The sequence below is a fragment of the Anomaloglossus baeobatrachus genome, chromosome 4 (genome assembly GCF_048569485.1).
Source record: "Anomaloglossus baeobatrachus isolate aAnoBae1 chromosome 4, aAnoBae1.hap1, whole genome shotgun sequence".
NCBI lineage: Eukaryota > Metazoa > Chordata > Amphibia > Anura > Aromobatidae > Anomaloglossus > Anomaloglossus baeobatrachus.
In genome coordinates, this window is record NC_134356.1 from 686,823,816 (window position 1) to 686,895,904 (window position 72,089).

The following is a 72,089-nucleotide window of genomic DNA, read 5'->3' on the forward strand; positions in this document are numbered from 1 at the left end:
TGTATCATCTGCAAATACTGATATTTTACTCTGTAAGCCATCCACCAGATCATTAATAAATATGTTACATAGTAGAGGGCCCAATACAGACCCCTGTGGCACCCCACTAGTAACCCTGGCCCAATCTGAGTATGCACCATTAATAACCTGTTACGGGGGGCTGTCTGATAATAACTTAAAGGATTATCAGACAGTCAGGGTCCACCGTGCAAAGACTCTGCTGCAGACTATGGCAGAGTGCAATACCTCTGTTAACTCACAGAAGGATATAATAAGTAAGTAAAGCAATTCCTCCCTTACTTGGAGGGTGTGTGGAATGATCTCTGTTAATAAGTTAATAATCACAGAGACAGAGGCAATGTGTGCGAAATGGCACCTACCTAGGTCCGCTCTTCTAGTGGTGCAAAAGAGACGAACAGCAGCGTACGCCGCACAAAGCTCCTACCTGCATTCGCTCCACTAGTGTGCGAGGACACGAACCACTAGATATGGCACCTGCCTAGGTCCGCTCTTCTAGTGGTGCAAAAGAGACGAACAGCAGCGTAAGCCGCACAAAGCTCCTACCTCTGTTCGCTCCCCTAGTGTGCGAGGATACGAACAACTGCCAGACGCAGTATAAGGAACGTTACCCTAGCGGCAACGTCCACCTACGAGTCGAACCACAAGGCCCAGCCAGACCATGTGCCTCAGGCACCTGCCTATGTCCGCTTCCCTAAGAGGTAAGGATACGGACAGCAGCCGAAGCTGTAAGGTATAAGAACGCTACCCTGCCGGTAGCGGTCACCTAGCATAGACAGAGGAATGCCTAGAGGAACGCGCACAGAGCGTCTACTCTTATGCATGAACCAAGAGGACTGAGTGCCATGCGGCGTGTGTCAGGGTCTTATATAGACTCTGTGCCTCATCCAAGATGGAGGACACCAGAGCCAATCCGCTGCCAGAACGACAGGAGTGACGTCATGCTGGCCTATCACCGAGCAAGGCATCTCAAGCACATGACCAGCGACCAATCGGCATAGAAGGTGTCAGAGACATGTGACCTCGTGTCAGCGATGATGTCACCCGCACATGTGCAATGGCTCCAAGATAGGACTTAGTCTCCGGCGCTCGCACATGTGCAGTAGCAAGAAATCTGGACTTAGTCTCCAGCGCTCGCACATGTGCAGTAGCAAGAAATCTGGACTTAGTCTCCAGCGCTCACACATGTGCAGTAGCAAGAAATCTGGACTTAGTCTCCAGCACTCGCACATGTGCAGTAGCAAGAAATCTGGACATAGTCTCCAGTGCTCGCAGCAACCGTAACATAACCACTCTTTGTTTTCTATCACTAAGCAGCTACCAACCCATCTACACACATTTTCCCCGAGCCTTAGCTTTCTCATTTTACTTATCAATCTTTTATGTGGGACAGTGTCAAATGCTTTACTGAAGTCAAGATAAATGACATCTAATGATTCTCCTCGGTCCATGTGAGAGCTGACATCCTCATAGAAGCTGATCAAGTTAGTGTGACAGGAGTGATCCTTCAGAAATCCATGCTGATATGGAGTTAAACATTTAGATATCCCATAATAGTATCTCTTAAAAACCCTTCAAACATTTTACCCAAAACGGATGTTACGCTTACCGGCCTATAGTTTCCAGGTTCCCTTTTACACCCCTTTTTGAATATTGGTACCACATTTGCTAGCCGCCAATCCAGTGGAACAGACCCGGTTTCTATAGAGTCTTTAAATATAAGGAATAGAGGCCTGTCTATCATATTACTTAACTCCCTTAATACCCGAGGGTGAATGCCATCAGGGCATTGTGATTTGTCAATTTTAATGTTACTAAGTCGGTTCTGCACTTCTTCCTGGGTTAGGCAGGTCATACTTAATGGGGCGTTTACATGATCACTCTGTATTTCCCCTGGATCATCCTTTTCCTGTGTGAACACATTTGAGAAAAAAGTATTTAAAGCATTTGCTTTTCCCACATCGCTCTCTATGATTTTACCCTCATTGTTCTTTAAAAGGCCAACACCATCAATTTTAATAATTTTACTGTTTGTAAAAGTAAGTAATAGTTTGGGATTTGTTTTGCTTTCTTTAGCAATGAGTCTCTCAGTTTCTACTTTTGCTAAATGTATTTCTTTTTTACACATTTTATTTTTTTCTATCTTTTTAATGCTTCTTCGCTGCCTTCTTGTTTTAGCTTCTTAAATGCCTTGTTATTATTTATTGCCGCTTTTACATCCTTATTTAGCCACATTGGTTTTCTCCTATTCCTAGCCCTTTTATTCCCGTATGGTATGGCTCGCTCGCAGTGGGTGTTTAATACCGATTTAAAAATTTCCCATTTATTTTTTGTGCTCCTATTTTTGAGGACATTGTCCCAATCAATTCGGTGAAGGTCCTCTAAGCTAATCAAACTTTGCTTTCCTCAAATTCAGCATTTTTGTAACCCCCCTCCAAGGCACCTTACTGAAGGACAAGTAGAATTGTATTATATTGTGGTCACTGTTCCTGAGGTTCTTGTCCACTCGTACGTCTGTTATTCTATCTGGCCTGTTGGTTAAAATTAAGTCCAGAAGGGCTGTCCCTCTAGTTGGGCCCTGCACAAGTTGTGACAGATAATTGACAGATAATTAACCTTGGTTTCCTTTCTGAGATCCGCAGGTTTCAGTTTCCCAGTCTATATCGGGGTAGTTGAAGTCCCCCATAATAATCACCTCATTGTGATTTGCTGCTTTGTCTAGTTGTTTCAATAATACATTTCAGTGGTTTCTGTTATATTTGGTGGCTTATAACAAACCCCTATGAGGATTTTATTATTAGTTTTCCCTCCTTGTATCTCCACCCATAGAGACTCCACTTCTTCAGTTCCCTCTTATGTTATGATCCGGAACCATAGAAGATCACAATGTATCATTGGCAAAAAGGTGAAAAGAGCATTGGCAACTCATCTGGCCACCATCCCCTTTCTAACCACCAACACAAGAAGTAGTTGAGGAGTGAACTAACATCCTATCCACCGCGAACCCAGCCGGAGAACTAGCTATCCTAAAGGAAGGAAGGATGAATTAGTCTCTGCCTCAGAGTAGACCCCCAAAGGTATAGCAAGCCCCCCACATGCAAAGACTACGGTGATATAGGAAAATACACTACACAAATGGAGGATAGGATTAGCAAAAGGTGAGGCCCCATTAACTAAATAGAAAAGGATAGGAAAGGGGCTGATGGTAGCCAGAGAAAAACCCTACAAAAACCCAAATACCTAATAGTACAAAAAGGTCCTCAGATCGAACGATCTGCACTCTGTCCTATATCAGGGCGCTCTTTTCAAACCAATGAACAGAAAAACAGGAACAATTACAAATTCAAGAAGCAACGAACACATGGACTTACGGGAGCAAAACTCCAAACATAGCTGCAGGGAGCTTCCCAGCAAAGCAACAGAGAGGGAAGATTCCTGCAAGCAAATAAGCTGACAATAACCACAATAAATGACAAACTCGAATAAGAACAATAAAAACAAAACAACTATGAAAAAACCAAGCACTTATCTGGGGTAGATGTAGTGAGAAGCAAGATGAAAAGGCAGATGAGCCACAGGACATTAATAACTGGCTCAGACAGCCAAGAGGCCAAGGCTTAAATAGGCAAAGAGTTAGCAATGGAAACGCCCATTGCTCAAGAACACCTGGTCCCTGTCAAAACTATTCCTGGCCACAATAGGGAGCCTCACAGCAGAAACAGCATAACTGGCATTCACAACACTTTTGTATATCTTCTCTTAGTGTGGGCATTAAACTGAACTTCATGTATAGACAGACTCCACCCCTTGAACTTTATATATATAGACAGACTCCACCCCCTCTCCTTTTTTTACGATCCCTCCTAAACATATCATATCCTTACCGGTTAGCTGCCCAGTCATAGCGGTCATCTAACCATGTCTCAGTTATTCATACTATGTGGTATTTTTCCTCTTATATTACCAGCTCCAGTTCTTCAATCTAATTGGTCAGGGTTTTTGCATTAGTCAGCATGCAGGAAAGAAGTTTTGCTCTCCTTTTCTTAGCTTCCTTCTTCTTAGTATCCTGTCTTGGGTCCTCTTTACAGAATCTAATATCCTTGATTAGTTTGTCCTTTTGCTGCATGTTCTTGTCTGCTGTTTTTCCTCCCATCCTCTCTTCTTCTTCTTCTAAGAGGTTGGACATCGATTTTAACCAAATACAACATATGTTTGTGTATGTGCAATGCTTGGTAATTTATATATAAGTACTTGCAATATATAAACTTGTATATCTATATGGTGGTTTAGAGATTAGTTGATACCATTGCTGGACGTATGTTATGGAAATGTTAAATTAATTGGCCTAATCAGTTATATCAAGCATTATATACATACTGATGTTATTATACTGTTACTGCCTAGTTTTTCTACCTCTATCTTTCTCCATCTTTCCTTTTCTCTTTTTTCATGTCTAAGCCATACTTACACTGGCCTAAAAATAGCATCTGTGTTTTTGATTAGACTGCTTTGGTGTGGTACTTGGTGAGGCAGTGGGGGTGTGCTCGTATTTCTGTGGAGCTGAATTGCCTCTTTAGCATTCCATCTCTTAGGCGATGTACTCACTGTTGAGGTTGTGGATCACATGATTGATCACGCAATCTCTCACTGGGTCTGTGCAACATGCGGCCAATCGCACAGATGCACTGGATCGGCGGTTCTATTGAGAGTGATTGGCTCTATAAAAAGCCACCAATGTCCAGTATTGCTTTACTTTCTGATGAAGCTGCATGGGCAGTGAAACGCGCGTCGAGGCAGGAGTTCAATAGGAAGCATGCTTTAAAATCATTACAATGGCTACTGGTAAACTGTGGATTTCATCTATTCACATTTAATAAATTAATTTTTAGTGCTATATGGATACTCATTGTGTTTGAGCTATTTTAACTTGCAGGCTGGAAGCATTTATCCACATGAACTATGATCATGCATACAGTTCAGCTTGTTTTGATACTTTATGGCTACAGGCTATTTAAGCTGGATATCTGTACGTATGTATCTACATGCATCATGAGAATGTATGTAGGTATTTTCTACTTATGTCAAACATTGTGAGTGTGTGCTGCCTATCACTCTCAACCATTTGTTCCATTGTCTTTTTCCCTCTGCCTCTGTTGGGGCTTGTCCTCTGTGCGATATTTATGTGATTGAATACTAATTGTTTCATATAATCAGAATTAATAAAATTTACATTTTAGACAATTTTCTGGACCCTTATTCTTTTGTAGGTTCAATTGCATTTTCTATAGGGATGTATCTATGTAGGTTTTTGCAGTTATATACTTGAAAAAAGTGAGGCTTGTTCACCAACATACATGTGCATAAATGTTTATACACAAATCATGGTGTTAAAAGGTTAGAGTAGACAAATCAAGCTTTCCTCTCAAGGAAAAATATTAAAAATATGTCTCCACCTTGTTTTCTGTACAGCTTTCTTAATATCTTTATTTCTCAGGCTGTATATAATGGGGTTGATAAAAGGAGTAAGCACAGTATATAGCAGGGATAGGACTTTACCGGTGGTCGATGATTTTTCTTTTGTTGGGAAAACGTAAACAATCAAAAGAGTCCAGTAGAATATGTTGACCACGGTGAGGTGGGAGCTGCAGGTGGAGAAGGCTTTCTGTCTACCGGTGCTGGAGGGAATTTTTAAAATGGTGGAAACAATTTTTACATAAGATGTAATTATTATTGTGCTTGGAATGATGGCTACAGGAAAAGTTAGAATATAGATCTCTAGTTGAACAATAAATGTATCTGAGCAAGAAATTGCCATTAAAGGAATAAGATCACAGAACAAATGATTAATGACATTTGACCCACAGAAGTTCAGCATTGATATTAATATGGTATGAGACAATATAATCGTAAATCCAACCAACCAACACATGCCGGCCAACTTCACACAATGAGCTGATGTCATAATGGATGCATAGCGGAGAGGATTACAGATGGCCACATATCGGTCATATGACATCACAGCGAGGAGAAGACATTCAAATGTTATAGATACAAGGAAAAAATAGACCTGAATGATACAACTAAAAAACCTAATTGTCCCTCCATTATTCAGTAGGATGTGGAGCATATTGGGGACAATATCTATGGTCAACAAGATGTCACTGATGGACAGTTGTGAGATGAAGAAGTACATCGGAGTGTGGAGGTTCTTGCTGGTGGACACCAGGGTGATGATCAGAAGGTTTCCACATAATGTCCCACAGTAAACCACCGTGAAAAGAAAAAACAGGAACACTCGTAAATCTTGACTTCCTTCAAATCCTATGAGGAAAAATTCAGTGACTACAGTCAGATTGCTCTCCTGTTTTTAGAACACGAAATGGTAAAAAAAAATAAAAAAAGTCACAAAACAAAGTGTTTGTCATAAAACACATAACATAAACAGTGAGAAGGACAATGACATATGACATGGTTGCACTGTTCATGGAGGTCTTGCAGCTGGTATTAAATATTAAATTTAGCTCTAATAGCACCACAACTTCATTCACCAATGTTATGCAGCATATCTTTGTATAAGAAGTTAATTATTTGCTTGAATTTCACATTCTTTCTGTGGGCGACAAAACTTTTTTCTTGTTAAAATCTGCCCTTTCTGTGTTCATTAAATGATCAATATTTTAACTTTGAAGCAACTTTATTTTCATAACCTAAACCAAATTTGAGAGGGTTTCAGCTTTCAAAAGAGTAATTTATAAAACCAATGGATGAATTTAAAGTCTGGTTATAAGCTTTTATTTACATAACATGGAGAAGCGTCAGAACTTCTGTCAGGAACTCTATATTAAGAAAAAATGTAGGGCCTCACCTGTGTGACTTCCCACATATGTAATACTTATATTATCAATTATTGTGCGATCTTCTTGCTGCATGCACAGGTCATATTGTACTAAAAAATGGAGACTTCTTTGAAAAGGACTCTTGGCTGAACCTCATAGATCCTGCTAAGGCTTTTATAAATCTAAAATTAATCTTAAAACCCAGATCAACCTGATTATCTCCCTGTTTCCTTTTTGGTCAATTTAGAATATGTGTGTTTCATATATTGCTACATAATTTCTATAATTTCTTTACTCTCCAAAAAAGAACTAGAGTAGAAAACTTGTAATCTTAACTATTAAACAGATTTATAAACTATTTAGCAAAGTATAATGAAATTGAGTTAAACAAATACCAAAACATGCTTTAAATGTCCCATTCTTTTAAATAGAAGGTGAAGGAATCTATGTGTAAGAATCCCCCCTGAGGGCATGTGCACACGACGTCTATTTCAGGCTGATTCCGTCTGGGAAAGTTTTGCTAAATCACCACAAAAAGGGAACATAATGAAGAGAAATGTAAAAATTACTGCGCGCATTTTCTGTCTTTCGTTACTTCAAGGTTTAGAAAACATAAAGCAGTTAATGGACGCAGCATGTTCTTTCCTTGGGCAGCTTACATTTGGAAGACACTCGGGAGATATACTTTACATTATTGAAAAAAGCAGAGCCGCCTCAAGGGCAAAGGTAAAAAACCCAACAAAGTCGCTTCAGGTAAAAGGGACTTCTGTGATCTCAATAATGTCGTGTGCATATTCCCTGTCTCATTTTTTGGGAAATACATTCTAAACATTTTCTAGTCTCCATTCTTTGTCATTATAGTGTTAAGTGTTATCTACCATGACTTCTGCAGGTGACGTCTCCTGTATGATGCGTTTTCACCTTGTAAGTATAAATTAGCTTTTTCTGCCTTTTTCTTGGAGAAATATTATCTCTGTGCATAAAGTCAATACGGGCAAAATATCGTATTGTGAAAAATGATAATAACAGAAACTCCCTGTATTTATTCACATCCTGACCTCAAATTGCCTGTAAAATTAATCTACAGAGACTTATATTTCAAGTTCTCCTGAGAATTAATAAACCGAAAGTCTTTGATGTGTTTCTTCAGGAATAAATAAAGCATTGGACGATAGATATTGGTAAATAATTTCTTATTATAGGTAGATTTTATCAATTGAAAGAATGTGTTATAAAGTATAAGATTCTACAACTTTACACCATAGAATGAGACTCATTGGTTGCTAGTAATAATGGAAGAGTAGTACAATTCTTGGTGCTTGGTACTTGTAATGGTGAGTGGACACTACGATGCTCGAGTGCTCGTTACTTTATTTGACTTGGCCAGATGATTGGACAAGTACAATGACTATAACGGAAGTCAATCATTGGGCAGTGCGGCTCTCTGCCCACATATCGCCAGCCATTAACAGAGCATTTTTCTGGGAAGTGAGGACACACTTCATACATCTGAAAATGTTGTTTTTACCCCTAGTGGGACTCATTAGGAGGCTCATTTTGAAGTTAAACCGATGTGCAGCTGCCAAAGAAATCTGGTGGAGTAGGCCGTCCAGTAATGGAAGGTGTTCTCATTTCTCTTGGGATAGGATGAGCCGGTGTTTGCTCTCTAGAACTTTGACTAACATTAGAATATCTCCCACGTGCACTTCGAACACCCCACCTATTCACCTTGCCACAACAACCCCGTTGGAATTTACCACTCATGGTTGACGCACACTTCCCCTTTGAAATAGATGTTTTGAAACCCTACACCTACACCTATCAGACACTTGACTCAAAAGATAAATTCTTTATTTCTTGCCTGAGATGGAAATATTGGGAAGGCACTAAAAAGTACCAATAACGTGAACTTTGGTGTGCAGTGTAATTTGCAACAGGCACTGAAATGTGCTAAGACTTATTTAGCTAGTTCACTCATAAATTTATAGCAGGCACTTCTAAGTACCAATACCTAAAAATGTAGTTCCCTGGACAATTTGGAGGATGCAGTAATAAAAAGCAATACCTATTTAGATCATTCACGGGCAACTCTTTAGCAGGCATTCACAAGTAGAGTTGAGTGCGGTTTGCGGTTCGTGGTTCTCCAGTTCGCGGCTCGAGTGATTTTGGGGGCTGTTCTAGATTGAACTAGAACTCGAGCTTTTTGCTAAAGCTCGATAGTTCTAGATACGTTCGAGAACGGTTCTAGCAGCAAAAGCCAAGCTAATTACTACCTGGCTTTCCGCTGTAATAGTGTGAGTCACTCTGTGACTCACACTATTATGAAATTTCAGCGTATAGTATGCGGGAACAGCGCATTCAGATCACTGCTGTTTGGATAATGGCGATCGCCATTTTTTTTTTTTTTTTCCTTGTCTTCCTTCCCTAAGCGCGCGCGTGTAGTGGGGCGGGCCAGCATGTCAGCCAATCCCAGACACACACACAGCTAAGTGGACTTTTAGCCAGAGAAGCAACGGCATGTGTGATAGGATGTCCATGTCACATGTCCCTGCGTTATAAAAACAAACATTTTCCTCCAACACGCCGTTATCTGCCTTCTACGTCTGGGTGTCAGTCACCGCTGGCGTAGCTCCTGTCTCCGATACTGCTGTGTACGCTCTATACACAGCGCTATACTGAATAGGGATAGAAGTTTCTATTAGTCCTTGTAAGGGCTAATACCAGCAGGGTCAGAGCCATAGGTGACAGTCAGGTCAGTGAAAACAGATTTTAACAACTACACAAGATGACAGCATCTGTGTAGCTAAGGTCAGGGATTTCCTTGCTGCATTTCCCCATTAGGAGGGATAGAAAGGGAGGCTTCCTTTCCTCTACCCAGACCCACAACCCTGCCATTGTACCCTCCTACCCATTGTGCCTGCATTGCACACTCAAACTCATTGTTACTAAGCCATTATACTGGCAAACACTGAGGAAACTTAGTGGCATCCTAAAAGTGGCTGTTGGACTTCATTATTGTCCCACTAGTGCAAAGATATTTGCAGCACCTCTGCATTGCACACTCAAACTCATTGTTACTAAGCTATTGTACTAGCAAACACTGAGTAAACTTAGTGGCATCCTAAAAGTGGCTGTTGGACTTCCATTAGTGTCCCACTAGTGCAAATCTATGTGCAGCACCACTGCATTGCACACTCAAACTCATTGTTACTAAACCATTATACTAGCAAACACTGAGGAAACTTAGTGGCATCCTAAAAGTGGCTGTTGGACTTCCATTAGTGTCCAACTGGTGCAAATCTATGTGCAGCACCTCTGCATTGCACACTCAAACTCATTGTTACTAAGCTATTGTACTAGCAAACACTGAGAAAACTTAGTGGCATCCTAAAAGTGGCTGTTGGACTTCCATTAGTGTCCCACTGGTGCAAAGCTATTTGCAGCACCTCTGCATTGCACACTCAAACTCATTGTTACTAAGCCATTATACTAGCAAACTATGCTGCCAGTTTAAGGGCCGTAGTTGCATTGTCAGGTATAGTTATTGTTGTTTATTCTGCTGTTAATAAAGCTAGACCACCGCTGCAATCTACACCACCTCTCAAATTTTACTACCACATTTTAAGTGCACAATCTTGTCGCAATCAAAATGAGTAGCAAAATGACAGATGCTGGTGGAAAGGGGAAGAGGCGTGTTGGAAAAGGAAAAAAAGGGTTTGTCCGTGGAGAAGGTGGCAAAGCTCCATTAACATCTGCTGAAGATAGACAATCTTCCAGCAAAAGTAAGATGTCTACTACTTACCGTGGACAATCCGATGTGCTCCCTTTTTTACGGACACGAACAACTGGAACAAAGGTAGATGATGGCCAAAAAAGGAAAATGCTTGAATGGATCTCAAGTGGTCCAACAAGTGCCCTCTCCGCCACCTCAACTACCACATCCAAAAAACACCAGTCCTCTGAGTTGTCAGCCCAATCACACTTGCTTTCTCCCATCTCTGAAGATTCCATCCGCCCTGCACAGTATGGTGGAACTGAGATGGCTGAGTCTGCAGAGCTGTTCAGTCACACTATAGCCTGGGAATCAGAGGTCTGCTCCCAAGCTACAGTGAGTACAGACCAGGAAATGGTCTGCAGTGATGCCCAGAACCTTTGTGACTCTGATTCAGGCCATGAGGACCAGGTTTCTGAGCATAATGTTGACCCTTTTTCACAAACTGTAACACCTGTTGTTATAGACAATGAGGAACATACTGATGACGATGAAACACAGATACCAGATTGGGATGACAACTTAAATATTCAGTCAGGGCAAGAAGAGGCTCGGTCTGAGGGGGAGGGGAGTGCAAACACAACAATTGATGATGAAGTTCTAGATCCCACCTACTGTCAACCCACAGTCAGGCACTCGAGGAGGTCAACAGAGGCGGTGGAGGAGGATGCAACCGACGACGAAGTTACCTTGCTCCTTCCTGGACAGAGTCGGAGCACTGGTAGCACGTCTACAACTGCATCCTCAGCCACCACTCTGCCTCAGAGCACTAGTCGGGGTGGATCAGCAGGTCGCATGCCCTCTAAGTCTTTCCTAGCCTGGTCCTTTTTTGACATAGCAAAAGATCGCCCAAATTATGTGATCTGTAAAATTTGTCGTGATTCTGTTAGTAGAGGGCGAAACCTCAGCAGTTTGACGACTTCTTCAATGAATCGTCACATGAATTAATATCGTATGTCCCAGTGGGAAGCTCACCGTGCTGCAATGCGGACTAGCGGAGAGAACGCCTGCCCCTTCCAGTGCATCCATGCGCTCTTCATCTTCTAGGACTGTGGGGACAGCTGTCACACCTGTTTTTCCACGCACAACTTGCACTACTGTAACCGCAACAGGCAGTTTGCTTGGTAGGTCGTCAGTTGGTTTGGAAGGGGAAACAAGTAAGTGTGTACAGCTCTCTGAGACATCGATAGCACCAACGTTGGATGAAGGCAACATCATGTCTATGCCTGCACTTTCCTCACAAACCTGCATTTTTCCAGGGACACCACACTCAACACCGTCTACACACAGCAGCCAGATCCCTGTCCCTCAGATGTGGACGAATAAAAGGCCATTTCCTGCGACCCATGACAAAGCTAAGAGGTTGACTTTATCCCTCTGTAAGCTCTTGGCTACCGAAATGCTGCCTTTTTACCTAGTGGACACACAGGATTTTAGAGACCTTATGTCTGTTGCTGTGCCCCAGTACCATATGCCCAGTCGCCACTACTTCTCTAAGAAAGGTGTGCCCGCGCTACACCAGCATGTCGCACACAACATCACCACTTCCTTGAGAAACTCTGTGTGCAAATGGGTGCATTTCACCACCGATACTTGGACCAGTAAGCATGGACAGGGACGTTACATATCGCTGACTGGGCACTGGGTAACTATGGTGATAGATGGTGAAGGGTCTGCTGCACAAGTCTTGCCGTCCCAACGACTTGTTTGTCAATCCTCTGTCTGTCCAAGTTCTGCCACTGCTTCTGCCTCCTCCACCTCATCTGGGTCCTCCACCTCCACCCTAAGCCTGCCTGGTCAGGCCACCAGCGTTCTCACTACGCAGAAGGAATCACGCACCCCTCATTACTATGCTGGCAGCAGAGCGCAACGGCATCAGGCGGTCTTTAGCTTGAAATGTCTTGGAAATAAGACTCACACAGCGGCTGAGTTGTGGGCAGCTTTGGAGACTGATTTTAATAAATGGTTGTCTCCACTTAACCTGCAGCCTGGTAAGGCCGTGTGCGACAATGCTGCAAACCTGGGTGCGGCCCGTCGCCTGGGCAAGGTGAGACACGTGCCTTGTATGTCTTACGTGTTGAACCTTGTTGTCCAGCAATTTTTAACACACTATCCCCGCCTAGATGGCCTTCTGAACAGGGCACGAAAACTGTATGCTCACTTACGCCGTTCAACCACCGCTGCTGAGCGACTTGCATCGCTCCAGAAGTCTTTCGGCCTGCCGGTTCATCGCCTCAAATGCGATGTGGCGACACGCTGGAATTTGACTCTCCACATGTTACAGCGACTGTGGCAGCACCGCCGAGCCCTGGTGCAATACGTCATGACGTATAGCCTGGGCCCACGAGATGCAGAGGTGGGGCAGATCACCCTGATGGAGTGGTCTCAGATCAAGGACCTATGCACCCTTCTGCACAGTTTCGACATGGTGACGAATATGTTTAGCGCTGACAATGTCATTATCAGCATGACAATTCCAGTCATTTACATGCTGGAGCACACGCTAAACATTATTCGGAGTCACGGGGTTGGACAACAGGAAGGGGAGGAACTACAGGAGGATTCATATGCGCAAGACACAACAACATCACCAAGGTCCAGACGTTCATCATCACCAACGCGGCAGGCATGGGACCATGGGGGACAGGGATGAACAAGGGCGCATGGTAGCAGGCGAAATGTTGAGGAAGGTGCAGGAGAACATGAAGAAATGGAGGACGAACTGTCCATGGACATGGAAGACTCAGCGGATGAGGGAGACCTTAGTCAAATTTCAGTTGAAAGAGGTTGGGGGGAGATGTCAGAGGAAGAAAGAACGGTTAGCACCTCTATGCCACAAACACAGCGTGGACTTGGTCCACATGGCTGCGCAAGACACATGAGTGCCTTCTTGTTGCACTACCTCCAACATGACCCTCGTATTGTCAAAATTGAAGTGATGATGACTACTGGCTTGCCACACTATTAGATCCCCGGTACAAGTCCAAATTTTGTGACATAATTCGTTCCATAGACAGGGACGCACGTATGCAGGCGTATCAGCAGAAGCTGTTACTCGAGCTTTGCTCGGCTTCTTCACCAAACAACCGTGCAGGTGCAGGGAGTGAATCTCCCAGTTGTAACTTGACAAAAATGGGACGGTTTCGTCATCTTCAGCAGTCTACCCGTTCCAGTAGGACTGTATCTGGTGCTGGTAACAGCAATTTTATGGAATCTTTTCATAATTTTTTTAGACCCTTCTTTGCAAGGCCACCAGAGACAACAAGTCTGACACATAATCAACGGCTGGAGAGGATGATACAGGAGTATCTCCAAATGAACATTGATGCCATGACTTTGCAAATGGAGCCTTGCTCATTTTGGGCTTCAAGTCTTGAAAAATGGCCAGAGCTCTCCAGTTACGCCTTGGAGATTTTGTCGTGTCCAGCTGCCAGCGTTGTCTCTGAACGTGTCTTCAGTGCTGCTGGGTGTGTGCTGACAGATAAGCGCACGCGTCTGTCCAGTGACAATGTGGACAGACTAACGTGCATCAAAATGAACAAGTCATGGATCCAGAAGGAATTTACTACCCCTGTGTCATCCTGGGGAGAGTAAATGCTTGTGGATTTGGAATGTGCTTGATGCAAATCAAAACATCCTGTTTGCAACTTGGGCACAACTGCTGCCACTGAAGGGGTGTCTGTGTGGCCCAATTTTTTGAAAAAAAGGGAGACTCCGCTTGGAGTAACCCTTGCTTGCTGTGTTTTTTAAAAGGACCAAGATGAACAGAGCTGGGATCAGGAAATACTTAGCTACCTACCCCGGTGTCATCCTGGGGACGTTTAAGTATGGCGTATTTTTGAATGTGCTAGATGCAAATCTACATGTGAAGTGTACAACTGGGGCACAAGTGCTGCCACTGAAGGGGTGTCTGTGTGGCCCACGTTTTTGAAAAAAAGGGAGACTCCGCTTGGAGTAACCCTTGCTTGCTGTGTTTTTTAAAAGGAGCCAAGATGAACAAGTCATGGTTCAGCAACGACTTTTCTACCTACCCTGGTGTCATCCTGGGGACGGATAAGAATGGCGTATTTTTGAATGTGCTTGATGCAAATCTAGCTGTGAAGTGTACAACTAGGGCACAAGTGCTGCCACTGAATGGGTGGGTGTGTGTGGGGCCCAATTTTTGGAAAAAAGGGAGACTCCGCTTGGAGTAACCCTTGCTTACATTGTTTTTAAAAGAAGCCAAGATGAACAGAGCTGGGATCAGGAAAGACTTTGCTACCTACCCCGGTGTCATCCTGGGGACGGATAAGAATGGCGTATTTTTGAATGTGCTTGATGCAAATCTAGCTGTGAAGTGTACAACTGGGGCACAAGTGCTGCCACTGAAGGGGTGTGTGTGTGGCCCAATATTTGGAAAAAAGGGAGACTCTGCTTGGAGTCACCTTGCAGTGTTTTACATGATTTTAGAAGGGCATGCCATGCCTATATCTGTGTCTCCTCCTCTTTTTCCTTGTCCAGCTGTTTTGTTTTCGCATGAGTATATGTCCTTATCACTTTCCCATGTGTCGAACGTTCGCCGAACCGAACTCGAACGAGACCTCCGTTCGACGAACTGAACTCGAGCCGAACCACGGCCGGCTCGCTCATCTCTACTCACAAGTAGCAATCCCTATTTATAGCATTAAATGCCAATTTGTGGCACACAACTTTCCCTTCACTGCATATTCCTATTCTACACTATTGCTCTCCTATGTTTCTCAACTACCTATCATTAAACTCTTAGCTAAGCTAACTGTCTATCAACAGCGGCAGCACCACCGGTGGCAGTACCTCACTAATCTTTAGCATTCACAAAATTGTTCCAATGTAGCGCCCTGAAGACATCAGGGAGCTACAAGGTACTGCATCCCCACCAGAATACAGGGCCAACCCCCAGGGACCCAGAAGACCAATGCTGGTAACAACAAAAACATTCTAGATAATCCCTGTTTTATCCTTAAATTCCCCCATAGACTGTTTCCAGACTAGGGTTGGACCTAATAGATGGCCACTTAGAGGTGGAGCCGATCCAGTCCACTAGACGACCAGGTGGGAGGGGCAGACAGTGGACAGTGAGACAAGACAGTGGAGTCCAGTGGAGAGAATCGTCGGTGACGGATGCACGGAGAGAGCAAGTACACGCTCAGGGAACGTACAGTTAGGTCCAGAAATATTTGGACAGTGACACAATTTTCGCGAGTTCGGCTCTGCATGCCACCACATTGGATTTGAAATGAAACCTCTAAAACAGAATTCAAGTGCAGATTGTAACGTTTAATTTGAAGGTTTGAACAAAAATATCTGATAGAAATTGTAGGAATTGTACACATTTCTTTACAAACACTCCACATTTTAGGAGGTCAAAAGTAATTGGACAAATAAACCAAACCCAAACAAAATATTTTTATTTTCAATATTTTGTTGCGAATCCTTTGGAGGCATTCACTGCCTTAAGTCTGGAACCCATGGACATCACCAAACGCTGGGTTTCCTCCTTCTTAATGCTTTGCCAGGCCTTTACAGCCGCAGCCTTCAGGTCTTGCTTGTTTGTGGGTCTTTCCGTCTTAAGTCTGGATTTGAGCAAGTGAAATGCATGCTCAATTGGGTTAAGATCTGGTGATTTACTTGGCCATTGCAGAATGTTCCACTTTTTAGCACTCATGAACTCTTGGGTAGCTTTGGCTGTATGCTTGGGGTCATTGTCCATCTGTACTATGAAGCGCCGTCCGATCAACTTTGCGGCATTTGGCTGAATCTGGGCTAAAAGTATATCCCGGTACACTTCAGAATTCATCCGGCTACTCTTGTCTGCTGTTATGCCATCAATAAACACAAGTGACTCAGTGCCATTGAAAGCCATGCATGCCCATGCCATCACGTTGCCTCCACCATGTTTTACAGAGGATGTGGTGTGCCTTGGATCATGTGCCGTTCCCTTTCTTCTCCAAACTTTTTTCTTCCCATCATTCTGGTACAGGTTGATCTTTGTCTCATCTGTCCATAGAATACTTTTCCAGAACTGAGCTGGCTTCATGAGGTGTTTTTCAGCAAATTTAACTCTGGCCTGTCTATTTTTGGAATTGATGAATGGTTTGCATCTAGATGTGAACCCTTTGTATTTACTTTCATGGAGTCTTCTCTTTACTGTTGACTTAGAGACAGATACACCTACTTCACTGAGAGTGTTCTGGACTTCAGTTGATGTTGTGAACGGGTTCTTCTTCACCAAAAAAAGTATGCGGAGATCATCCACCACTGTTGTCATCCGTGGACGCCCAGGCCTTTTTGAGTTCCCAAGCTCACCAGTCAATTCCTTTTTTCTCAGAATGTACCCGACTGTTGATTTTGCTACTCCAAGCATGTCTGCTATCTCTCTGATGGAGTTTTTTTTTTTTTTCAGCCTCAGGATGTTCTGCTTCACCTTAATTGAGAGTTCCTTAGACCGCATGTTGTCTGGTCACAGCAACAGCTTCCAAATGCAAAACCACACACCTGTAATCAACCCCAGACCTTTTAACTACTTCATTGATTACAGGTTAACGAGGGAAACGCCTTCAGAGTTAATTGCAGCCCTTAGAGTCACTTGTCCAATTACTTTTGGTCCCTTGAAAAAGAGGAGGCTATGCATTACAGAGCTATGATTCCTAAACCCTTTCTCCGATTTGGATGTGAAAACTCTCATATTGCAGCTGGGAGTGTGCACTTTCAGCCCATATTATATATATAATTGTATTTCTGAACATGTTTTTGTAAACAGCTAAAATAACAAAACTTGTGTCACTGTCCAAATATTTCTGGCCCTGACTGTATCCCCCATTTACTGAAAATGAGTGAAGTGTATGGGCAGTGACCTGAGAATACTGCAGCCAATCTCCCCAGGTCCACAGCACAGCAGTGTGAGCCGCAGTGGGCTTAATATCACTGGGCACAGGGAGCTGGCTGACAGGCAGCACTCTGCGCATGCGGCCGACATTTCTTCTGAAGACAAGGGGAAGGAGGGGGTCGCAGAGGACCCACACTGCAGCAGGTACCAAGGGGACCGGGGATCACCGGGGGTGACCTGGCCGGACCCGGAGAGGATTTTTCTGCCGTATCTGACATGTCATTAATGTGAGGACAAGAGTTTTTAGAGTGCACCAAAATACAAATTTTATTAAACACACCATACAAAAGTGAACATCCAGATGTCATAAAAGACATGTTAAAAATAGAGATGGCAGACAGACCCCCAAACGAGCAATAATAGCTAGTGCTGGAACATATTGGCTGATATGAAGGGTTTACATTGCATATTGCCAGATACAGAAACGCATACAACAACTGATCGCTGGATTATATTGCCTCTCAAATAATATTAAGTTCCATGTGGAAGGTAGCACAGTTATCTGCAATACCAGGCATGCATGTATTAAGCTGCAGTCCCAAAGGGATCCATATATACAAACCTGTGGCAGTGATGAAAAGCCCAATGTAAACAACCAGCACATAGAATCAATATAATGGAGGGGGGCTCCATCTGAGGGAGGCCTCAGAAGAGCCTACGTACGTTTCAATTAAAAAATCTTGATCAGGGAAGAGGCAACTGTGCTACCTTCCATATGGAACGGTTCGATCACCAAAAAGCCTAGCTAGTTACTAGCTGGCTTTTCACTGTAATAGTGTGAGTCACTGTGAATCACGCTATTAACAAAATTCAGCCTATAGTGTGCGGGGGGGACGGGGTTTAGATCTGTGGTGCTGCTGAGTCCTGAGACATTGCCGATCGCCATTTTTTTTTTCCCCCTAACCACGCATACAGTGGGGCGGGCCAGGCTGTCAGCCAATCACAGACACACACACAGCTAAGTGGATTTTTGCCAGACAAGCAAGGGCATGTGTCATAGGCTGTGCATGTCACATGTCCTTGCCTTATAAGATACGGCCATTTTCCCCTTCGCCGCCATTATCTGTCTTCTGCGTGTGGGTGACAGTCACCGCTCACGCTGCTGCTGCCGCCGCTCCTGCTGTGTGCGCTATAGACATAGTGCAAGCTACACAGCGCTGTAGGGATTAAGGACTGCTGGTTATTTCAGCCCTTTTCAGGGCTGATTTACAAGCGTTCATACCCATACCTGCTAGGTCCGTGCAAACGCTGTGCACAGCTTTAGATAACAGCGTCTGTGTACCTCAGCTCAGGGAATTCCTTGCTGCATTTCATCATTAGGAGGGATAGAAAGTGAGGCTTCCTTTCCTGTCCTGCTACACACAGCACCCGGGCACTGTACCCACCTGCCCAGTTTTGCCATGATATTTTATTTGCCCAAAGAGCTGACACTTTTTGTGCCATCCTAAAAGTGTCTGGAATACTAACTTAGTTTTCCTTTCCTGTCCTGGTACCCACAGCACCCGGGCACTCTACCCACCTTCCCATTTTTGCCACGCTGTTTTATTTTCCCAAAGAGATGACACTTTTTGTGCCAACCTAAAAGTGTCTGGAATACTATCTTAGTGTCCCTGTGCTGCCAATCAAGGTACACCACATGTGCCTTCTACACTCCTCTCCATTACTGCTACGCAATTATTAACTGCAGGTAGTCCATCCAATATGTGATGAAGATGCAGGCGTGGATATCAATTTGCCTTCATCCAAAGGTGGTTCTCTCGATGTCTGTCAGAGCTCAACACGATCAGTTGTTTCCACTTCTAAAACAAGTGACGACCTGCTAATTACACTCCCTGTTGCGGATAAAGGGTTGGAAGGTCAGCGTGAAAAACCATGTGAGACTGCTGTCCCCACAGTCACAGAGGATGAAGAGCACGCAGATACACTTGATGGGGCAGGCGGTGGTTGCACAGGCACGCTAGGCCGCATTGTAGCACAGTGAAATTCACATTGCGACTTATGCTTCATTTAAACTCGTTTACAGGGTGGGCTCCCCAGTATGCAGCCAAACCAGGCAACAGGAAAAGAACTCTGGGCAGTTGAGTTGATAAATAATTGTTTAACTTTCCCAAAACAAACAAATTGTTTAAAAGAACAGAGAGTCCTCAGTGGTTGATACCTTTTAATGGCTAACTGAAAAGATGGTAATAATTGCAAGCTTTCGAGACTACTCAGGTCTCTTCATCAGGCATGGTATAACACAAAATCTGAAGAGTCACGTATTTATACACAACAGGACTTAGAATAGTGCAGTAAAAAAAAAAAAAAAAAAAAAACAAAAAAAAAAAAAAAAAAAAAAAAACAATAAGACGCATGCCTAAAACTGAAAGAATAGAACAATCTATTCACAATTCCAAAAGCCTTCACCCCTATGCTGCAACACTCGTAATGACGATTTATACACCCTACTCACCAAATTTGGACTAACCAAGGGACTGTGTAAACAGCTGCCTACTACCTGGTAATCCTTCTGCATTGCAGGACTAATTGTGTGTGTGTGTGTGTGTGTGTGTGTGTGGGCGAACACGACTTCCCAGTGGTGCATCACAAGAGCTTACAACTTATCTACCTAAACATAGACAAAACCCATTACCCCCTGAATACCCTTGTTAGCGGAAGCCTCACAGATAAGGCAGATGATAACAGTGTGAATGCAAACTACACAGCTCAGCAACACACTCCTGGAAATATTGTAAAGCAACAGTCAATGCAAACATGTGTCGCTGTCCCTCTATGATTTTAACTGTAATTGACAATTTGACAATGCAGAGGCAGCAAGTCTTATTGTCTATATAGTCGGCCTAACCAGATCAGATATGTGTTTTGCTAATTTAAACAAAGTGTTGGGTGCACGCATTACTGTCTGGGCCCAGCCTACCGTACCCGGGTACTGTGGTGTCCAGTTGCCATAAATACAGACTTAACGCTCCTCTCACGGTAAACAGTATAGACAGCACCGGAAGAATAGTGGTCTCTGGCCCAGGATGCTGCTCACAAGCGTTATGGTCCTCCTCACCCAACTCCAACACGACTCCACTCACAATTGACCAAAGTGTTTCCGCGGGCTCCTTGCTGTAACGCACACCTTTAGCTTTTCCTTATCATCATACACAGAATCTCCTCCGCCCTCCAAGTCCACAGCCAAAGACCATTTTGCTATTGCTATAGTGACCAAACAGACAAACCCAGATGCAAAAAAACAGCAGCCCCTTGTGTGTAGTCTGCAACAATGCATGCAATAAATGGCAAATAAGCATGTTGCATTGACAGTGGATAAGTAGTGAGTTGTTCGGCTCCACTTAGAGATTGGTGACTAATCTTACAGATTACATGATTTGGGTGATCCTTTGCGATGTCAAAAAAGCCCCAGGCTAGGCAAGGCTTACAGCCCATGCGACCTGCAAAGCCACCACGACTTCTGCTCAGAGGCAGAGTTGTGTCTGAGGATTCAGTTGTTGACGTGCTTCCAGTACTTTGTCTCTGTCCAGGAAGACGCAGCGTAACATCGTCGTCAGTCGCATCCTCCTCCACCTCCTCTGCTGACCTCATCGACTGGGTGACTTTGGTTTGGCAGTAAGTGAGGTCTCCAACCTCATCATCACCCGGTGTGTTTTCATTCCCCTCGTCCTGAGTCCTCCGAGACAACCTCTTCCTGCCCTGACCGAATAGTAAAGTTGTCGTTCCAATCAGGTATCTGTGCTCCTCAGCATGTTCCCCACTGTCTCCACCACGAGGATTTACAGTTTGGGAATGAGGGTGTACATTATGCTCAGCACCTTCTTCATCGAGGCCTGGATCCAACTCACAAAGCTTCTGGCCATCTGTGCAGATAATTTCCCCTTTCTCCTGGAACTCACTGCCTCAACACGTCAGATTATCTGCTACACCCGCAAGCTTCAAACTGAATCTGAAAACTCATCTGTTCAGAAATGACTATAACCTGCAATGACCCCACCACCGTGCGTAGCTGCCGCCCAACCTACACCCCACCTACTGTCTCCTCCCCAAAATCCTTTAGAATGTAATCCCGCAAGGGCAGTGCTCTCTTCCCCCTGTAACAGTCTGTCTATAGTTACTTGTATATCTATTCTGTATGTAACCCCCTTCTCATTTACAGCACCATGGAATCAATGGTGCTCTATAAATAAATAATAATAATAATAATACTAATAATAAGAACTTCTTTGTCTGTACTCACTGCAGCTTTGGAGCAGACCTCAGATTCCCAGGCTATAGTGTGACTGAACAGCTCAGCAGACTCAACCATCTCTGTTACCCCATACTCAGCAGGGCTGTTGGAAACTTGAGAGGTGTTAGGAAGCAAGTGTGATTGGGTTGACACCACAGAGAATTGGAGTATTTGGGATATTGAACTTGAGGTGGAGGAGAGGCCACTTTATGGAGCACTTGAGATCCATTGAAGCAACTGCTGTTTTGCTGCCTCATCTACATTTGTTAGCGATGGTCGTGTCCGTGAAAAAAAGGGATCACATCAGATTATCCACGGGAAGAAGTACACCTGTTATTTTGGCTGGTAGTTGGTGTTACAAATCGGTAGTGTCGTAAACGCAAGCAGCCTGCTGCGTTTCCAGTTGTGCCCAGGCGTTGGCTGCCATTTTTGGCTGTGCTTCGGGTCGTCCAGCTGGCTGCTTTCTCCTCCACGTCTAAGTGTGGAGAGGCGGCTAGTGCGCATGCGTGTGCCGATTTACCCCAGCCACAGCCAGTGTTTCGCCTAGTGAGTATGCTCAGCCTGACTGTGCCATTCCTGAGGCTAAGTCCTCAGTTCAGGCTACATCGCATGCTCCCACACTTAGTGCGAAAAACCTCTTTGCACAGGTACTTGGACTCCATGCCATGTCTAAGTCCTGTGTTGTGCCTAGACAGCATGCTGAAGCTGATAGTCTTTTTTCTGAGACTGTTGTTCATGCTACTGAGCATGCTCAGGCACTTAGTGCATCAGAGTTTAGGTCCGGTAATGAACTCTTTGGCCCTGTCCCTGACGTGGCAGGCCCAGATAGGACACAGGGCATCAGGTGTCCTGATGATTTGGCCTGGCCACTTCGGACTGGCTTGCAGAGGCCCGCCCCTATGACTTGTCACCTCATTATTGTTGGTCAGACGATGACTGGTGAGGTGTTTGGGTCATGGCTGCCATGCGGTCATCATTGAAGTGGCGGTTCGGAATATGCCGCTGGTTATGCCACTGATGATGTGTCACTCTGCTTTTGTCTCAAGGAGGTGCTTTGTGGTCCCCCCTAGGTTTGGGTGGACCCAGGTTATAAAAGGGGCTGGAACCAACAAGGAGGTGCGCAGTCTTCTATTATGCTCAGAAGGAGCACACCTCCATGTGTTGAACCCATTGCGGCTTTAGGCCAGAGCTAGACAGGGATAGGGTGTCGGTGCAGGCCGCCACCACAGTTGGTAACATAGAATGGTTAAGGCCAGCTCTTGTCCTACCAGTCATGCTAGTGCAGTCCAGTGGCATTAACTGGGCTGCTGCTGCTGATGTGCCTGGTATCCACAGGTGTGGCCCCTACGCACACGGACAGCGTACTCAATGGCCCCTGTGTTGTTAACAGGGAGTTCTTGTGCTGGGTGGGTGTGTGGACCCTGTGACGCTAACAGGGTTCCCAGTCTCCAGATCCGAGTGTCATCTAACTTGGTTCAGGCTACTATTAGTTTCATAGCCACCCATCTCTGTATCCTCCGCCTAACCTTCGTGTTGCCAGCATCTCCTTTTTCCATCTGGGAGCACGGTGGACCCCGACTGGCGATTGGGATATATACCACCTTATCTTAATCTGCCAGTCCCCCCGTAACAGATGGGGTTTCTTCAGCAGATGTTACTGTTGCTTAACCCACAGACACAAACCTTTTTCTACTTTCCAACACACCTGTTCCCCTTTCCACCAGAATATGGCCTTTTGCCACTCATTTTGTATATTTACTAATTTGCAACTCTGCAGGGACACCATAGTCAACGCCTCGGTCCCTCAGATGTGGACAAGTAAAAGACCATTTCCTACTAGCCATGACAAACCGTTGAGATTCACTCTGTGCAGCACTGGTGTTTAGTGGAAAAGTAGATCTAAGATTGCGTACCACCTTCTGCTGATACTCCTGTATACTTTGTCCCGTTGTATGGCAGGATTTATTTTTCCAAATTTTGTCTTGTACCGGGGATCTAACAGTGAATTGAAAAGATAGGGGGCACCATTCCCCAATTGGGATCACCATCAGCAATATTAAGACTGAATCAAAAAAGAGAGGGAAAGAATCACTGTATATAGGGATCAACCAATGAAATATTTTTTTAATTCACAAGTAATAATTTTATTGATACAAAAATTTATACACATAATATCCTCACAAGACAGTGAAAGGGTTAAAAACATTTAAAATACAAACAGACAACAAACACCCCAATACAAAGTTCCATGTCAGGAAACTAACACCAAGATCCTGAGTAGGACTATACAAAGTATATCATTCCGTGATCAATCTAGGTTGGGATGCAGGACATATATACAGTCAGGGCCAGAAATATTTGGACAGTGACACAAGTTTTGTTATTTTAGCTGTTTACAAAAACATGTTCAGAAATACAATTATATATATAATATGGGCTGAAAGTGCACACTCCCAGCTGCAATATGAGAGTTTTCACATCCAAATCGGAGAAAGGGTTTAGGAATCATAGCTCTGTAATGCATAGCCTCCTCTTTTTCAAGGGACCAAAAGTAATTGGACAAGGGACTCTAAGGGCTGCAATTAACTCTGAAGGCGTCTCCCTCATTAACCTGTAATCAATGAAGTAGTTAAAAGGTCTGGGGTTGATTACAGGTGTGTGGTTTTGCATTTGGAAGCTGTTGCTGTGACCAGACAACATGCGGTCTAAGGAACTCTCAATTGAGGTGAAGCAGAACATCCTGAGGCTGAAAAAAAAGAAAAAATCCATCAGAGAGATAGCAGACATGCTTGGAGTAGCAAAATCAACAGTCGGGTACATTCTGAGAAAAAAGGAATTGACTGGTGAACTTGGGAACTCAAAAAGGCCTGGGCGTCCACGGATGACAACAGTGGTGGATGATCGCCGCATACTTTCTTTGGTGAAGAAGAACCCGTTCACAACATCAACTGAAGTCCAGAACACTCTCAGTGAAGTAGGTGTATCTGTCTCTAAGTCAACAGTAAAGAGAAGACTCCATGAAAGTAAATACAAAGGGTTCACATCTAGATGCAAACCATTCATCAATTCCAAAAATAGACAGGCCAGAGTTAAATTTGCTGAAAAACACCTCATGAAGCCAGCTTAGTTCTGGAAAAGTATTCTATGGACAGATGAGACAAAGATCAACCTGTACCAGAATGATGGGAAGAAAAAAGTTTGGAGAAGAAAGGGAACGGCACATGATCCAAGGCACACCACATCCTCTGTAAAACATGGTGGCGGCAACGTGATGGCATGGGCATGCATGGCTTTCAATGGCACTGGGTCACTTGTGTTTATTGATGACATAACAGCAGACAAGAGTAGCCGGATGAATTCTGAAGTGTACCGGGATATACTTTCAGCCCAGATTCAGCCAAATGCCGCAAAGTTGATCGGACGGCGCTTCATAGTACAGATGGACAATGACCCCAAGCATACAGCCACAGCTACCCAGGAGTTCATGAGTGCAAAAAAGTGGAACATTCTGCAATGGCCAAGTCAATTGAGCATGCATTTCACTTGCTCAAATCCAGACTTAAGACGGAAAGACCCACAAACAAGCAAGACCTGAAGGCTGCGGCTGTAAAGGCCTGGCAAAGCATTAAGAAGGAGGAAACCCAGTGTTTGGTGATGGCCATGGGTTCCAGACTTAAGGCAGTGATTGCCTCCAAAGGATTCGCAACAAAATATTGAAAATAAAAATATTTTGTTTGGGTTTGATTTATTTGTCCAATTACTTTTGACCTCCTAAAATGTGGAGTGTTTGTAAAGAAATGTGTACAATTCCTACAATTTCTATCAGATATTTTTGTTCAAACCTTCAAATTAAACGTTACAATCTGCACTTGAATTCTGTTGTAGAGGTTTCATTTCAAATCCAATGTGGTGGCATGCAGAGCCCAACTCGCGAAAATTGTGTCACTGTCCAAAGATTTCTGGACCTAACTGTATATAATCTGTCACTGCAGACCAAATACCCTATCGTACTCAAAAGTATAGTACTTTATCTGACACCACCATTGATTGATACAATGTAAAAATTACAAACCACTAGCAGGAAAAAAGCTGTAGAAGATCAATATACCACAGTCAATGATTTAAAAATAAATAAACCACTGCTGTCCAAATTGAATCACCAGGTAATATTACCGCCTGCTAGAGGTCCGATTTAAAGTGGTGCAAGGTCCCAGGATCGGTGTAAGTATGGGGATCTAACAGTGTGGCAACCCATTAGTCAGCATTACTTCTGATTCGGATAATCCGGGGGTCATGTTGTAGGTAGTCCAGCAAGAAGGCGCTCATGTGTCTTGCGCATCCAGGAGGACCAAGTCCTTGCTGTGTTGGTGGCGGAGAGGTGAGAATCATGCCTCCTTCCTCTGCCCTCTTCCCCCAACCTCGCACAACCGAAATGTGAGCAAGCTCTCCCTCATCTGCTCAGTCTTCCATGCCCATCAACAGTTCGTCCTCCATTTCTTCCTCGGCTCCTGCACCTTCCTCAACAGTTAGTCTGACACTACGTGCCCTCTCCCCCACCGTACCATGTCTGCCGCCTTGGTGCTGCTGACCATCTGGACCTCATAGATGTTGTTATCCCTTGCGCATATGACTCCTCCTGTTCTTCTTCCCATTCCTCTTTTTCTACCACCTGACTATGAATGCTGTTTTTAGTGTGCACCAGCATTAAAATGACTGGAATTGTCATGCTGATAATGGCATTGTCAGCGCTAAACATCTTTGTCGCCATTTGTAAGCTTCGAAGAAGGGTGATAGGTCCTTGATCTGATTGCAGCAGGGCTCGCCGGTGCTGCCACAGACGCTGCAACTTGTGTAGATTCAAATTCCAGCGTGTCAACACATAGCATTTCAGGAGGTGAACTGCCAGACCAAAAGACTTCAGAAGCAATGCAAGTTGTTGAGCTGCTGGGTGTGAACGGTGGAAGTGAACACATCGCGAGCGTGCCCACTGCAAAGGGCATGTAGGCCGGGATGGTGGTTTAAAAATTGCTGGACAAACAGGTTCAACACGTGAGCCATACAAAGCACGTTTGTCACATTGCCCTGAGGAAGGGCCGCACCCAGGTTTGCATCGTTGTCGCACACTGCCTTCCCTGGCTGCTGGTTGAGTGGAGACAACCATTGATGAAACTCGGTTTCACTCTCCAGAGTTAACCGTCCACAACTCCTCAGCGGTGTGACTCACATTTCCCAGACATTTCAAAGTAAAGAGTCGACCGCCTGATGCCGTTGAGCTCTGCTGCCAGCATAGTAAGGAGGTGTGCGTGATCCCTTGTGCACAGTTACAATGCCGGTGGCCTTACAATTAGTGATGAGCGAGCATGCTTGTTACTACTCAGTACTCGCACGAGTATCACTGTACTCGGTCTACTCAGCGGGGACCGAGTAATCTCGCGATACTCGTGCTGTACTCGTGGTCTTCATTTCTGCATGTTGGCGCTCTTTTGAGAGCCAGCCCTCATGCAGGGATTGGCTGGCAGACCACTGCAATGCCACAGCCCTGTTAGTTGTGGAATTGCAGTGATTGGCCGGCATGCACAGCATGACCGAGCCTTTATACCGGCGGGCGCGCTGTGCTCTGCTCACAGCTATCCAGACAGTCAGTGCAGGGAGAGTGTCGCTGCTTCAGGGAAAGGTTTGCGGCCCTTTATAGCTATTTCCGTAGCAGGGCTGCAAACAGTGTGACCAGAAGTCCTTCTCAGGACTATTCTAGTTGTATACAGGCAGGCAGGGTATAGCCAGGTCGGAGTACAGTAGCAGAGTCCTTCTCAGGACTATTGTTGCTGTATACAGGCAGGGTATAGCCAGGTCGGAATACAGGCTAGTGACCAAAAGAGTCCTTGTCAGGACTATTGTAGCAGTATACAGGCAGGCAGGCAGGCAGGCAGGGTATATAGCCATTCCTAGTGGTGACCGTATACCAGCCTTCATCATATCTGGGGCTGGTGTACACAGTCTAAAACAGTCCTGATAGTGTCAGACTTCTCAGCAATTGTCGCTCCTAAAAACCTGTTAGGTTCTTAGTGCGTCCGTGCTTGCATTTAAAAACCGCACGTGTGTGCCTGTCGGTGGCAGCGTACAGGTGCACTTGTGTGCGTTTTTACCAAACTATTATATAACGCACAAGTGTAGTGTATAATACACGTCAGTCAGCAGTGGCTGATAGTGTCAGAGTTCTCGTCATTAATTTTTGCTCCTAAAACCTGTTAGGTTCTTAGTGCGTCCGTGCTTGCATTTAAAAACCGCACATGTGTGCCTGTCGGTGGCAGCATACAGGTGCACTTGTGTGCGTTTTTACCAAACTATTATATAACGCACAAGTGTAGTGTATAATACACGTCAGTCAGCAGTGGCTGATAGTGTCAGAGTTCTCGTCATTAATTTTTGCTCCCAAAACCTGTTAGGTTCTTAGTGCGTCCGTGCTTGCATTTAAAAACTGCACGTGTGTGCCTGTCGGTGGCAGCGTACAGGTGCACGATTTGCACAAACTTTGATATAACGCCCAAGTCTAGTGAATACACGTCAGCACAGCATTGCAAAATGCGCAAGGGCGTTGGCAAGGAACAAGGAAGTGGACGTGATGGTGGTGCAGGCAGAGACCGAGGTCGTGGGCAAGCTCTAATTTTGCCACAACAAAGGGCCACATCTAGTCGCTCGCACGTCCTGTCCCAAATTCTTGGGGACCGCAGCAGTACACCGCTCTTGAACCAAAACCAGTGTCAACAGGTTGTTAGTTGGATAGCGGATAATGCTTCCAGTCAGATTGGCACCACCACAAACACTCTGTCTTCCACACGGTCAAGTGTAAGTAGCCGTGATACTCCACCGCACATTTCAGAACCTGATCCTCCTTCCTACCACAAGGCTCAGTACACGTCCTCGGACATTAATGATCCCACACTTGGACACTCGGAAGAGCTGTTCACGTTTCCATTCGCACATTCTGGCATCTCGCCAGCTCATGTTGAAGTGGGTCATGAGGAGATCGTATGTACAGATGGCCAAATATTTGAGCAGCCACGTTCTCACGAAGTTGGCAACGTGTCTCAACAAGGGGTGGACGATGATGAGACACAATTGTCAGGAAGTCAGGAGGAGGAGCAGGGTGCGGAAGAGGAAGACGACGTGGTGGATGATCCAGTAACTGACCCAACCTGGCAGGAGGATATGCAGAGCGAGGACAGCAGTGCACAGGGGGAGGGAGGCGTAGCATCCCAACAGGCAGTAAGAAGCAGGGTGGTGGCTCCAGGCAGAAGTCAGGCAACCGTTCCCCGGAACAACAACACGACACAAGGTGCCTGTACAAATGTTAGGTCTTCCCGAGTCTGGCAGTTTTTTAAGTTGGATCCAGATGATTCTAAAAAGGCCATTTGCAACACCTGCCGTGCCAGCATCAGCAGGGGTACCAAAACTAGCAGCCTGACCACCACCAGCATGATCAGGCACATGTCAGCCAAGCACCCGACTTTGTGGGAAGTACAACAGAGTCGAGGAGCAGTGCTTGCTAATGTCACTGCTACGTCTTCGCTGGTTGTGCATGCGAGCCAATCCCCTGTCCATGCTGCCTGCGAACAAGCCTCCTCCGGTCCTGCACCTGCAGTTGCCTACGCAGAAATAACACCATCATCAAGCACATCCTTGTCCCAGCGCAGCGTTCAGTTATCCATTCAGCAAACCTTTGAACGCAGGCGCAAATACACTGCCAACACCCCACATGCCACAGTTCTAAATGCTAACATTTCGCGACTGCTTGCGCTGGAAATGTTGCCTTTTAGGCTGGTGGAGACAGAAGCATTCCGCGACCTGATGGCGGCAGCTGTCCCACGTTACTCAGTCCCCAGCCGCCACTATTTCTCCCGGTGTGCCGTCCCCGCGTTGCATAACCACGTGTCACAAAACATCACACGTGCCATGAACAACGCTGTTTCACCCAAAGTCCACCTAACCACAGACACGTGGACAAGTGCTTGTGGGCAAGGCCGCTACATCTCGTTGACGGCACACTGGGTTAATATTGTGGAAGCTGGGACCCAGTCTGAGCGAGGGACGGAACACGTCCTTCCCACACCAAGGTTTGCAGGCCCTACCTCAGTCAGTGTTTCACCCACACTCTACAGTTCCGGAATGTCATGCTCTTCAGCCTCCTCCTCCTCCTGCGCATCCTCATCCACTGTACCCTCCACACCAGTCCCAAGCTGGAAGCACTGCAGCACTGCCTCGGCGAAGCGGCAACAGGCTGTGCTGAAGCTAATCTGCATAGGTGACAAACCCCACAATGCAGAAGAGCTGTGGACAGCTCTGAAACAGCAGGCAGATCACTGGCTCACACCTCTGAACCTAAAGCCAGGAAAGGTCGTGTGTGACAATGGCCGGAACCTGGTGGCGGCTTTGAGGCGAGGCCAGCTGACACATGTTCCATGCGTGGCCCATGTGCTCAACCTCGTGGTTCAGCGGTTTATAAAGTCATACCCAGAGCTGTCTGATCTGCTGGTAAAAGTTCGCCGCCTGTCTGCACATTTTCGAAAGTCACCTACTGCTTCAGCCGGCCTTGCCGGCTTTCAGCGCAGTTTGCATCTTCCGGCTCACAGACTGGTGTGTGATGTCCCCACGCGTTGGAATTCAACTCTGCACATGTTGGTCAGGATATGTGAGCAGAAGAGGGCAGTTGTTGAGTACCTGCATCACCTAAGCCGTCGGGAAATGGGTCAAACTCCACACATAACACCTGAGGAGTGGAGATGGATGTCCGACCTATGTACCATCCTCCAAAACTTTGAGGACTCCACCAAGATGGTGAGTGGTGATGACGCCATTATTAGCGTCACCATACCGCTACTCTGCCTTCTAAAACGGTCTCTGCTCAAAACCAAACATGATGCATTGCAGGCGGAGCGCGATGAGTTGCAGCAAGAAACAGTAGTGGGTGTGGGTGATAACACACAGCCCAGCCTCGTCTCATCACAACGTGCAGTGGAGGACTATGACGAGGAGGAGGATGAAGACATGGAGCAAATCTCCGGCCAAATTGAGGATATGACATGCACACCAGTCATATCCTCGGTTCAGCGTGGCTGGCCAGAGGACAGGGTAGATGAGGAGGAGGAGGAGGAGGAGGAGGAGGACAGCATGTTCAGTCAACGTGTTGGTCAGGCTACTGAAGTCCTGGCTGTTAAGAGTCTGGCGCACATGGCTGACTTCATGGTAAGCTGCCTGTCTCGTGACCCTCGCGTTAAGAACATCTTGGCCGACAATCATTACTGGTTGGTAACACTGTTAGACCCACGCTACAAGGAGAACTTTATGTCTCTTATTCCCGAGGCGGAGAGGTCAACCAAAATGCAGCAGTTCCGGAAGGCCATAGTCACGGAAGTAGGCAAAGCATTCCCCTCACAAAACGCTAGCGGCATAGGTCAGGAATCAGTGGACAACCAAGGCGTACAGCCGAGAGAGGCACAAGTCCAATCCGCCAGAGGTAGGGGAACAGTCTTTAAGATGTGGGACAGTTTTCTCAGCCCCTCACGTACCACAGCCCCTGAGGTGCGGGGTAGTGCCACAAGAAATCCTAAGTTTGCCCAGATGCTCAAGGAGTACCTTGCAGATCGAACAACTGTACTCCGACATTCCTCTGTGCCTTACAATTATTGGGTATCCAAGGTGGACACGTGGCATGATATGGCTCTCTACGCCTTGGAAGTCCTGGCCTGCCCTGCCGCTAGCGTTTTGTCAGAGCGTGTTTTTAGTGCCACAGGTGGAATCATTACAGATAAACGCACCCGCCTGTCAACTGAAAATGCTGACAGGCTGACTCTGATCAAGATGAACAAGGGTTGGATTGGGCCAGACTTCACCACACCACCAGCAAATGAGAGCGGAATTTAAAGTTTGTAACGGGAATTTGCCATGTACCTCCAGTCACCCATGGGTACACACTTCTGGACTTTGGATAATCGCTGGACTGCTCCTCCTTCTCCTCATGCGCCACCATGGTGACCGTTACAAGAGTTAGGCCTTTGTTTCAGGTATACCCCCAGTGGTAAATTTTTTCGCCCATTCTTTGCAGAATGGACATTACAACGACAGGAGACCCGCTCCTTTGCAATGGGAACAATGTTTTGAGGCCCTCATGCACGTCTCTATGCAGGGACAACGTGGAGCCTCACAATTTTTGGCTGCCCTGCCAAAGGGCTATACTATAATACACCCACTTCCTTACAATGGACACTTAATGTTTTGAGGCCCTCATGCACGTCTCTATCCAAGGACAACGTGGAGCCTCCCAATTTTTGGCTGCCCTGCCAAAGGGCTATACTATAATACACCCACTTCCTGACAATGGACACTTAATGTTTTGAGGCCCTCATGCACGTCTCTATCCAGGGACAACGTGGAGCCTCCCAATTTTTGGCTGCCCTGCCTAAGGGCTATACTATAATACACCCACTTCCTGACAATGGACACTTAATGTTTTGAGGCCCTCATGCACGTCTCTATCCAGGGACAACGTGGAGCCTCCCAATTTTTGGCTGCCCTGCCAAAGGGCTATACTACAAAAGACCCACTTCCTTCCAATGGGCACTTCAGGTTTACAGGCCCTCATGCACGTCTCTATCCAGGGACAACATGGAGCCTCCCAATTTTTGGCTGCCCTGCCAAAGGGCTATACTATAATACACCCACTTCCTGACAATGGACACTTAATGTTTTGAGGCCCTCATGCACGTCTCTATCCAGGGACAACGTGGAGCCTCCCAATTATTGGCTGCCCTGCCAAAGGGCTATACTACAAGAATCCCACTTCCTTCCAATGGGCACTTCAGGTTTACAGGCCCTCATGCACGTCTCTATCCAGGGACAACGTGGAGCCTCCCAATTTTTGGCTGCCCTGCCAAAGGGCTATACTATAATACACCCACTTCCTGACAATGGACACTTAATGTTTTGAGGCCCTCATGCACGTCTCTATCCAGGGACAACGTGGAGCCTCCCAATTTTTGGCTGCCCTGCCTAAGGGCTATACTATAATACACCCACTTCCTGACAATGGACACTTAATGTTTTGAGGCCCTCATGCACGTCTCTATCCAGGGACAACGTGGAGCCTCCCAATTTTTGGCTGCCCTGCCAAAGGGCTATACTACAAAAGACCCACTTCCTTCCAATGGGCACTTCAGGTTTACAGGCCCTCATGCACGTCTCTATCCAGGGACAACGTGGAGCCTCCCAATTTTTGGCTGCCCTGCCAAAGGGCTATACTACAAAAGACCCACTTCCTTCCAATGGGCACTTCAGGTTTACAGGCCCTCATACACGTCTCTATCCAGGGACAACGTGGAGCCTCCCAATTTTTGGCTGCCCTGCCAAAGGGCTATACTACAAAAGACCCACTTCCTTCCAATGGGCACTTCAGGTTTACAGGCCCTCATGCACGTCTCTATCCAGGGACAACGTGGAGCCTCCCAATTTTTGGCTGCCCTGCCTAAGGGCTATACTATAATACACCCACTTCCTGACAATGGACACTTAATGTTTTGAGGCCCTCATGCACGTCTCTATCCAGGGACAACGTGGAGCCTCCCAATTTTTTGCTGCCCTGCCTAAGGGCTATACTACAATAGACCCACTTCCTTCCAATGGGCACTTCAGGTTTACAGGCCATCATGCACGTCTGTATGCAGGGGCATTGGTGAACCTCACAATTTTGGACTGCCCTGGCAAAGGAAAATACTACAAAGACTCAGTTCCTCAAAATGGGCACATTAGACTGAGAGGCCTTTATGTACGTCTCTTCTCAGGGACATCGGAGTGCCACACAATGTTTTACGTAAAATCTTTCATGTATTGATCTCAAAAAGTAACATACATTAGCTCTATCTCACTATTGGGTATGTGCCCTTAACATTTCCGCCATGAAAAATCATTTTGGTGTCATTTTGGAAGGTTTTCTGGTGAGTCCGTAAAAATGGCGTAAAACGCGGACAAAATTGTTCACAGCTGTGACTTTTGAGTGATAAATGCTTAAAGGGTCTTCCCCATGCTGTTGCCATGTCATTTGAGCACTCTTCGGAGACTTTTGTGCTATTTTTAGGGTTTCTACATGCTGCCGGTGGTCATTTCACAAAAATACTCGGGTCTCCCATAGGATAACATTGGGCTCGGTGCTCGGGCCGAGTACACGAGTATCTTGGGAGGCTCGGCCCGAGCTTCGAGCACCCGAGCTTTTTAGTACTCGCTCATCACTACTTACAATACAGGTTTTGAGCAGAGGTTGAGGACCTAGGCATGGTTGAGGAGGCAGAAGCAGTGGAGGAACTTCTACATACAGAGGAAGTATTGACACACAACTCGTGTGGATGGAAAGACTTGTACAGCAGACCCTTCTCCATCTCTCCCCATAGTAACCCATTGCCCAGTCAGCGACATGTAACGCCCCTGTCCATGCTTACCTGGCCAAGTATCTGTGGTGAAATACACCCTGTCACACACAGAGTTTCTCAAGGAAGCGGTGATGTTGTGTGCAACATGCTGGTGTAGTGTGGGTACGACTTTCTTGGAGAAGGAGAGGCGACTGGGCATCAGCTCTTGGGGCAGTGCAATGGGCATAAGGTCTCGAAAATCCTCTGTTGATAAGGTTGGAAAGGCAGCATTTTTGCACCCAACCGTTTGCAGATGCTGAAAGTAAACTTCTAAGCCATGTCATACCCTTCGAAAATCATGTAAAACACAGCAAAGGGACTCCAACCACAGTGTCCCTCATTTCCAAAAATTGTGACACACACACACCACTTGACTGGCATCAGTTGTCCCCCAGTTGCAATCTTAAAAGGATGCTTTGCATGAAGCACTCTCAAAAATACACATGCCTTTCGCCTCCCCTGGATGACACTGGGGTAGAAAAGTCCTCTGTGATCCATGACTTGTTCATCTTGGTTATTTTTTAAAAAAGCAAGGGGACTCCAACCACAGTCTCCCTCGTTTCCAAAAATTGGGCCACACACACACCACTTGACTGGCATCAGTTGTCCCCCAGTTGCAACCTTAAAAAGATGCTTTGCATGAAGCACTCTCAAAAATACACCAGCCTTTCGCCTCCCATGGATGACAAAGGGGTCGAAAAGTCCTCTGTGATCCATGACTTCCTCATCTTAATGAACGTTAGTCTGTCCATGTTGTCACTGAACAGATGCATGCGCTTATCTGTCAGCACACACCCAGCAGCACTAAATACACATTCCGAAAGAACGCTGGCTGCAGGGCATGACAAGCTCACCAAGGCATAAGTGGTGAGCTCAGGCCATTGATCCAGATAGGAAGCCCAAAATGAGCAAGGCTCAAGTTGCACAGTAATGGCATCGACGTTCACTTGCAGATACTCCGATATCTGTGTCTCCTCCTCTTTTTCCTCGTCCAGCTGTCTTGTTTTCGCATGAGTATTTGTCCTTGTCACTTTCCCATGTGTTTGTGGTGTCTTGTGAGTTGTTTATCACCTTTTGGACACCTTTGAGGGTGTTTTCTATGTGTTTTTGTAACGACTGAATGATGGTCGGTATGATTATAAAGATACGATGGCACTATGGAAAACCAAGGGACACAAAGATGGTGAATAACAGTTTTCTTTAGAAGTCTCAAAAAATGTTTTTACAAAAGATTTCTTAATTTCCTGATACAATTCTTCCAATGCGATGCCATACTGTATCAGACTTTCTCCGCTCCTCTGGGTACGAGCGAAAAACTGTACTCGCAGTTGTCCGGCCGCTGCCACATGGTCGAAAGCCTTTTCCAAGACCTGAATTATTTCATCCACTGTCTTCCGCTGCCCTTCTTGTTTCAGCAGAACAACCTTGCGGGCATCTCCCTCTAGAGCATTCAGTGTGACCTCGGGCTACAGTTTGGGGTGTACGCTGTGCAAGGCAATGGCGTTCTTCAGCCAGCCCAGCCAGTCACTGAACAGTAAGTTATACCCATCGAATTTAGCCAGGTGATTTAGCAGCGCGCCCGTTGCAGAACACCCTATTAGCCGCTCACTGCTGGTCACCAAAGGGGAAGGGGGGTGAAGTACTACAGGGGGTGTTACAGCGTCTCTCACCTGATCGGGGTTATCCATAGCGAGCACCGTATCCTGCCGACTACGCCAAATATGTAACGACTGAATGCCTGTCGTTAAGACTATTAAGATACGATGGCACTATGGAAAACCCAGGGACGCAAAGATGGTGAATAACAGTTTTCTTTATAAGTCTCAAAAAATGTTTTCACAATAAAAAAATAACAGTGCACTTACAACTATTGGGCCACAACAGCCCGGAATAAACAATAACAGTTTATGCAACTTGGAGGACTTCAAGTGTCGGTCTGTTGGGATGAACTGGACTATATTTCCCCCAACTATACCGCTCCCTCCCTTATCTATTGATGGGGCTTACCCGGGTACACTACTACAGATAAGGGCACATGATCCCTCCAAGGATATAATCTTACAACCACCTCCCCTTATGTTTACAATTCAATCAGGGTACCCGGCCACCTTCCCATATACATTCACAAACAAGTAAATATATGTACATGTACCTTAATACGTGTACCTCTAGCTCTACATGTACCTCTATGCAATATTGTGTACCTCACTGCCCCAGACAGTGGGATGAAGCAAAGGCAGAATAGTCTGTTTTTATCAGCACAACACAGCTCAACCTCTAATAACTTCCTGTTCAGAGAAACACCTCAGGATAACCAAGCAAACACAGGGTCTTCTCAGTGAATAATCTGTCGCTGAATAATATTCCTTCTTCTTTATCCTATCTATCTATCTATCTATCTATCTATCTATCTGTCTCTGACTGACTATTATACACCGATCGGTCTCAGATCAATTGTTACTCACTGAAGTCCTTCACTCAAGATGGCGTCCGTCCCCTCAGACTGCTTCTGTTTCACTCTTAGATGATTTTATCCAAACAGTTTCTGGAGAAATATTCACTCAGATGAAGTCCTCTTGTCAGGGGCAGTAACAGCTCCAAAGAAAAAAAACGAGTAAGCAGTCCACAAAAGGAAAAAAAAACAAAACAGGCAATCCTATGAATCCAAACACGGGAAAAGAAGAGCCGTATTTCTCTTGTGCAGTCCCTCAGATCCTGACTGAACTTTCTAACCATCTCTCTCAGTCTACGTTACCAGGGAAATCTAATGTAACCCCTTATTGTCTAGCAGTGTTCTGCCCTCTAGTGACACCTAGTGGCCATTTAAATTCTAGCATAAATTTATAAAATACATTAACAAACATGCAAGTTTATCTTATGTACATTTTCACCCTGTTACACTCCACCCCACTTAAGATTTGGTTTCCCGACAAATCAATTTGTACATGTTACATGCAGTACATATTCTTCAGGGTTGTACCGTATCGGAGGAACACCAGCCGTACTCCTTTCAGATCTTCATAATTCAGTACCTGTCGTGTTCATGGGGGTGATTTCCATGTCTGACGGAGCAACGACACTTGGAGGTAGCTCTGGACCAACTGGAATCTGCAATGCCAGATCTTGGTCATCTGGTGCCACGTTGCTGAAATCATCACAGCAGTCACACACAAGGTTATTTGGCCGACCCGTGATTGGTGGATCAGGCGAGACAGGTGGGCATGTGGGTGTGTCGGAGATGCACCTTTTCAACCAGTTCCAGTGCAACGTACGATGGGGCCCGACACATCCTTCAGGGATCACAGTGTACACACTTCCCCCTGTGAATAGTCTGTACACCACAGTGTAAGGTGTAGCCTCCCACTGATCTCTCCAACTTTCCACCTGGGCGAGTAACTCGTAAAAGCACCCTATCGCCCACTAGGAACTCATCTCCATGCACCAGTCCACGATCTCGATGGGGATAGTCCCGCACCCGTTCCCCTACTATCCTGTGGATTTCTCACAGCTTCCATTGGTGACTCTGAATCCATTCACTGGCTGTGCGATACTCGAGTTCCCCAGGTACTGACAAGTTCAGTTCCTCGACCTCCCTCCCAGGCCGCCCAAACATCATCATGTAAGGGGTAAACCCTGTATTGCTATGTACTCTATTGTTATAGGCCCACACAAGTTCAGGGATGAACTCAGTCTACCTTGCCTTCTGTTGCTGTTCAAGCGTCCTCAACATCTGTAGCAGCGTACGATTGAACCGCTCACAGGCTCCATTCCCTTGCGGATGGTAGGGTGTCGTTCGCGATTGTTTGATGCCATAGACCTGCAGAAACTCAGTCATGAGTTTACCCTGGAAGCAGGCTCCTTGATCTGAATGTATCCGTTGTGGACACCCGTAGGTTGGGATAAAATGTTTACAGATTGCTTCCGCTGTGGATTCAGCGGTCTGGTCCCTGGTGGGGACAACCATGGCAAATTTTGTAAAGTGATCAGTCATCACAAGGCACGAATGATGCCCACTCCTAGAATACCCAATCGTCAGGTAATCTACCATTAACACCTCCAGCGGGGCGGATGTCATGATGGTTTGAACAGGGGTCCTTTGTTCAGGGAACTTATTCAACTCGCAGGGTCGGCATCTAGCACACACCTCCCTTACAACTTCTTCTAAGCCGGGAGTGTATACAAATCGGTGCAACCATCGATACATTTTCTCAGACCCAAGGTGAGCACCCTGGGTATGGGCCTCGCGAGCAATGTCTGGGGCTGCTGAGGACGGGATTACCTCCTGCCATCGGTATCCTAACTCAGCCGGCAAATAGATCCAGCGATACAACACTCCCTCCGTTATTGTCAGTCTTTCCCACTGCCGTAACAACTTTTGCTCTTTCGAGCTCAACTGAGATCTAGCTTTCACATCAGGCCAAGTTTTCTGATTCACCCACATCTTTACTATTGACAGCCCAGGGTCTGCGTTCTGTAGATCAGCCCATTTTTGACGAGTCTTTCCCAGCAAACTGGCTACTCGTGTTACCACCCCACTTGAACGTGCCAGATCTACAAATTCAGGTAATCGCCTCAGGTCAGGAATCTCGATATCCTCAAGATCTTCGTCTACCTCACACCCTGGCGCATCTCGCATTAACCGTGACAGGACATCCACATTGGAGTTATCTTTGCCGGACCGGAACCGAATCCGGTAATTAAATTTGGACAATCGCACCACCCATCTCTGTTCTAACGCTCCCAGTTTGGCATTCTCCAGAAGAGCTAGCAGGTTATTGTCTGTCATTACAAGAACCTCTGACCCTGCTAGATACTCAGCAAATTTTTCGGTCATTGCTCACACCAGGGCTAACATCTCCGATTTGAACGAACTATAGTTATCAGGATTGCGCTCAGTGTCCCGTAAGGATCAGCTGGAATACGCGACAACCCTCTCCCGTCCCTCTTGCTCTTGGGCCAACACTGCTCCCAGCCCATGCAGACTTCCGTCTGTATACAGATTAAAGGGTCGGTCAAAGCGAGCATATGCCAACAGAGGTGCCTGTATGAGAGCGGCCCGAATTTGATCGAACGCCTGTTGTTGTCGGTCGGTCCATCGAATAGGCTGATTCCTGGGACCATGAGATGTCCCCCTCAATAACTCATTCAATGGTTCAGACTAGTGATGAGCGAGCATGCTTGTAACTACTCGGTACTCGCACGAGTATCGCTGTACTCGGGCTGCTCGGCGGGGACCGAGTAATCTCGCGATACTCATGCTGTACTCGTGGTCTTCATCCCTGCATGTTGGCGCTCTTTTGAGAGCCAGCCCTCATGCAGGGATTGGCTGGCAGACCACTGCAATGCCACAGCCCTGTTAGTTGTGGAATTGCAGTGATTGGCCGGCCTGCACAGCGTGACCGAGCCTTTATACCGGCCGGCGCGCTGTGCTCTGCTCACAGCTATCCAGACAGTGAGTGCAGGGAGAGTGTCGCTGATTCAGGGAAAGCTTTGCGGCCCTTTATAGCTTTTTCAGTTGCAGGGCTGCAAACAGTGTGACCAAAAGTCCTTCTCAGGACTATTCTAGTTGTATACAGGCAGGCAGGGTATAGCCAGGTCGGAGTACAGGAGCAGAGTCCTTCTCAGGACTATTGTTGCTGTATACAGGCAGGGTATAGCCAGGTTGGAATACAGGCTAGTGACCAAAAGAGTCCTTGTCAGGACTATTGTAGCAGTATACAGGCAGGCAGGCAGGCAGGGTACATAGCCATTCGTAGTGGTGACCGTAAACCAGCCTTCATCATATCTGGGGCTGGTGTACACAGTCTAAAACAGTCCTGATAGTGTCAGACTTCTCAGCAATTGTCGCTCCTAAAACCAGTTAGGTTCTTAGTGCGTCCGTGCTTGCATTTAAAAACCGCACGTGTGTGCCTGTCGGTGGCAGCGTACAGGTGCACTTGTGTGCGTTTTTACCAAACTATTATATAACGCACAAGTGTAGTGTATAATACACGTCAGTCAGCAGTGGCTGATAGTGTCAGAGTTCTTAATTTTTGCTCCTAAAACCTGTGTTAGGTTCTTAGTGCGTCCGTGCTTGCATTTAAAAACCGCACGTGTGTGCCTGTCGGTGGCAGCGTACAGGTGCACTTGTGTGCGTTTTTACCAAACTATTATATAACGCACAAGTGTAGTGTATAATACACGTCAGTCAGCAGTGGCTGATAGTGTCAGAGTTCTTAATTTTTGCTCCTAAAACCTGTGTTAGGTTCTTAGTGCGTCCGTGCTTGCATTTAAAAACCGCACGTGTGTGCCTGTCGGTGGCAGCGTACAGGTGCACTTGTGTGCAATTTCCACAAACTTTGATATAACGCACAAGTAGTGAATACACGTCAGCACAGCATTGCAAAATGCGCAAGGGCATTGGCAAGGAACAAGGAAGTGGACGTGATGGTGGTGCAGGCAGAGGCCGAGGTCGTGGGCAAGCTCTAATTTCGCCACAACAAAGGGCCACATCTAGTCGCTCGCACGTCCTGTCCCAAATTCTTGGGGACCGCAGCAGTACACCGCTCTTGAACCAAGACCAGTGTCAACAGGTTGTTAGTTGGATAGCAGATAATGCTTCCAGTCAGATTGGCACCACCACAAACACTCTGTCTTCCACACGGTCAAGTGTCAGTAGCCGTGATACTGCACCGCACATTTCTGAACCTGATCCTCCTTCCTACCACCAGGCTGAGTACACGTCCTCCTCGGACATTAATGATCCCACACTTGGACACTCGGAAGAGCTGTTCACGTTTCCATTCACACATTCTGGCCTCTCGCCAGCTCATATTGAAGTGGGTCATGAGGAGATCGTCTGTACAGATGGCCAAATATTTGAGCAGCCACGTTCTCACGAAGTTGGCAACGTGTCTCAACAAGTGGTGGACGATGATGAGACACAATTGTCAGGAAGTCAGGAGGAGCAGGGTGCGGAAGAGGAAGACGACGTGGTGGATGATCTAGTAACTGACCCAACCTGGCAGGAGGATATGCAGAGCGAGGACAGCAGTGCACAGGGGGAGGGAGGCGTAGCATCACAACAGGCAGTAAGAAGCAGGGTGGTGGCCCCAGGCAGAAGTCAGGCAACCGTTCCCCGGAACAACACGACGACACAAGGTGCCTGTACAAATGTTAGGTCTTCCCGAGTCTGGCAGTTTTTTAAGTTGGCTCCAGATGATTCTAAAAAGGCCATTTGCAACACCTGCCGTGCCAGCATCAGCAGGGGTACCAAAACTAGCAGCCTGACCACCACCAGCATGATCAGGCACATGTCAGCCAAGCACCCGAGTTTGTGGGAAGTACAACAGAGTCGAGGAGCAGTGCTTGCTGATGTCACTGCTACGTCTTCGCTGGTTGTGCATGCGAGCCAATCCCCTGTCCATGCTGCCTGCGAACAAGCCTCCTCCACTCCTGCACCTGCAGTTGCCTACGCAGAAAGAACACCATCATCAAGCACGTCCTTGTCCCAGCGCAGCGTTCAGTTATCCATTCAGCAAACCTTTGAACGCAGGCGCAAATACACTGCCAACACCCCACATGCCACAGTTCTAAATGCTAACATTTCGCGACTGCTTGCGCTGGAAATGTTGCCTTTTAGGCTGGTGGAGACAGAAGCATTCCGCGACCTGATGGCAGCAGCTGTCCCACGTTACTCGGTCCCCAGCCGCCACTATTTCTCCCGGTGTGCCGTCCCCGCGTTGCATAACCACGTGTCACAAAACATCACACGTGCCCTGAACAACGCTGTTTCACCCAAGGTCCACCTAACCACAGACACGTGGACAAGTGCTTGTGGGCAAGGCCGCTACATCTCGTTGACGGCACACTGGGTTAATATTGTGGAAGCTGGGACCCAGTCTGAGCGAGGGACGGAACACGTCCTTCCCACACCAAGGTTTGCAGGCCCTACCTCAGTCAGTGTTTCACCCACACTCTACAGCTCAGGAATGTCATGCTCTTCAGCCTCCTCCTCCTCCTGCGCATCCTCATCCACTGTACCCTCCACACCAGTCCCAAGCTGGAAGCACTGCAGCACTGCCTCGGCGAAGCGGCAACAGGCTGTGCTGAAGCTAATCTGCATCGGTGACAAACCCCACAATGCAGAAGAGCTGTGGACAGCTCTGAAACAGCAGGCAGATCACTGGCTCACACCTCTGAACCTAAAGCCAGGAAAGGTCGTGTGTGACAATGGCCGGAACCTGGTGGCAGCTTTGAGGCGAGGCCAGCTGACACATGTTCCATGCGTGGCCCATGCGCTCAACCTCGTGGTTCAGCGGTTTCTAAAGTCATACCCAGAGCTGTCTGATCTGCTGGTAAAAGTTCGCCGCCTGTCTGCACATTTTCGAAAGTCACCTACTGCTTCAGCCGGCCTTGCCGGCTTTCAGCGCAGTTTGCATCTTCCGGCTCACAGACTGGTGTGTGATGTCCCCACGCGTTGGAATTCAACTCTGCACATGTTGGTCAGGATATGTGAGCAGAAGAGGGCAGTTGTTGAGTACCTGCATCACCTAAGCCGTCGGGAAATTGTTCAAATTCCACACATAACACCTGAGGAGTGGAGATGGATGTCAGACCTATGTACCATCCTCCAAAACTTTGAGGACTCCACCAAGATGGTGAGTGGTGATGACGCCATTATTAGCGTCACCATACCGCTACTCTGCCTTCTAAAACGGTCTCTGCTGAAAAACAAACATGATGCATTGCAGGCGGACCGCGATGAGTTGCAGCAAGAAACAGTAGTGGGTGTGGATGATAACACACAGCCCAGCCTCGTCTCATCACAACGTGCAGTGGAGGACTATGATGAGGAGGAGGATGAAGACATGGAGAAACTCTCCGGCCAAATTGAGGATATGACATGCACACCAGTCATATCCTCGGTTCAGCGTGGCTGGCCAGAGGACAGGGTAGATGAGGAGGAGGAGGAGGAGGAGGACAGCATGTTCAGTCATCTTGTTGGTCAGTCTACTGAAGTCCTGGCTGTTAAGAGTCTGGCGCACATGGCTGACTTTATGGTAAGCTGCCTGTCTCGTGACCCTCGCGTTAAGAACATCTTGGCCGACAATCATTACTGGTTGGTAACACTGTTAGACCCACGCTACAAGGAGAACTTTTTGTCTCTTATTCCCGTGGAGGAGAGGTCAACCAAAATGCAGCAGTTCCGGAAGGCCATAGTCACGGAAGTAGGCAAAGCATTCCCCTCACAAAACGCTAGCGGCATAGGTCAGGAATCAGTGGACAACCGAGGCGTACAGCCGAGAGAGGCACAAGTCCAATCCGCCAGAGGTAGGGGAACAGTCTTTAAGATGTGGGACAGTTTTCTCAGCCCCTCACGTACCACAGCCCCTGAGGTGCGGGGTAGTGCCACAAGAAATCCTAAGTTTGCCCAGATGCTGAAGGAGTACCTTGCAGATCGAACAACTGTACTCCGACATTCCTCTGTGCCTTACAATTATTGGGTATCCAAGCTGGACACGTGGCATGAATTGGCTCTCTACGCCTTGGAAGTCCTGGCCTGCCCTGCCGCTAGCGTTTTGTCAGAGCGTGTTTTTAGTGCCGCAGGTGGAATCATTACAGATAAACGCACCCGCCTGTCAACTGAAAATGCTGACAGGCTGACTCTGATCAAGATGAACAAGGGTTGGATTGGGCCAGACTTCACCACACCACCAGCAAATGAGAGCGGAATTTAAAGTTTGCCATGTACCTCCACTCACCCATGGGTACACACTTCGGGACTTTGGATAATCGCTGGACTGCTCCTCCTTCTCCTCATGCGCCACCATGATGACCGTTACAAATTGCAATACTTAGGCCTTTGTTTCAGGTATACCCCCAGTGGTAAATTTTTTCGCCCATTCTTTGCAGAATGGACATTACAATGACAGGAGACCCGCTCCTTTGCAATGGGAACAATGTTTTGAGGCCCTCATGCACGTCTCTACCCAGGGACAACGTGGAGCCTCCCAATTTTTGGCTGCCCTGCCTAAGGGCTATACTATAATACACCCACTTCCTGACAATGGACACTTAATGTTTTGAGGCCCTCATGCACGTCTCTACCCAGGGACAACGTGGAGCCTCCCAATTTTTGGCTGCCCTGCCTAAGGGCTATACTATAATACACCCACTTCCTGACAATGGACACTTAATGTTTTGAGGCCCTCATGCACATCTCTACCCAGGGACAACGTGGAGCCTCCCAATTTTTGGCTGCCCTGCCTAAGGGCTATACTATAATACACCCACTTCCTGACAATGGACACTTAATGTTTTGAGGCCCTCATGCACGTCTCTACCCAGGGACAACGTGGAGCCTCCCAATTTTTGGCTGCCCTGCCTAAGGGCTATACTATAATACACCCACTTCCTGACAATGGACACTTAATGTTTTGAGGCCCTCATGCACGTCTCTACCCAGGGACAACGTGGAGCCTCCCAATTTTTGGCTGCCCTGCCTAAGGGCTATACTATAATACACCCACTTCCTGACAATGGACACTTAATGTTTTGAGGCCCTCATGCACGTCTCTACCCAGGGACAACGTGGAGCCTCCCAATTTTTGGCTGCCCTGCCTAAGGGCTATACTATAATACACCCACTTCCTGACAATGGACACTTAATGTTTTGAGGCCCTCATGCACGTCTCTACCCAGGGACAACGTGGAGCCTCCCAATTTTTGGCTGCCCTGCCTAAGGGCTATACTATAATACACCCACTTCCTGACAATGGACACTTAATGTTTTGAGGCCCTCATGCACGTCTCTACCCAGGGACAACGTGGAGCCTCCCAATTTTTGGCTGCCCTGCCTAAGGGCTATACTATAATACACCCACTTCCTGACAATGGACACTTAATGTTTTGAGGCCCTCATGCACGTCTCTACCCAGGGACAACGTGGAGCCTCCCAATTTTTGGCTGCCCTGCCAAAGGGCTATACTATAATACACCCACTTCCTTCCAATGGGCACTTCAGGTTTACAGGCCCTCATGCACGTCTCTATGCAGGGGCATTGGTGAACCTCACAATTTTGGACTGCCCTGGCAAAAGAAAATACTACAAAGACTCACTTCCTCAAAATGGGCACATTAGACTCAAGAGGCCTTCATGTACGTCTCTTCTCAGGGACATCGGAGTGCCACACAATGTTTTCACGTAAAATCTTTCATGTATTAATCTCAAAAAGTAACATACACCAGCTCTATCTCACTATTGGGTATGTGCCCTTAACATTTCTGCCATGAAAAATCATTTTGGGGTCATTTTGGAAGGTTTTCTGGTGAGTCCGTAAAAATGGCGTGAAACGCGGACAAAATTGTTCACAGCTGTGACTTTTGAGTGATAAATGCTTCAAGGGGTCTTCCCCATGCTGTTGCCATGTCATTTGAGCACTCTTCTGAGACTTTTGTGACATTTTTAGGGTTTCTCCATGCTGCCGGGGGGTCATTTCACAAAAATACTCGGGTCTCCCATAGGATAACATTGGGCTCGTTGCTCGGCCCGAGTACACGAGTATCTTGGGATGCTCGGCCCGAGCTTCGAGCACCCGAGCTTTTTAGTACTCGCTCATCACTAGTTCAGACATCTTAGCGAAGTCCTTCACAAACCGACGATAGTATCCGGCCAAACCAAGGAAGGCCCGCGCGTCTCTCACAGTCCTGGGGGTGGGCCACTCCTGGATAGCCTCTATCTTGCCATCCGCTGACACCACATGTCCCAGATATTCAATCTGGGTCTGGAACAAGAGACACTTCTTGGGTTTGATCTTGAGGCCATTGTTTTTTAGCCGGTGTAGCACTTGCTGGAGCTTCTCCAGGTGATCCTCAAATGAATCTCCAAATATAATAACTACATCTTCCAGATATATCAACACAGATTCAAAATTGTAATCGCCTAGACAGTACTCCATCAGTCGCTGAAATGTGGCCGGGGCATTAGTCAGTCCGAAAGGCATTCTAATAAACTCATGGAGTCCCATTGGTAGGATAAAGGCTGTTTTTTGATGGTCCTTAGCTGCCATGGGTACCTGCCAATAGTGACTCGCCCACCCCAGGGCTCTGGGTGACCCGGTGTCGGGCCGGACTAGTCCGGGGGTAGTCAGCGTTGACAGGGCCCGACTCCGTGACCCTGGCGGGGTCAATTAATAAGGCGGCTGTGGGGGTGGTGATTACAATAAGGTTTATGGAAGATTTGTGACGCCACCTGTGGATTGCGGCTATGGAGCCGCCGCTGCTGGATAGAGCCTCCGGGGCTGATGTATGGCAGCTGGGATGGTTCAGCTCCCCACAGGTGGAGCGGGTACCCCGGGGCAACCGTCAGTGCTTGGTAAAGTCTATGGGGGTGGTGAATAATGCGGTGCAGGGCCGACAAGGCAGTGAAAGGAACAAACACAGACAGCAGTCTCTTTACCTCCTTCCTTTTACTCTGCAACAACCCAGTCCTGGGAGACCGTTACAAGTGGTGGTGGCGATCCGGTCGGCCTGGAAGCAGTTGGGGTGATCTCCTTGGCCAGGTGAGTATTGAGACCTTCTCCTTACTCTTTCTCCTCTTTCACAGGACCCCGCAACATTGGTTTAACTGAAGCCCTTTCTCTGCTGGGACTTGTGGTACATCCTGTTCCCATATTGTAGGCTGCGCAGGCCCTCTCTGATGCTACTCCGCCGGAGTCAACACCGGGCCCTGTATTGTAGCTGTACCTTTGGGTTGTTTTTGTTTTGGGGGCCAGGAGACCTCAAGTCCTCCTGCCCTTCGGATTCGGTTACTGGAGGATCTAACACCCTGGCAACCACAGACTCCGATGTCTAATTTTCAGTGTGTTCTTCTGAGGGGAACCGGTTCTGACCAGTTCTCCCCTAGAATCTTCTCTCTGTGCCTCTCTGCAGATCCTGCTTTTCTGGGCTGAACTATCTTAGCCCCAGGCCCCAGCTCGCAGGACTGCACTACTCGAGGTCCTTCCCGCTTCAACTTTTCTCACAGACTAACTAACTCCTCCCCCAGGTCACAGCTTAAGGAAATACTCCCTGGAACTCCAGGTTTAGAGCTCCCACTGCTGGCCTGAGGGAGAAACCGTGCTGCATGTTGGTACTTACTGGCCAATAGACTTCCCCAACTACCTCCAGGCTCAGCATTAACCCTTTGGAGGGGCAATACCGTTGTGGCAACCAGATGCTGGGGCGCCACAATAGTCACTAGCCAGTTCCAATGTGGAGAAATATTTTGCCTTTCCCAGAGCAGACAGGGACTCCTCAATCCTTGGCAACGGGTATGAGTCACGCACGGTCTGTGCGTTCAGCTTGCGGTAATCAACACAAAATCGTATGGACCCGTTTTTCTTCCAAACCAGTACACCCGGCGCAGCCCAGGGACTCTGACTCGGGCGAATCACACCATTATCCAACATTTGCGCTAACATACTCTTGACCTCCTGATAAAGAGTCGGGGGAAACTGGCGATATCTCTCTCTGATTGTGGCCACATCCCCTGTGGGTATCTCGTGTTCTACTGCCTTTGTGCAGCCAAAGTCTTCATTACTCCTGGAAAAGGCAGACTGGTATTCCCATAGGGTAGACTGTAGCTGGTGCACCTGTTCCAGCGTTAGCTGAGGTGTATCTATCCCCATCAGCTCTATGATCTTCTTACCATTCCACATGGGCGTGGGTGACTCTTCTTCTGCTGCCTGCATCGACAGAGTCCAAGCAGTCTGGTGGTTTGCTTTCATCGTGAACTGATTCTTGTGGAGAACTTCCCCACCGCACACATACACATCGGCCAGTTTTGAGCCTGCCACGAATATCGCCTCATGACTCTGCCAATTCAGGCACTTAACCGGCACCCTCCCATTTTGTACAGTGACCAGCGTCCTGGCGATCATGAAGCCTTCCATGCTTTCGGACTGTCTCACTGGCTCCAGAATTACTTCCACACCGTTCAGCTTCCTATGGGTCTCCACTGGCATCAACACCAGCATTTCTTGACCTGGAGCGATAGTTACAGCGGGGCCACGTGGGACATACACCGCTCCCACTGCTCTTCCTCCCGCTGAACTCTTCTGTATGCCACACGAACGGACCACCTGCTGTAGGGCTCTCTGCGTGACCTTATGAGTATGAGTTGTTGCTCTTTTCCAGTATCCTGGGCCATCACGCTCAAACAGAAGAGAATCCAGTTCCTTCAGGATGTTCATCCCTAGGACCACCAGGAGATTTGGCTTTGCCTGCGTCTTCACGAGTATCACTCCCTTGGTTCCAAGCTCCTGTCCGCATGGCTGCCCCTTCATCCATGCGATACCTGCTACTGGAATCTCTTCATTTTTTGCCGCTTTCAGTTTTAATAAATGCCCAGATTATGGTTTAGCAGCCTCCTTGAAGTATGTCTAGAAATTTTCTACCAGCATAGTTGTCACCTCTGATCCAGTGTCTATCAGACACACAACTTTCTTCCAAGCAAACTGTACCTCCAGTACAGGACTCTCCGCAATCAGATCTTCTGAGCAGAGTTCGGACATTGGTTCTCGGTTCTGCCTCGCCGTATGCCCGGCTACAGCGAGGGCTTCCCTTTTACCGCTGTAGCAGTTTCTTCTGTTCTGCCCCTCCGGCAATCGCATTGAAGATGTCTAAGCCCTCTGCATCTCCAACACTGGATAGGCCCTCTCATCCCACTTCTTGCTGCCTCTGATCTGGGGCGAGCCGCTGTTCTCTCTTGTGTATAACGTCGTGACTGTATCTCCAACATAGGAGGTGGCATTTGTCCAGGCATGGGAGTACAGGGGTCCATTGGTGCTGGGTAGGTCAGAAGCATACCCTGAGCCCGCATTTGTTGCATCTGTTCCGCCAGACCCTCCACAGTCTTCTGCAAGGCTACTAGCTGTACCTGGACAGGGTTTCGACTCCTTTCCCTTGTGTCAACCGCTTCCAGGTTACTCCATTTCGGGGCAGGCTTCACCTCCAGGGTCCGCGCCACTGCCTCTTCTTGTATTTCAGTTTAGAGAACACAAGGGCTACTCCTTTCCTTCAGCAGTAGTTCACTCCTTAACATCTCATTTTGGAGCCCCTCAATGAACTAATCCCGTAAAATGTGATCAACCTCGGCCTCAGTGCGCACCGTTACATTCGACTTCTTAATTTCGTGATACAATTCTTCCAATGCGATGCCATACTGTATCAGACTTTCTCCGCTCCTCTGGGTACCAGCGAAAAACTGTACTTGCAGTTGTCCGGCCGCTGCCACATGGTCGAAAGCCTTTTCCAAGACCTGAATTATTTCATCCACTGTCTTCCGCTGCCCTTTTGGTTTCAGCAGAACAACCTTGTGGACATATCCCTCCAGAGCATTCAGTGTGACCTCGGGCTACAGTTTGGGGTGTACGCTGTGCAAGGCAATGGCGTTCTTCAGCCGGCCCACCCAGTCACTGAACAGTAAGTTTTACCCATCGAATTTAGCCAGGTGATTTAGCAACACGCCCGTTGCAGAGCATCCTATTAGCCGCTCACTGCTGGTCACCAAAGGGGAAGGGGGGTGAAGTACTACAGGGGGTGTTACAGCGTCTCCCACCTGATTGGGGTTATCCATAGCGAGCACCGTATCCTGCCGACTACGCCAAATCTGTAACGACTGAATGCCGGTCGTTATGATTATTAAGATAAGATGGCACTATGGAAAACCCAGGGACGCAAAGATGGTGAATAACAGTTTTCTTTATAAGTCTCAAAAAATGTTTTCACAAAAAATAAAAAACAGTTCACTTACAACTAATGGGCCACAACAGCCCGGAATAAACAATAACAGTTTATGCAACTTGGAGGACTACAAGTGTCGGTCTGTAGGGATTAACTGGACTATATTTCCCCCCACTATACCGCTCCCTCCCTTATCTATTAATGGGGCTTACCCGGGGGCACTACTACAGATAATGGCACATGATCCCTCCAAGGATATAATCTTACAACCACCTCCCCTTATGTTTACAATTCAATCAGGGTACCCGGCCACCTTCCCATATACATTCACAAACAAGTAAATATATGTACATGTACCTTAATACGTGTACCTCTAGCTCTACATGTACCTCTATGCAATATTGTGTACCTCACTGCCCCAGACAGTGTGATGAAGCAAAAGCAGAATAGTCTGTTATTATCAGCACAACACAGCTCAACCTCTAATAACTTCCGGTTCAGAGAAACACCTCAGGATAACCAAGCAAACACAGGGTCTTCTCAGTGAATAATCTGTCGCTGAATAATCTTCCTTCTTCTTTATCCTATCTATCTATCCGTCCCTGACTGACTATTATACACCGATCGGTATCAAGTCAATTGTTACTCACTGAAGTCCTTCACTCAAGATGGCGTCCGTCCCCTCAGACTGCTTCTGTTTCACTCTTAGATGATTTTATCCAAACAGTTTCTGGAGAAATATTTACTCAGATGAAGTCCTCTTGTCAGGGGCAATAACAGCTCCAAAGAAAAAAAACGAGTAAGCAGTCCACAAAAGGAAAAAAAAAACCAGGCAATCCTATGAATCCAAACACGGGAAAAGAACAGCCGTATTTCTCTTGCACAGTCCCTCAGATCCTGACTGAACTTTTTAACCATCTCTCTCAGTCTACGTTACCAGGGAACCTAATGTAACCCCTTCTTACTGTCTAGCAGGGTGCCTGCCCTCTAGTGACACCTAGTGGCCATTTAAATTCTAGCATAAATTTATAAAATACATTAACAAACATGCAAGTTTATCTTATGTACATTTTCACCCTGTTAAACTTTTATGTGTTTGTGATTGCCTCCCATTGTTTTCAATGGGGTTCGAGAGGTTCGTCGAATGGCTCACCGAACCGAACTCGAACGGAGCGTCCGTTCGACGAACCGAGTCGGACTCGAGCCTTCAGAGGTTCGCTCCGCTCATCTCTAACGGTGACCTCAGGGGCACAGGAGAGAGGTCAATAGTACGGGTACTGGAGATACCACTGGGACTGGAGCACAAATGGGGCACATGGCCCTAGGTCAAGAGCAAATTTTATGCTTTTTAGCAAATACCTGCATGGTGTGGAAACCTTTACAGACTTCACCGAACCAAATAATCCAGGGGCATCAGCAGTAAAATAGGAACGGGGTTCGGACACTTACCTCCCCACAGGGTCCGCACTGCATGCCATATGGAGAAGGAGATTGTACACCAAAAGGGACAGCTGAGGCTCCCAAATGCTTCAAGCTACGAGGACTTAACTACAGAGAGTGCCGGGGACAGAGCAACCTTGGTCACTACATTGGCACTGATACTCCTGGGACCGGAACCAGCAAGCCAAGGGTCCATGTGAGTAGAGACTGTTAAAGTCAATCTGGTGTGGTCTCCATCATTATACATTATTGGGCCTAACACTACTGCTGCAACTACCACATTCAGCAGTGGCAGTTCTCCATCCTTAACCGCAAACCGCAGGTGGCGTCACATGACAAAAACTATTATACAGTTAGGTCCAGAAATATTTGGACAGTGACACAAGTTTTGTTATTTTAGCTGTTTACAAAAACATGTTCAGAAATACAATTATATATATAATATGGGCTGAAAGTGCACACTCCCAGCTGCAATATGAGAGTTTTCACATCCAAATCGGAGAAAGGGTTTAGGAATCATAGCTCTGTAATGCATAGCCTCCTCTTTTTAAAGGGACCAAAAGTAATTGGACAAGGGACTCTAAGGGCTGCAATTAACTCTGAAGGCGTATCCCTCGTTAACCTGTAATCAATGAAGTAGTTAAAAGGTCTGGGGTTGATTACAGGTGTGTGGTTTTGCATTTGGAAGCTGTTGCTGTGACCAGACAACATGCGGTCTAAGGAACTCTCAATTGAGGTGAAGCAGAACATCCTGAGGCTGAAAAAAAAGAAAAAATCCATCAGAGAGATAGCAGACATGCTTGGAGTAGCAAAATCAACAGTCAGGTACATTCTGAGAAAAAAGGAATTGACTGGTGAGCTTGGGAACTCAAAAAGGCCTGGGCGTCCACGGATGACAACAGTGGTGGATGATTGCCGCATACTTTCTTTGGTGAAGAAGAACCCGTTCACAACATCAACTGAAGTCCAGAACACTCTCAGTGAAGTAGGTGTATCTGTCTCTAAGTCAACAGTAAAGAGAAGGCTCCATGAAAGTAAATACAAAGGGTTCACATCTAGATGCAAACCATTCATCAATTCCAAAAATAGACAGGCCAGAGTTAAATTTGCTGAAAAACACCTCATGAAGCCAGCTCAGTTCTGGAAAAGTATTCTATGGACAGATGAGACAAAGATCAACCTGTACTAGAATGATGGGAAGAAAAAAGTTTGGAGAAGAAAGGGAACGGCACATGATCCAAGGCACACCACATCCTCTGTAAAACATGGTGGAGGCAACGTGATGGCATGGGCATGCATAGCTTTCAATGGCACTGGGTCACTTGTGTTTATTGATGACATACCAGCAGACAAGAGTAGCCGGATGAATTCTGAAGTGTACCGGGATATACTTTCAGCCCAGATTCAGCCAAATGCCGCAAAGTTGATCGGACGGCGCTTCATAGTACAGATGGACAATGACCCCAAGCATACAGCCAAAGCTACCCAGGAGTTCATGAGTGCAAAAAAGTGGAATATTCTGCAATGGCCAAGTCAATCACCAGATCTTAACCCAATTGAGCATGTATTTCACTTGCTCAAATCCAGACTTAAGACGGAAAGACCCACAAACAAGCAAGACCTGAAGGCTGTGGCTGTAAAGGCCTGGCAAAGCATTAAGAAGGAGGAAACCCAGCGTTTGGTGATGTCCATGGGTTCCAGACTTAAGGCAGTGATTGCCTCCAAAGGATTCACAACAAAATATTGAAAATAAAAATATTTTGTTTGGGTTTGGTTTATTTGTCCAATTACTTTTGACCTCCTAAAATGTGGAGTGTTTGTAAAGAAATGTGACAATTCCTACAATTTCTATCAGATATTTTTGTTCAAACCTTCAAATTAAACGTTACAATCTGCACTTGAATTCTGTTATAGAGGTTTCATTTCAAATCCAATGTAGTGGCATGCAGAGCCCAACTCGCGAAAATTGTGTCACTGTCCAAATATTTCTGGACCTAACTGTAAATCTCCTGTAAATACTTCCATTAACAAATAATGCCCAGGACACATAAACGGGCAACAGTCACCTAAATGACATTCCCATTACCTGTATTGCCCGGGACCGAGTACCCCATTCACTGGGCGCTACAGTAACACAAGAAAGATGGCTGCAGCGTTACTGTGAGGGCAAGCAACATCAGAAGGGTTCATTGGCTGGACAATAGGCACAGGGAAGTCAGAAACAAAAATGAAAGTATTGGAGCGGATACAATTTTATTTGTTGGCTAGCGAATACCTCGAATATCCCATTATCCTTCGGATACCGAATAGTGGCGAATACATTCACTCATCCCTAGTTATAAACTAATAAACCATTTAATTATAAAAAACGCAACATAACTAAAGATGATATGAGTGGAATTGTGTATGTTCGGGTTCGCCAGGATTGGCCAGACTTTACTTAAAAGTTTGTTTTGGCACCCAGACTTGACTAAACTTGTTCCCGGACCCACAACCGCATATAGGAAGAGGTGAGCGGACCTGTGGCTTATCAGGTTCACCAAATTAATTACCATACGTTTTTCCCTGTTGTCTTCATGCCTCTCTTGCTGTTTTTTGTAATTTTTGCAGGTAAATTTGAAATACTTGGAAGAGCCAGGGATTCACGTTCTCTTGCTATGCCCCACACCCCATGTTTGTCTAAAAAATGCTCTTCACATGATCACCTGATTTAGAGAAAGCAATAGATGATGATCTCGATTCTATGCCACTTCTATTTTTATTTTTTTGCCAACGAAAGGCTTTATTGTGTACAAAGTCTTGTTGATCTCTACAATATTTTTGAATTTTAATACTGTATATTGAACTTCATTTTACCATTTATGAATTTCAAGGCTTAGTTCTTTATCAAATTTGCTAAATTCCTCAGATGTTAAACTCTCTTGTATTTTAATTTTTAATATATCAATTTCTCCCTTCACCACCTCCAAATAGTTTTGATCACCGAAAATCAAAAGTTCAATAGGGGGACATGAAAACTTGATAATTGTATCCTCCTACTTCTGCAAAAAAACCTTTTCCAAGCCTTCTGAGGTGGGAAATACCTGCAATATGAGGCCCCTAGGTATAATTGCTTTTAGCAAAATAATTTTCCAAAGCCACTTTGATCCAACATAATTTTGTGCACATCCTTTTTTTTGCCATAGAGAGATGAAAAAAATTGTTGATTTAATAAAAGTTTTTTTATTCCATAGGTCAACACGTTTCAAGGTTCAAGACCTCTTCATTAGGACCAAAATAATTGTTGATTTTCTCTTTTTTTTTGTCCTGATGAAGGTCTTGAACCTTGAAATGCGTTGACCTATGGAATAAAATGTTATTTTTAAATCAACAATTTTTCATCCCTCCTTGGTGACAATGCAGCATTAACCCCCACTTCTCCTCTCCAGCACTCAAGATTCATCCATGTGGGGCTGCGGTAGCCACTATTACCTGTTTAGGCTGTCTTGGTGGTTGTGACCCTCACAACCTCATCAGGTAAGTGTACAATGTTACTCACCGCTCTGTTAATATCTGGCAATACCCTATTTGCGTTCTCTTTCCTTAGCTTTGAAGTACCTTATGTTAACAGACTATTATTATTATTTTTATTATTATTATTTATTTATAGAGCAAAAAAAAACCGTATACAGTATAACAGAATTGAGTATAGTGTTACAGGGGCAAAAAACCTCAAATTCACTTAAAAATATCTTTATTAGTATATATTAAAAGTTTACAGACACCCAGTGGTTATGAACACACAAGGACCAATGAAGAGGAAGATGCTTAATATATGAGATCCCTATAGCGCCCTATGGGACCTGGCTCCTACCTGCCATCGGAGGGTGTACCACCGTAAATGTTTTGGGCGCCCCCGTTCCACGTCGGCTTACCCTCATAAAGCCCTAACAAATGGTGAATTAAAATAATAATTGCACCCCAAATGGCCAGATGGTGATATTAAATTATGCAAAGTATAAATTAATCTCGATGTAAATTACAAAGTTAAAATCTTCCAATAAGGAAAGTTTAACACAAAAACAAGGGATCATGTGCTGAGCCCCCCCCCAAAAAAAAGGTAGTAAACCAATTTAGGACAGCCAATACAGCCCATGAAAAAGTCATTCAGACAAATATGATAGAGGACATAAATGAAGAAAATACTATTTTTATATTCCGTCATTCAATATCCCCTCCCCTGACAAAATAATTATCACGGCCATTGCTCAGGGATAAACTTCATCCCAAAGATTTGCCAAGAAGACAGTGCACAATCTGAATCATATGATATGTAAGCATGTAATGCAGTGCCTACAGGCAATCATAAAGATGGTTGTGGAGCAGAGGTAAACATGGTGTTAATAACACACAGGGAAACCAATATAAGTTAATTACTTCCCTTAAAGAAGATGCTCTGCAATGCCTCAATGCCTCGATGCGTTTCCCCTTTCCAAGATGCAAGGATCATCAGGAGGCTGGAGAATCACAAGTATCCGATGTGTATGGAGGGATAATCCATGGCTGTAAACTGTAAACTTTGAATATATACTAATAAAGATATTTTTAAGTGAATTTGAGGTTTTTTATTTATAGAGCACCATTAATTCCATAATGCTGTACATGAGAAGGGGGTTACATACAAAATACATATACAAGTTGCAGTAGACGAACTAGTACAGAGGGAAGAGGGCCCTGCCCTTGCGGGCTTACATTCTATAGGATTATGGGGAGGAGACAGTAGGTGGGGTGTAGATTGGGCGGCAGCTCCGCATGGTGGTCTGGCAGCAGCTCCGCATGGTGGTCGGGCGGCAGCTCCGCACAGTGGTCGGACGGCAGCTCCGCACGGTGGTCGGGCGGCAGCGACTAAGTATCTTGATTCTCCCTCTCACTAAACAAAGAACCAAATTGTGTGATCCACGTTTGGACTCTTTCTGAAGTCCAAACAGACTGTCTTTGTGGCATCTGAAAAATAGAATATACTTAATAGAACCTATAAAAACCTCAATAAATAATATCCCTATAGAAAATACAATTGAACCTACAAAAGAATAAGGGACCAGAAAATTGTCTAAAATGTAACTGAGGAAAATGATGAGGAATATGACACTCATATATGTCACTCAGCTTAGCCGTCACTATTCATTTACACACCCCCTGTACTGCATCAAGCATCCAACACCAAAAACTGGTAGCTAAATGGCAAGGTGACAAAATCCAGTCAAGACTAAGGAAGAGATCCTAAATATATCCAGACTCCCTGCTGTCAAGAGTATTCAGCCATGGAGATGGGTGGGCAACTACAAGTTATACAAGCAGCTTAAAACAACAAACTTTGAGGCTCCTGTGTAAGAGCTACAATATTAGGGAGAACTTTGCTCCCACATATAGGGCAGGTATCTTTCTGGATTCACGATGGTCAGATGCATATTACACATATTTAAAATTAATAGTATGATGTCCAAATCAGATAAAAAAATAATAATTTGCGAGGGAAGTCCACAGATTTATCTTGTTTCATAAGTATGGATAGATCAAATCATAACTAGAAAGATTGTGGTCATATCTCCTGCATTGGATACTCAAAGGCGGAGATATGAGGAAAACTGCCAATTTATAACTTTCTGGAAACTAAAAGCACAGCCCATGTCCAGCCCTGTCTTAGGTCCCAAGGTGGATAGGGACTTGGGACTTAGCCATAAGTATCAAAGAAAAGGAAACTGATTTATCTGTATCTGCTTGCAACCATAACTGTTATGATCCAGAATCATGGAAGATCACCATAAATCATTGGTAAAAAGGTGACAAGAGCATTGGCAACTATTCTTGCCGCCATTCCCTTACTAACCATCAACAGTAGAAGTAGCTGAGGGGTGAACTAATATCCTATGCACCGCGAACCCAGCCGGAGAACTAGCTATCCTAAAGGAAGGAAAGATGAATAACTCTCTGCCTCAGAAAATTGATTGCCAAGGTATAGCAAGCCCCCCACATTCAAAGACTGCGGTGATATAGGAAAACACAATACACAGATAGATGATAGGATTAGCAAATGGTGAGGCCCTACTGACTAAATAGGAAAGGATAGGAAAGGGGCTGATGGTGGACAGAGAAAAACCCTGCAAAAATCCAAATTCCTGATAGTACAAAAAGCCTTCAGATCGCTAGACTGAACTCTGTCCTATACCAGGCGATCTTGTCATACCAATGAACAGAAAGCAGGAACCATTACAAATTCAAAAAGCAACAAACACATGGACTTATACGAGCAATACTCCAAACATAGCTGCAGGGAGCTTTCCAGCTAAGCAACTGAGAGGGAAGATTCCTGCATGCAAATAAACTGACAATAACCACAATAAATGACAAACTAAGATAAGAGCAAAAAGAACAAAACAACAAATAAAGAGCCAAGCAATTATTTGGGGTAGATGTGGCCTGGAGCAGGATGAGCAGGCTGGTGAACAAAGAACAAATGACACCCGGCACAGCCTGCCAGCAGACCAGGGTTTAAATAGGCAGAGAGTTAGCAATGGAAACACCCATTGCTCAACACATCTGGTCTCTGTCCAAACCATTCCTGGCCACAAGAGGGAGCCTCACACCAGCAAGAGCATAACTGACATTCACAACATATAACTTATCTGAAACATAACTGTACTTCTGACATAATATCTGAAATCCCATCTTGTATATAGCATATTATCTAGTGTGCCTTTAAGGCGATTAAATATAAAATTTAATCTTGGACTGTTTCTTTTATCTCGAACCTTGAACCCCATGTACATGAGCTCAGTTTAACATTACATGCTGTGCATCCCTGTGCCCGAGGGACAGAAGTTGTAAGTGTTACACTATCCTAAGCAGACCTTACATATCGCTAGGGGGTGCGAAACATTACTCATTGGTGGAAGTAACACGGTTATATTGTGTAGCTCTGACATATTACAGACATCAGGGTAGGGCTGCGAGGTGTGGTTTCGTCAAAGATTGACAGGTCCACGACTGAGTGGAGGGAGGTCTGCTCTGGCTCGGTTCATGGTGGTAATCGATTTATTAATTCTAATTATATAAAACAATTAGTATTCAATCATATAAATATTGAAGAAACCTCACCGATGGGGCAGAGGAAAATAGACACTGGAAATAATGTTTGAGATTGATAGGCAGCACACTCACAATGTTTGATAGAAGTAGACAATACTTGCATACATTGTCATGATGCGTATAGATACATACATACATACAGATATAAAGCTTAAATAGCCCATAGCAGTAAAGTATCAGAAATGCATAACTAGAGAATAGAGATGAGCGATGTTCGGCTCGAACTGTTTGCGCATTTCAAATGCGAGTGATTTTGGGCAGTGTTTGAGTCGTTCGATGAACTCGAACAATTTGCTTCAAGTTCGGCAGTACAAGTTACCGTTCGATAACTGTCTGATCACCAAAAGCGTGGCTTTTCACAGTAAGGCTATGTGTGCACGTTGCGCATCTGCATGCGTCCTGCATCCCCAGCATAATCCCTCTCTTTCCTACTCACCGATCACGGGCGCACGGCTGTCACAAATCTCTGGCGGCTTTTCCTCTTTTGAAAATTGCTGCCGCTCATTATTCAATCAGGTATTCCCTGCTTTCCCCGCCCACCAGCGCCCATGATTGGTTGCAGTCAGACACGCCCCCACGATGAGTGACAGCTGTCTCACTATATTGTGCAGTAAAATAAATAAATAATTTAAAAAAAAAAAAAACTGCAGTCCCCCTCAATTTTGATACCAGCCAAGATAAAGCCCCACAGCTGGAGGCTGGTATTGTCAGGATGGAGAGCGCCACGTTATGGGGAGCCCACCACCCTAACAATATTAGCCAGCAGCCGCCCAGAATTGCCGCATCCATTAGATGCGACAGTCCCGGGACTCTACCCAGCTCATCCCAAATTGCCCTGGTGCGGTGGGAATCGGGGTAATAAGGGGTTAATCATGGCAGGTGTCTCCCCGAGATACCTTCCATGATTAACCTGAAAGTGAAAGTAAATAAACACACATAGCGAAAAATCCTTTATTTGGAATAAAAGACAAAAAAAAACCTCATTTACCTCTTTATTAAGCCCCAAACAACAATCCAGGTCCGAAGTAATCCACACGACGCTTTCAGCACTGCTACATGAAGATGACAGGGAGCGCAGTAGAACATGAGTGCTCTGTGTCAGCTCCACGCAGCACCTGAAGTGAGCCGCGCTGTCACTGGAGACTTCACTCGGCAATGCAGAGGTCAAGATTACCAAATCTTCCTATGCTTCTCATTAGAGGCAGTGGCTCAATGTTTAGAGCTACTGCCTAAGGAGCATTAGTTCATGAGTTCAAGTCTCAGCCGTCCCAATAAAGAATTTAATTTATTTTAAATTAGAATTATTATTTATTTATATTTATAATTTAATTTAATTATGCACTGAGGGGAGGAGCCGGACATCAGCAGTGAGCCACGGGACACACCTCTAAAATCGTAGCAGTTCACGGAATGAGGCTGCATTGCTCTCTCCTTTCTCTGTTCTCTCTCTGTTCTCTCTCATCTGTCTCTCTTCTCTCTCTCTCTCCTCTCTCTTCTCTATCTCTTATTCTCTCTTCTCTCTCTCTTATTCTCTTTTTCTCTCTCTTTCTCTCTCTTTTTCTCTCTGTTTCTCTGTTTCTCTCTTTTTCCCACTTTCTCTCTCTTTTTCTCTATTTCTCACTCTCTCTTGTTCTTTCTTTTTCTCTCTTGTTCTCTCTTTCTCCCTCTCTCTCTCGTTTTCTCTCTCTCTTTCTCTCTCTTTTTCTCTCTTATTCTCTCTCTTTATCTCTCTTTTTCTCTCTTTCTCCCTCTCTCTCTTTTTCTCTCTCTCTTTTTCTCTCGTTTTTTCTCTCCCTTTCTCTCTCTTTTTCTCTCTCTCTCTTTTTCTCGCTTTCGCTCTCTTTTTCTCTCTCTCTCTTTTTCCCTCTTTTTCCCTCTCTCTCTCTTTTTCTCTCTCTCTCTTTTTCTCTCTCTCGTGTTCTCTTTTTTTCTCTCTTGGTCTCTCTTTCTCTCTCTTTCTCTTTCTCTATTTTTTTCTCTTTTTCTCTCTTGTTCTTTCTTTCTCTCTTTTTCTCTCTTATTCTCTCTCTTTATCTCTCTTTTTCTCTCTTTCTCCCTCTCTCTCTTTTTCTCTCTCTCTCTTTTTCTCTCGTTTTTTCTCTCCCTTTCTCTCTCTTTTTCTCTCTCTCTCTTTTTCTCGCTTTCGCTCTCTTTTTCTCTCTCTCTCTTTTTCCCTCTTTTTCCCTCTCTCTCTCCTCTCTCTCTCTTTTTCTCTCTCTCTTTTTCTCTCTCTCGTGTTCTCTCTTTTTCTCTCTTGGTCTCTCTTTCTCTCTCTTTCTCTTTCTCTATTTTTCTCTCTTTTTCTCTCTTGTTCTTTCTTTCTCTCTTTTACTCTCTTTCTCTCTCTTTTTCTTTCTTTTTCTCTCTCTCTTTTTTTTCTTTTTCTCTCTCTCTCTTTTTCTCTCTTTTTCTCTCTCTCTTTTTCTCTCTTTCTCCTTCTCTCTCTCTCCCTTTCTCTCTCTCTTTCTCTGTCTTTCTCCCGCTCTTTCTCTCTTGTTCTCTCTTGTTTTCTCTCTCTTTCTCTTTTTCTCTCTCTTTTTCTCTCTTTTTCCCTTTCTCTCTCCATTTTGTAGCTGAATAATCCACGTCTGGATTCTCAAGTGCAATGCAGAGGTTAAGATTAGAGATGAGCGGTGTTTGAATCGAACAGTTCACCAATTTAAAATTCGAGTGATTTTGGGTGATGTTCGAGTCGAACATGTTCAACGAACTCACACGATTTGCTTAAAGCTCGACCGTTCGAGTTAGCGTTCGATATCGGTTCGCTCACCAAAAAGCGTAGCTAGTTACCAGCTGAATTTTCACTGTTATACTGTAAATGTCCTGAAGAATATCTGAATTGAATGTATAGTGTGCGGGGCTTAGATCAGTGCTGCTGAGATAATGGCGTTCTCCATTTTTTTTTTTTCCTAGCCACGTGTACAGTGGGGCGGTGCAGGCTGTCAGCCAATCACACACACACAGAAAAGTGCATTCTTTGCACAGAAGCAAGGGCATGTGTGATTGGCTGTGTATGTCACATGTCCTTTCCCTATAAGACCCAGCCATTTTCCCCATCACCGCCATTATCTCATTGCTGCAGCTGCGTGTCGGTCATGGCTCCCGGTGCTGCTGCTGTGATCTCTATAACGTTAACCTACACAGATCGTTTTAGAGACTATAGGGACTAGTTGTAATATCAGCCCTTTTCAGGCCTAGTTTAGAGCCAGACATTTTTAGGATGGCAGAAAAAGTGTCAGCTCTTTAGGCAAATAAAATAGCGTGGCAAAACTGGGCAGGTGGGTAGAGTGCCCGGGGGCTGTGTGTACAAGGACAGGAAAGGAAGCCTCACTTTCTATCCCTGCTAATGAAAAAATGCAGCAAGGAATTCCCTGAGCTGAGTTACACAGACGCTGTTATCTATAGCTGTACACAGCGTTTGCACGGACCTGCCTAGCAGCTATGGCTATGAACGCCTGGAAATCAGCCATGAAAAGGGCTAAAATAACCAGCAGTCCCTAATCCCTACAGCGCTGTATAGCTTGCACTATGTCTATAGCGTACACAGCAGGAGCGGCGGCAGCAGCAGCATGAGCGGTGACTGTCATTCACACGCAGAAGGCAGATAATGGCGGCGAAGGGGAAAATGGCCGTATCTTATAAGGCAAGGACATGTGACATGCACAGCCTATGACACATGCACTTGCTTGTCTGGCAAAAATCTACTTATCTGTGTGTATACACAAAGAAAAGAAGCGATCAAACTTCCAATACCAATAATGAATATTTATTGTGAGCATATATATAAGGCACAGTGACAAGCATACAAAGGTGCACAATCCGGTGAAACCATGAATAGATTATTGGGAAGGAAAGGATAGACAATGGCAAACCCCCCAATCTATATCACAATGGTTACTCAGAACCTAATGTGGTAGTTTATACTCCTGGAGTGCTCAATAAACAGACATCCATATCGCACTGGTTACTATGAACCTAATATGCCAGTTAGGACTCCAGGAGTATACCATTATCAAACCTCCCCTGTGAGATATTATCAAAATTGGACACAAAGGTAGTATACAGCGTAGTCTTAACTTACCAGGGAATATCTCACAGGTCACACCGGATGGCACCCCACCCGACGAACGTCCGTTTCGGCGGATGCCTACGTCAGGGGTGGTGTCATGCCAGGAATTGTGCGTGTGTGTTAAAAAGGCCCGCAAACCAATCAAGTGTGCCGTGCATCTCTGTGACGCAGGCGAGCCGAGAACAGCTGATCATCCGACTTCCGCCGCCGCGTCAAGGGCCAAGCTCCGCCCACCAGATCAAGGACATCACATGATCGGACAGGTAAAGCCGCCCCCCGAGACACGACCGAGGAAGGGAGGAACAGAACAGCGCTGGGCGCGCATGCGTCAGAGTAATCACAGCGATACTTTGTGAATCTAGCATGTAAACCGCAAAGTGTATACATGATACAATTGTATTTAATAATAATATTAAGCATGGCATAAGAGGCATAAGAGTATTGTTATAGGCCTAGAACAATATTAGTGACAACTGTCACCAATGTCACAGACTATTGAGATAGATATTAATAATATATTATAACACCATGCAGAAAGATCACAAAGGTACAACGCTGTGTAGTCCATATAGCAGAGATTTTTTGCCGATGGAAGAGAAAGAGGACGCATGTCATATAGGCAATAGATTGGAAGTCCATGCAGATAAATTCCAGGTCGGGCAAAGAACTAAAATAGTAATAAAAATTGAAAAAAGTTAAAAACACATAAAAAAGACATGACGTAGAAAGTGATCATAGAAAAGCAGAGAAACCACTGTTTTCATTTAAACCCATAGGTTGTAGGGTTTTTAAAAGCCAAATCCACTTGGCCTCAAGACGCGCCAAATTAGCACCAACTCTCCCTCCTCTAATGTTAGTCTCAATGGAATCAATACCGCGAAATCTCAAAAGGGTCCCATCAGACTGATGATGTAACTTAAAATGTTTGGGCAATGTTTTAAGATTGGAGATGTCCACTTCACTTGTCGCGGAATTGATTCCATTGACATGTTCCCTGATCCGAATTTTAAATGGGCGTGTGGTCAAACCAACATATATCTTCTGGCAAGGGCAAACCGCATAATATACAACCGCACAGGTAGTGCAAGTGATAGATTTTTTTATCTTAAAGGTTTTTGTCCCTGATGAATCGACAAAGTGGTCATGTCGGTCCATATTAGCACAAGCCAGACATTGTCCACAAGGTCTGGAACCAGACGGTCGTTTCCCAGAATCAAGGAAAGATGAAATAGATTCCTGAGTTTCATAGTGACTTGTTACCAAAAGATCGCGTAAATTTTGAGATCTTCGAATAGAAATAAGTGGTCTATCAGGTAAAATTTTTGACAGTATCGGGTCCGTCAACAAGATAGGCCATGCCTTCTCTAGGCATTTTCTCATATGAGGAAATCTAGAGTGGTACGTGGTCACAAACCTGAGTGGTTCCGGACCCAGGGATTTTTTAGGGGTATATAGGAGGGTGTCTCTGGACGCATGTTTTGCTTTATTATAGGCACGTTTGATGGAACGCCTACTATATCCACGTTCCAAGAACCTATTTTTTAGTTCCTGTGCATGATGATTAAAGTCGGAATCAACCGAACAAATCCTTCGAAGTCGAAGGAATTGTCCGGTCGGAACCGAGTCAATCATGTATCGAGGGTGAGCAGAAGAGGCATGGAGCAACATATTACATGATGTGGCCTTTCTAAATATATCAGTTTGTACAATATTTTGGTCGTCTTTCCGGACTGCAACATCCAAAAAGTCCAAAGACTTAGCACTGAATTGATATGTGATCTTAATATTCTTGTCGTTGATGTTAAGTGTCCCCATAAACTCATTTAATTGACCCTCCGACCCCCGCCAGATCAGGAAAATGTCGTCAATGTACCGTGTCCAGAGAAGGACACGGCCCATTGACGACTCAAGATCCGGCAGGGGGAGGTCCCTCTCCCACAGCCCCAGGAACAGGTTGGCATAGGAGGGGGCAAAAGAAGCCCCCATCGCTGTTCCCTGGAGCTGCAGATAGAAGGACCCCTTAAACACAAAATAATTATGGGTCAGTGAAAATTCCAAGAGTTGCATGACTAATGATGTGAACCCTGAGGACAAGTTGGAGCCCCGGAGAAAATATTGTACAGCTGTAAGGCCGTCGGCGTGACGAATACTGGTATATAGTGATTCAATATCACCCGCAACCATCAATGCATCATCCTCAATGAAGAGTCCATCCATTCTCCTCAGGAAGTCACTAGTATCCTTAATAAATGAAGGCAATCCTTCCACAAAAGGGTGCAAAACCGATTCTATCCATTTGTTAATATTCTCCAAAAAGCTCCCTCTACCTGAGACAATAGGTCTACCAGGAGGTGATTGTAAATTTTTATGAACCTTTGGTAGTAGGTACAAGGTGGGGGCCACGGGCTCAGACACCAATAGTGCTGAAGCCAGATCTTTCGTGATCACATTGTTGGACACAGCAGAATCTAAAATCGTTTTTAACTGGGCCGAGAATGTGATGAGAGGGTTATACGTTATCTTCTTATAACATAATTTATTATTAAGTTGTTTAAAAGCTTCCCTCTCATACAACACTCTCGGCCAAACGACCACATTGCCTCCTTTATCAGCGGGCTTCAGCACTATGTCCGGCAGAGACCGCAGCGCCCTCAACCTTGCACGTTCAGTTCTAGATAGGTTATCATTGGCAATGGAAGTGGGAATCTTCTCAAAGTCACTGCTCACTATTTTAACAAATAGATCTACACAAGAACAGGTGGAAAGAGGAGGGAACTTTTTGGATTTAGGACGAATGGACAGAGGGATCTTACCTCCTTCCGTGGAATTATGCTCAATCGCCAGTTCTTCTAATTCGCGTAGTGCTGCTTGTTCCTCCTCTGTAGGGAAGAGGATTTTAATATTAGGATCATAAAAGTGTCTCCTGAAGATCATGGATCGGGCAAATAGATTGAGATCCTTCACTGCTGAAAATACATCAAATCTAGCAGCCGGGGAAAAGGTAAAGCCCCTTTCCAGCAGAGCCAGATCAGCTGAAGATAATTGATGGTTGCTAAGATTAATTACCTTATTATTGCTTCCACGCGGACGGTCAAACAGTTTGTAGTTCCGATTTTTCACAGAGGGGGATGTTATCCCCCTTTGGACTTGACGACCAGATCTCATGGAGAGTGATGATAAGTTGGAATCAGATACATCACTTACTGAAGACCCTGATGTAATGGATGCAGAATTGTCCATAGTGGGTTTTCTCCAAAAATATACCAGTTTTTGTTGGTAATCGCGTTGGTCGCGGCCAAATTTATTTGTCTGAGTTTGTTGAATTTTTTTCACCACAGAATCTAAGACTTTTTCCAATTGACTCTCATATGAGGACAATTTATCACTAGGACAGTCGGACCTAAATTTGGCCTGTATGATGTCCAATTCCTTATCTAAATCAGCAATCGTTTTAGAATTCAACTCCATGAGTAGCTCCAGAAATATTTTAGAACATTTATCACATGCCTCTTCCCATTTATTCATGAATTCCTCATCTGCAACAGGGAACGTGGGAATGACCCGTACTCTAAGACCTCTGGGTATGAGGTTTTTGGACAGGTATTTACTAAGGAACGCCCTGTTCCACCATAGTTTGGTGCGTTTCACTAAAAGACGCTGCATATTTTTAAATATGTCATCAATTCTCAGATCACTTTCAATGAGTATGCCTGATTCATCTGTGCCAAACACCTGCTCAATTTGACCGAGCCAAGTTTGTTCTTTGGCCCGGTAGTCCATGTCCGTTAGAAAGGAGAAACCTGTGCAAAACACAGCAATGAGAGTAAGGAGATTACTTTCCAACAAATACACCACCATGATAAACCCAATTGCACCACAATTTATATCAGTGACATGGTGTATGAGATCATAGGACCATGGAAAAATCGCCAGCCGACAACATACACAAAGAAAAGAAGCGATCAAACTTCCAATACCAATAATGAATATTTATTGTGAGCATATATATAAGGCACAGTGACAAGCATACAAAGGTGCACAATCCGGTGAAACCATGAATAGATTATTGGGAAGGAAAGGATAGACAATGGCAAACCCCCCAATCTATATCACAATGGTTACTCAGAACCTAATGTGGTAGTTTATACTCCTGGAGTGCTCAATAAACAGACATCCATATCGCACTGGTTACTATGAACCTAATATGCCAGTTAGGACTCCAGGAGTATACCATTATCAAACCTCCCCTGTGAGATATTATCAAAATTGGACACAAAGGTAGTATACAGCGTAGTCTTAACTTACCAGGGAATATCTCACAGGTCACACCGGATGGCACCCCACCCGACGAACGTCCGTTTCGGCGGATGCCTACGTCAGGGGTGGTGTCATGCCAGGAATTGTGCGTGTGTGTTAAAAAGGCCCGCAAACCAATCAAGTGTGCCGTGCATCTCTGTGACGCAGGCGAGCCGAGAACAGCTGATCATCCGACTTCCGCCGCCGCGTCAAGGGCCAAGCTCCGCCCACCAGATCAAGGACATCACATGATCGGACAGGTAAAGCCGCCCCCCGAGACACGACCGAGGAAGGGAGGAACAGAACAGCGCTGGGCGCGCATGCGTCAGAGTAATCACAGCGATACTTTGTGAATCTAGCATGTAAACCGCAAAGTGTATACATGATACAATTGTATTTAATAATAATATTAAGCATGGCATAAGAGGCATAAGAGTATTGTTATAGGCCTAGAACAATATTAGTGACAACTGTCACCAATGTCACAGACTATTGAGATAGATATTAATAATATATTATAACACCATGCAGAAAGATCACAAAGGTACAACGCTGTGTAGTCCATATAGCAGAGATTTTTTGCCGATGGAAGAGAAAGAGGACGCATGTCATATAGGCAATAGATTGGAAGTCCATGCAGATAAATTCCAGGTCGGGCAAAGAACTAAAATAGTAATAAAAATTGAAAAAAGTTAAAAACACATAAAAAAGACATGACGTAGAAAGTGATCATAGAAAAGCAGAGAAACCACTGTTTTCATTTAAACCCATAGGTTGTAGGGTTTTTAAAAGCCAAATCCACTTGGCCTCAAGACGCGCCAAATTAGCACCAACTCTCCCTCCTCTAATGTTAGTCTCAATGGAATCAATACCGCGAAATCTCAAAAGGGTCCCATCAGACTGATGATGTAACTTAAAATGTTTGGGCAATGTTTTAAGATTGGAGATGTCCACTTCACTTGTCGCGGAATTGATTCCATTGACATGTTCCCTGATCCGAATTTTAAATGGGCGTGTGGTCAAACCAACATATATCTTCTGGCAAGGGCAAACCGCATAATATACAACCGCACAGGTAGTGCAAGTGATAGATTTTTTTATCTTAAAGGTTTTTGTCCCTGATGAATCGACAAAGTGGTCATGTCGGTCCATATTAGCACAAGCCAGACATTGTCCACAAGGTCTGGAACCAGACGGTCGTTTCCCAGAATCAAGGAAAGATGAAATAGATTCCTGAGTTTCATAGTGACTTGTTACCAAAAGATCGCGTAAATTTTGAGATCTTCGAATAGAAATAAGTGGTCTATCAGGTAAAATTTTTGACAGTATCGGGTCCGTCAACAAGATAGGCCATGCCTTCTCTAGGCATTTTCTCATATGAGGAAATCTAGAGTGGTACGTGGTCACAAACCTGAGTGGTTCCGGACCCAGGGATTTTTTAGGGGTATATAGGAGGGTGTCTCTGGACGCATGTTTTGCTTTATTATAGGCACGTTTGATGGAACGCCTACTATATCCACGTTCCAAGAACCTATTTTTTAGTTCCTGTGCATGATGATTAAAGTCGGAATCAACCGAACAAATCCTTCGAAGTCGAAGGAATTGTCCGGTCGGAACCGAGTCAATCATGTATCGAGGGTGAGCAGAAGAGGCATGGAGCAACATATTACATGATGTGGCCTTTCTAAATATATCAGTTTGTACAATATTTTGGTCGTCTTTCCGGACTGCAACATCCAAAAAGTCCAAAGACTTAGCACTGAATTGATATGTGATCTTAATATTCTTGTCGTTGATGTTAAGTGTCCCCATAAACTCATTTAATTGACCCTCCGACCCCCGCCAGATCAGGAAAATGTCGTCAATGTACCGTGTCCAGAGAAGGACACGGCCCATTGACGACTCAAGATCCGGCAGGGGGAGGTCCCTCTCCCACAGCCCCAGGAACAGGTTGGCATAGGAGGGGGCAAAAGAAGCCCCCATCGCTGTTCCCTGGAGCTGCAGATAGAAGGACCCCTTAAACACAAAATAATTATGGGTCAGTGAAAATTCCAAGAGTTGCATGACTAATGATGTGAACCCTGAGGACAAGTTGGAGCCCCGGAGAAAATATTGTACAGCTGTAAGGCCGTCGGCGTGACGAATACTGGTATATAGTGATTCAATATCACCCGCAACCATCAATGCATCATCCTCAATGAAGAGTCCATCCATTCTCCTCAGGAAGTCACTAGTATCCTTAATAAATGAAGGCAATCCTTCCACAAAAGGGTGCAAAACCGATTCTATCCATTTGTTAATATTCTCCAAAAAGCTCCCTCTACCTGAGACAATAGGTCTACCAGGAGGTGATTGTAAATTTTTATGAACCTTTGGTAGTAGGTACAAGGTGGGGGCCACGGGCTCAGACACCAATAGTGCTGAAGCCAGATCTTTCGTGATCACATTGTTGGACACAGCAGAATCTAAAATCGTTTTTAACTGGGCCGAGAATGTGATGAGAGGGTTATACGTTATCTTCTTATAACATAATTTATTATTAAGTTGTTTAAAAGCTTCCCTCTCATACAACACTCTCGGCCAAACGACCACATTGCCTCCTTTATCAGCGGGCTTCAGCACTATGTCCGGCAGAGACCGCAGCGCCCTCAACCTTGCACGTTCAGTTCTAGATAGGTTATCATTGGCAATGGAAGTGGGAATCTTCTCAAAGTCACTGCTCACTATTTTAACAAATAGATCTACACAAGAACAGGTGGAAAGAGGAGGGAACTTTTTGGATTTAGGACGAATGGACAGAGGGATCTTACCTCCTTCCGTGGAATTATGCTCAATCGCCAGTTCTTCTAATTCGCGTAGTGCTGCTTGTTCCTCCTCTGTAGGGAAGAGGATTTTAATATTAGGATCATAAAAGTGTCTCCTGAAGATCATGGATCGGGCAAATAGATTGAGATCCTTCACTGCTGAAAATACATCAAATCTAGCAGCCGGGGAAAAGGTAAAGCCCCTTTCCAGCAGAGCCAGATCAGCTGTGTCCAACAATGTGATCACGAAAGATCTGGCTTCAGCACTATTGGTGTCTGAGCCCGTGGCCCCCACCTTGTACCTACTACCAAAGGTTCATAAAAATTTACAATCACCTCCTGGTAGACCTATTGTCTCAGGTAGAGGGAGCTTTTTGGAGAATATTAACAAATGGATAGAATCGGTTTTGCACCCTTTTGTGGAAGGATTGCCTTCATTTATTAAGGATACTAGTGACTTCCTGAGGAGAATGGATGGACTCTTCATTGAGGATGATGCATTGATGGTTGCGGGTGATATTGAATCACTATATACCAGTATTCGTCACGCCGACGGCCTTACAGCTGTACAATATTTTCTCCGGGGCTCCAACTTGTCCTCAGGGTTCACATCATTAGTCATGCAACTCTTGGAATTTTCACTGACCCATAATTATTTTGTGTTTAAGGGGTCCTTCTATCTGCAGCTCCAGGGAACAGCGATGGGGGCTTCTTTTGCCCCCTCCTATGCCAACCTGTTCCTGGGGCTGTGGGAGAGGGACCTCCCCCTGCCGGATCTTGAGTCGTCAATGGGCCGTGTCCTTCTCTGGACACGGTACATTGACGACATTTTCCTGATCTGGCGGGGGTCGGAGGGTCAATTAAATGAGTTTATGGGGACACTTAACATCAACGACAAGAATATTAAGATCACATATCAATTCAGTGCTAAGTCTTTGGACTTTTTGGATGTTGCAGTCCGGAAAGACGACCAAAATATTGTACAAACTGATATATTTAGAAAGGCCACATCATGTAATATGTTGCTCCATGCCTCTTCTGCTCACCCTCGATACATGATTGACTCGGTTCCGACCGGACAATTCCTTCGACTTCGAAGGATTTGTTCGGTTGATTCCGACTTTAATCATCATGCACAGGAACTAAAAAATAGGTTCTTGGAACGTGGATATAGTAGGCGTTCCATCAAACGTGCCTATAATAAAGCAAAACATGCGTCCAGAGACACCCTCCTATATACCCCTAAAAAATCCCTGGGTCCGGAACCACTCAGGTTTGTGACCACGTACCACTCTAGATTTCCTCATATGAGAAAATGCCTAGAGAAGGCATGGCCTATCTTGTTGACGGACCCGATACTGTCAAAAATTTTACCTGATAGACCACTTATTTCTATTCGAAGATCTCAAAATTTACGCGATCTTTTGGTAACAAGTCACTATGAAACTCAGGAATCTATTTCATCTTTCCTTGATTCTGGGAAACGACCGTCTGGTTCCAGACCTTGTGGACAATGTCTGGCTTGTGCTAATATGGACCGACATGACCACTTTGTCGATTCATCAGGGACAAAAACCTTTAAGATAAAAAAATCTATCACTTGCACTACCTGTGCGGTTGTATATTATGCGGTTTGCCCTTGCCAGAAGATATATGTTGGTTTGACCACACGCCCATTTAAAATTCGGATCAGGGAACATGTCAATGGAATCAATTCCGCGACAAGTGAAGTGGACATCTCCAATCTTAAAACATTGCCCAAACATTTTAAGTTACATCATCAGTCTGATGGGACCCTTTTGAGATTTCGCGGTATTGATTCCATTGAGACTAACATTAGAGGAGGGAGAGTTGGTGCTAATTTGGCGCGTCTTGAGGCCAAGTGGATTTGGCTTTTAAAAACCCTACAACCTATGGGTTTAAATGAAAACAGTGGTTTCTCTGCTTTTCTATGATCACTTTCTACGTCATGTCTTTTTTATGTGTTTTTAACTTTTTTCAATTTTTATTACTATTTTAGTTCTTTGCCCGACCTGGAATTTATCTGCATGGACTTCCAATCTATTGCCTATATGACATGCGTCCTCTTTCTCTTCCATCGGCAAAAAATCTCTGCTATATGGACTACACAGCGTTGTACCTTTGTGATCTTTCTGCATGGTGTTATAATATATTATTAATATCTATCTCAATAGTCTGTGACATTGGTGACAGTTGTCACTAATATTGTTCTAGGCCTATAACAATACTCTTATGCCTCTTATGCCATGCTTAATATTATTATTAAATACAATTGTATCATGTATACACTTTGCGGTTTACATGCTAGATTCACAAAGTATCGCTGTGATTACTCTGACGCATGCGCGCCCAGCGCTGTTCTGTTCCTCCCTTCCTCGGTCGTGTCTCGGGGGGCGGCTTTACCTGTCCGATCATGTGA

At 45.5% G+C, this 72,089-nt stretch overlaps 1 protein-coding gene across 1 annotated transcript; it reads right to left on the minus strand.

Moving 5' to 3' along the window:
* Nucleotides 1-5,440: 5,440 nt before the first annotated feature.
* LOC142302873 (olfactory receptor 5G9-like) lies at nt 5,441-35,898 on the minus strand. Its single transcript, XM_075343979.1, has 2 exons — nt 35,881-35,898; nt 5,441-6,379 (listed from the first exon to the last, which is right to left on the minus strand). Exons 1-2 carry the CDS (start codon nt 35,896-35,898, stop codon nt 5,441-5,443), a joined length of 957 nt encoding a protein of 318 aa, XP_075200094.1.
* Nucleotides 35,899-72,089: the final 36,191 nt, after the last annotated feature.